At 46.1% G+C, this 65,560-nt stretch overlaps 1 protein-coding gene and 1 long non-coding RNA gene across 2 annotated transcripts; one reads left to right on the top strand and one right to left on the bottom strand.

Annotated features, from left to right (window-relative positions):
* The first annotated feature begins 14,391 nt into the window (after positions 1-14,391).
* Positions 14,392-34,242, top strand: LOC115643862 (zinc finger protein 239-like). Its single transcript, XM_030547858.1, has 4 exons — positions 14,392-14,413; positions 17,853-17,934; positions 31,800-31,914; positions 32,284-34,242. Exons 2-4 carry the CDS (start codon positions 17,911-17,913, stop codon positions 33,153-33,155), a joined length of 1,011 nt encoding a protein of 336 aa, XP_030403718.1. The 5' UTR covers positions 14,392-14,413; positions 17,853-17,910; the 3' UTR covers positions 33,156-34,242.
* Positions 34,243-47,809: 13,567 nt separating this feature from the next.
* On the bottom strand, positions 47,810-48,904 carry LOC115643868. Its single transcript, XR_003998389.1, has 3 exons — positions 48,786-48,904; positions 48,129-48,380; positions 47,810-47,960 (listed from the first exon to the last, which is right to left on the bottom strand). It is a non-coding gene; the product is annotated as an uncharacterized LOC115643868 (long non-coding RNA).
* Positions 48,905-65,560: the final 16,656 nt, after the last annotated feature.

Below are 65,560 nucleotides of genomic sequence, written 5' to 3'. Positions count from 1 at the left end.
CCTCCTTTCTCCCTCCCTCATCCCATAGCAAAACCCTGGTCCACACTGGAGGCGGAGGTTGATCTAAGATACACAACTTCAGCTATGAGAATAGCATAGCTGAAGTCGGCTTACTTAGATCAACTTACTGCAGCATCTGACTGGTGCTGCTAACCCATCGACTCCACATTCGCCCCTTGAGGCAGTGGAGTACTGGCGTTGATGGGAGAGCACCACCTGCCGATCCAGTGGTAGCATAGACCTGCCCTCTGTCTCTGAACACAAGGCTAGAAAAGAGCATAACCCAAAGGAGTCACTATGGGGGATTCCCTCGGACACTGACCCCATGGCAGCCCCACCCCAGCAGGGGGAATATGGAGTCAGGAACCGGCTTTTCCTCTGTCTGATCATTTGCTTGTTCACTGGAAAGTGATTGTGCCCAGAGATGCTGCAATACATGTGTCTGGGTGGATTAGAGAGCTGGAAATCTCTCCCCACACTCATTTCTCCCACTGCCCCTTTCAGTCTCTCCTTCTCCTGTCCTGTCTCCCTGTCCCTCTGGCTGGGAAAGTACTATTCCTGGGGGCTTTGCTCTCCCATGGCTGGATTTTCTCCTGGCAATTGCTAATGAGAGGAGAAATGGCAGAGGGGGAAGGGCTGTTTTTGCAGAGTCACTTTCTTGCCAGTCCCCAGCACTTTCTCTGAGGTCTGTCTGTTACCTGGAGTCTGTGGTTCAGAATTTGTATTAACAGAGCCCAGATCTGCTAGTACCAGCTGGAGAAAGTCATCCCTTGGGCTTGGCAGAGAAGAAGCTTTAATTAAGGTAACTTCCCAGCACAAAACCCCGCTGGGGGAGCAGCAGCTGCTAAGCCTGGTCTCCCAGATCACAATGGAGGCTACAGCATCCGACCCAGGAAGCTGAACCCCAATATCCTGAGCAGAAGGACAGAGCGTTTGAGCAGTTTCCCTCCATTAGCTCTCTGGGGAGAGCAGGTAATGAGATTCTCCCTGTGAGGAGGGGCTCTCATTTGCCTCACTGTCCATCTGGAGTCACTCCTTGTCTTTCCATACAGTGACTTTGGATTAACATTTCTCTCAATGAATACAGATTTCAGAAAGAATGAGTCCAGAATGCTGTGGAAGATAGTGCCATAGTATAGCAGTGCTAGACCCCTTCCCACCTCCCTCACCCCCCCAGATCTAGGACAAGGAATCAGGGCAGGAATTTTCCCTATGAAACCAGAAGTTCCTGTAGTTTTCAAGAGGGGAGAAAAGCAAAAATCTGTCATTTCACTTCATAATGTTTGATAAGTGGATAAAAAGTTATCATGGTAACTGGGCCTGGCCGGGGAATGCTGGGCAATGCCAGGATTCTGGCACAAGCTGATGAGATAGAAGGAACATGGTTAGTAGCAGCCCTCAGAGCCTCCATCTAGGGGTCTCCAAACACCCCCAACACCCAGAACCCCCAGCCAGGGTCCCTAGGACCTAACCCCCAGAATCCCTGGCCAGAGACCCCAGATACCCCTCAGCGCCCCATTGGCCAGAGAACCCCACCAGATCTTCACTGCCAGGCTGGGAATCCCAAAGAGTTCCCCCCAACAAGAGCCCCCACCAGCCAGGGACCCCAATTAGGAACTCACTGCCTGCCTAGGACCCCTGCCTGCCCTTCAGCAGAAAAGTAAGACATGTCCATGCCCTGTCAACAGCAAATAATAGTCACCATGGATCCACCCCAAGGTGGCTACATCTTAGCACTGTGGGAATCAACCCCTCACAGAAACCATTTGTCATGGGGTTTGGGATACTTCTGGACCCACACTGCACTCAGAGTGACCTCCTTATCCTGTGCCAGCTGGAGAAACAAAAAGGGTCCAGCCAACTCTCCTGTTACCAGCTGGGAACCACTGACCCCCCCCAAACAGGGGGAAGCCTCTGGCTTTGATGGGTATTAAATATGTGGCTACTCTCTTTCTTCAGCAAACATTTTAACAGAGGTAAAGGAGGGAACAAATGATTCTCAAAGGAGAGGGGAAAGATGATCACTGGGCATTTTAACCCCCTGCAACAACCAGGATGGAGAAGAACTCAGGGCAACAGGTTCCCTTGAAGGAAGAAGTTGCTGGGATTTAGAAACATGGGGAACAGCCCCAAACATGAAAAGATTTTTAATTGGTATTTGATAATGACGTAGAAAGAGGGAAATTCTGAGGTTTGAGATCAATGTTCAGAAATGAAAGAGAAAGGGTGGAAATCTGAGGAATTTTGGATCCATTTTTGCCAATTATAGAAAGGAAAGTGTAAAATCGGAGGGATTTTATATCAGTTGTTGGTATAAGGTAAAATCTGAGTGTATTTCACATCAAAATACTTGATAAATGAATAGAGCAGAAATGGGCAACATTTGCAAACATTTTATATCCCTGTTCAAGAATCTGAGGAAAGGTCTAAATCTGAGATTTTCTTTGTATTTTATCATTAGAGAGACAAGGAAAAAATCTCAGGGGATATTCACTTAGACTTAGACAACTAAAGAGAAGTGGGGCAAATGTTTAGGGTATTTTATATCAGTCCTTGAGATTTGCAAGCAAAACATGCCACAAGCTAAGCAATTGATAACATGAGCGAAAAAAACCAAGGTCTGAGGGGGATTTTATGTTGCTATTAAATAAGTAAAGGGAAAAGGGGGAGTGTTTGACTGAATTTTATGACTATCCAATAAACAAACACACAGTGATGGTTCCCCCCACTGCCACCATTCACATGGGCAGCAGGGAGCCCTTTGAGGAGCTGATTTAAGAGGGTGGGGGGCTGGAAGGCTCTCTGAAAAAAGGAAGGGGGAGCAGCAGGTGATGGGCAAGTGACTGGCAACTGAGGGATGGGGGAAACTGTGTTGGTAGTTTGGGGGCAGGAAGTGGTATTGGGAAACTGGGGTCTGGGCAGTCTCCATGGGGGACACATGCTCCTCCCATCCCCACCCTGGTAGAGAATGGATCTCTCATCCCATCCCCACTCCAGGGCAGCCATGTTCTGGGGAATGACTCATGGCAACAATTTCCCACCTAAAAAAGGACAAATCGCTGCAGATAAAATGGGTGGGAAAAACTGCCACATCAGAGAGATTTTAAATTGACACTTGAGAAGTAAGGAGAGACCAGGACAAAATTGGGGGAGATTAGAGAGCTGATCATTTGGAGGGAATCTCCCTGGATTTTATAGCCACCTGTGATAATCAGAGAAAAGGGGAAAAAATTGAGAGACCTTGTATGTGGGAGGAAGTGGCACAAACAAGGAAGGATTCAGTGAATTTACTTCCTCCATGGGAATTTCCTGGCTGCACAAAATAGTTCATATTTCCCACCCCTATGACATTCCCCTCTGTGCAATTGGGATTTACCCCCTCCGCCCCAGGAGCTCAACTCCTGCTCCTCCCCAGCCCTGATTTTCCCTTTAGCTCCCTTCTAATCCTGCCGCCAGCTGCCTGGACCCCACGACCATGACTTTCCTGCTCAGACCCTGGCCACCCCCCTGCTCCCTATTACTCCCATCGCCCCTTTCCAGCCCGTCACTAGCGCTCAGCGGAAAGTTACGGCTGACACGTGCAGAGAGAAGGGCAGCGGCTTCGGCAGCTGTTACTGAGCATGCTCAGTGCCCCGTGAGTAGCACAGTGTTATGGGTAGCAATACCCCCCGCATCCCAGCGGGGCGGGGCGGATCCTGCTGCAGCACCACTGGGGCTGAGGCAGCTCCGAGGCTTCTCCCAGGTTCCCCGGGGCAGAGTCACTTCCCCGCCCGCCCGCCCCCCCCCCGGGGTCTCTCACTCACCGGGAGCTCCGGGCCGGGCCGGGCCGGGGGCGGGTCCCAGCTGGAGAAAGCCCCTCCCCCCCGGCCGGGCACGGAGGGGTTAATGCCGCGCCCCGCCGCACAGACCCGGCTGACACGGACGAACCACCTTTGTTCCCCCGCCCCCACTGTTGCTCGCATGGAGCATGCGCAATTTCGGCTGCTGAAACCCTCCCTTTCCTGGGCTGGAGCGGACGGGCGCGGCCCCGGGGCAGGCTGGGAGATGTAGTTCCTGACTCTCAGGGTTGCGTTTCCTGTTTCTGGGCATGCGCAGATGGGGGGGGGTCAGGGCGGAGTGTGCCGCGCTGCTGCTGTTCTATTGTGAGCTGGGAGCCTGGGCGGAGTAGGAGGGTCTGTGCCGGGGAGACCTTCATTAACCCCCCCCTCCCCCACCCGTGTCCGGCCCGGGCCCTGCTCCCGCTGAAGCGCTCTGGGGCTGCCCCGCGTTGTGTCCGCCCCGCGGCGGAGCTGCGGCTTCCAGGTACCGGAGCGAGCCCCGGGGCCGGGCGGTGTCTCTGCCCCAGTGTCCGTGGGGGGGACCCGGCATGTCGCAGCGCCGGGATCTGCTCCCTGCTGGCAGCGCCCGCGGGGGCTCGGAGCTGCTGTCCCTGCAGGAGTCCAGCGCCCCCCGGGCCCGGCCAGGCTCTGCCCTGGGGTCTCACGGCGGGTCCCGGGCGGAGGGGCCCGGCCCCACTGGGGTTCCTGCGTGGGGCTGGGGGGCGGCTGCTGGGGGGTGAGACCGGGCTGTGGGGAGACCTGGGAAAGGGGCGGGTGGAAAATGACTGTGCAGCCCGGACATGGCCAGGGGAGGGGAAGAGCAGGTGGCCCCCGAGGAGTGAGGACAGAAAGTGGGGAGGAGGGGGGCTGAGATCCCTTCGGCTTTACCGCTGCCCCCTCCGGTGGGGACCCCGTCATCCTCTCCAGTCCTGCCCCTTTCTCACTAGAGAGGAACGAGCAGCATCCAGGGTCACCCCCCCCCCCCCATTCAAATCCGTGAGAAGTTCCCTGTTCCCCTCCCCCGATTTTGCCCCATTTTCTCTCCAGTTCACCAATGGCCAATTCAAATCTCAGGTTTGGGGTGTTTCCCTCTATTTTTACCTGCAGTGATTTGTCCTTGTTTAGGTGGGAAATGGTTCCCCTGAGTGATTTCTGAACTGGGCAGAAGCTGGGGGAGCCCTGAGACAGGGACATCTCTGGGCTGGGCTGGGGGGGAGGGGCATTCTCTGCTGGCAACAGGACATGGGAAGGCCCAGGAAGAGAAGGGAGGAGCAAGTGTCCCCCATGGAGATGGCCCAGCCCCAGGATTCCCAGTCCCAGCTACTCCCCCAGCACCTGCTAGTCAAAATTCCAGACCCCACTGTCAGCCCCTCCCCACAGCCCAGCGACCTTCTGAAGTCCAGCCCACCTTCTGAAGTCCAGCCCGACTCCTTTCTCCTGTGAAAAACTATCACCCAGGGCTCCCTCCTGGCCCTGTGAGTGTGAGGCAAGAAGAATCCATTCCATTTTGTTGTTGGTTCAATATCGCTGTATAATCCCCTTAAATTTCCTATCTTTTCTCTTGAGTGGTGATATAAAATCTCCTCACATGTTGATACTTATCTCTTATATTGGCAGATATTTAGTTTGTGCCCCATTTTTTCCTCAGTTCTGAAATACTGATATCAAATTCTCAAAACTCTTCCCGCTTTTCTCTCCAGGTGTCTGACTGAGATCAGGGCTCTTATTGTACTGAGTGTGGCCCTGTTCTGCCGGGCGCTGCAGAGACTCCAAATGAGATCTAGGCCCTGTTCTGCCAGGCGCTGCAGAGACCCCAGATGAGATCTTGGCCCTGTTCTGCCAGGCGCTGAAGAGACCCCAGGTGAGATCAGACCCCACTGTTGTGCCAGGTAAAACTGAGACCTGGACCGAGATCACAGCCCCTCTTGTGCCAGGCAGCGCATGACTGTGACCCAAACTGCTGCATCCATTGTGCTGGGCTCTTCAGAGGCCTCGACTGAGATCTGTGTCACTGTTGGACCTGGCCCTGCACTGACCACGACCTAGATCACGCACCACCACTGTACTGGGCACTGCACAGACCCTGACAGGGATCCTGGCCCCACATTTTGCCAGATGCTGCAGGGACCCCAAACAAAATCAGGGATCCTGTAATGTTGAGAGTTGCAGAGTCCCCGACTGAAATAAGACCCCTGTTGTGCAGGGCTCTGCACAGACACGGACCAAGATCAGGGTCCCCATTGTGACAGGTGCTGACAGACACCAAGGGTATCTCTAACCTGCCATGAAGAACCCCCAGCTGGCCCATGCCAGGTGACTTAGGCTCACAGAGCTCAGGCAAAGAGACTGTTTAATTGCAATGTAGGTGTCTAGGCTCAGGCTGGAGCTAAGCTGTAGGACCTTGCTAGGTGGGAGGGTGCCAGACCTTGGGCTACAGCCCCAGTTGGAACATTGACACTACAATTAAACAGCCCTGCAGCCTGAGCTGTGTGAGCCCAAGTCAGAGGGCACGGGCCAGCCGCCGGTGTCTGACTGCAGTGTAGACATGCCCACAGTGACAGAAGGCCTTGCCACAAAAAGCTCAAAGGCTAAATAGGCAAATGATGGAAGGCGACTCTCCATTTTACAGATGGGAAAACTGAATTTCAAAGAGCTGAAGTAATTTTCTCAAGTTTGCATGGAGAATTTGGGACAAAACTGGGAACTGAACCCAGATTGTTTGAATTCTTGCCTCTCCCCTTAACCCTAAGCCCAGCTTGTGTGTGTACAGCGTTGTTTTGGTCTGTGTTTGCATTGCATTGGCTTCCAAGGGAGGTTGTGGAATTTCCTTCATTGGAGGTTTTTAAGACCAGGTTAGAGATACACCAGTCTGGGATTGTCTAGGGATACTTGGTCCTGACTCATCACAGGAGTCTGGAGTAGATGACCTCTCAAGATCCCATCCAGGCCTACAATGAAATAATTCTCTTTTGTGCTGTGTCCTGTTCTACGCTGAGCCGTTTTGCATGGTGCCATTTGGAACTGTGATTGCACCATGTTGTGTTGCAGTTTTATGGTGCATTGTTTTGCCTCGGCGTGTTTGGTGCCTGTGCTGTGTTGGTTTGAGCTGAGCTATTTTTCACTGTGTAATATTGTCCTAGGGTGTATTAGTCAGCATTGTGTTTTCTTTTCCTTTGTATTGTCATTTATGCTTTGGTTTTTGTTGTCACTTTTTTTTTTTCTCCTCTGAATTGCTGATATTATGTTGTGGTGAGCAGCTCTGGAGAGAGAGGAGACCCCAGTGAGTGGGCAGAAGAGTAAATAGATTAAAGTTGTGAGGAGTAACACTGACGTGTCCAAGGTCACCCAGGCTGTCCGTGACAGAGCTAGAAATAGATCCCAGTTCTAGTGCCACCATACTGCTGTTTTGGGTACTGAAAGTCTCTGCCACACTGTTGTTTTAGGCACTGGTGCAAATCCTTAGTATAGACAGTATTTACACTAGTGCACTCTGATTGGCGCTGGTGCATCATGTCCCGGTTTGAAGGTTTGGTGTGGTTGGAGGATGGGGAGGGGAGTGACCTCACTGAGTCCTGGGACTGGCTGAACAGTGCAGCTGGCAAGGGAGGGGCAGCAGGGAGGTATGAGCCAGGAGCACAACCCCACAGGGCTGGACACTGACTTCTCCTGACCCAGGGCACACACCCCAGCTGTGTGCAGGGACTGCAGCTGAGCTGCCCTGCCAAGACAGCCTGTGCATCCATGGACAAACCATCTCTTCCTGTAGCCTAATACAATGAGGTCTGGGGACCTTTCCAAGCTGTGGGTGACGGGGCTTTGACATGACTGAGGTCTTTTCCTGGCTCTGTACCTGACCTGCTTGGTGACCTTGGGGAAGTTACAGCCCCTTTCTGTTTTCCTTCTACCCATTGTCTACTTGGATTGTGATTTCTTTGGGGCAAGGACTGTCCCTCTCTGTCTGTGCAGTGCCCAGCACAATGGGGGTGCTGATCTCAGTCAGGTTCTCTGCCCTGTGCTACACGATGGGGCCCTGATCTCCATCAGTGTCTGTGCAACACAAAGCATAGTTTATAGACTCTCAGACTTTAAGGCCAGAAGGTAGAGGTGTATTTCAGATGAGATCTCATCAGTGCCTTGTATAACAGTACTAACCCTTTCATGTGTCTGCTGGAAATACCTCACCTGATGTATTTTAGGACTGCATTAACCTATTTCACGGCCGCATCACATTGACAGCTCATAATTATCCTGTGATCAACCAATACACCTATATCTTTCTCCTCCTCTGTCAGATCCAGTTGATAAATCCCTGGCTTATTGGAAAATTATGCACTTGTGGACTGACAACTAGAATTTGTGCACTATTAATTTTCATCCCATTTTTATTACTCCAGCTTTCCAGGACATGCAGATTTTCTTGTAGGATTTTCCTGTCCTCCTCCATATTGGCAATCCCTCCCTGCTTTGTGTCACACTTCCACTTTCTGTGCCAAGATCACTAATAAAAGTGTTGAGTAAGATTGGTCCCAAGACTGATCTGAGGAACTCCACTAGTAACTCCCTCCAGCCTGACAACTCACCGTTTAATATGACCCCTTTGTAGACTCCCCTTTAACCAATTCTTTATTGATCTTTCGATTCTCATATTAATCCCTATCGTCTCTAATTTAACGAATAGTTTCCCATGTGGAACTGTATCAAATGCCTTACTGACATCCAGATCAGGTATCTCTGGCACAATTTACCTTTTGTAATATCCTGTTTTATTTATTTATAGTGCTGAAGGCTGGGAGGAACTGTTAGCAATAAGCTGAGAATGATCATGTGGAGGTGAGGGAGAGGATGGCAGACAGTGGGGAGGTGTTTTGTAGGAGTCCATGCCTCTGCTCCCTGTGGCCGTGGTGCATTCCGTACCAAAGCAGCATGTCAGCAGAGCAGACGCACACACCATAGCTCCATCTGGAACATGCAGCATTCACTGCCAGATGGGATGGGCGATTTTTCAGGGACCCAGCTTGATATGCCTGGCTGGGGTGGGTTCAGTTGGACGGGTGTCTGGGGCTCTGATAGTTTGGGATGTTCCTTTTTGCATAGTCAGTTCTTTCCATTTATTGTTTTACTCCCACCTATGCCCGATGCCGCTCCCTTCTTAACTTGCTTTGGTTATTTCACTTCCAGCTTTTAAATGGGATCTAAGAATTGCAAAGCTGAGTGAAAGATAAAACAAACAGAACCGTTCGAATGTTGGCCCATAGCTGGTAGAACTGTACCTAGTGAAGGTCGGCTGTAATCACCTGGTTACCTATAGCATTTTCTGGTGGGGCGGATAAAGCAATGTCAAAGAGCCAAATGCACTTTTTAGGGCAAAAGGGCTCATCAGGTGTTTGCTCTCTAAGGAACATGTCACCTCCCAGGGCTTGCAGACTTTCAGGAGTGTTGCGCTGGGTTGTATTTAGGAATCTCAAAATAAAAGGTTAGGACGGCTGGTTCACAATAGCCACTGAAATCTTGCAAACAATTATACAAATGGACCCTAACGCTATTTAAACTACATGGTATTAATACTGATTCAAAACTGAAATTAAAATTAGGAGATAAACGCATGAGAAATGAACTGACACCTACTTACCATTTCTTAATGCCTACAATTTTGACACTCGCTCACACCATCTTTTTTTAAAAGCGATGCACAGCACGCAGTCAAGTTAATGAATGAAAGCACACCCATTATTGACTGCTTAGTCTTGCATGATTAAGCACCTAATTAAAACTGTACCACTGTAAGTGGCAATGCATCAACCCAGCTTAGCTCCAAGGTGTTTAGATGTGAATGAAAAGTTTCTTAATTAAATACATGGCAGAATGGTTAATGGGGAAAATAGACTCTACCCAGTCCTGTTGACTTCTCCCAAACCCAGCATGAGTTCTGGTCTGTTGGTCAACTCAGCTCCCAGTCCCGCATCAGCTTTGCCCTCTCCAGCCTAACCCATTTCTACTGCAGTTCTTCACCCCCCTTGTCAAGACAGAGGGTTGGCACTGCAGCTCCTAAGGTACCTGCATTAATCATTGTTTCTCATACTGGGGCTATTGAGATTTCAGGGAACAATTTATCAGAATTACTGACTCTGGGAGGTGGCAGATAGGAGAGGCTGAGAGGGAGTTGACTCTGGTAACCTCCTTGTTACCTCATCTTCCACCCTCCCCCATGTGTCTCTGCTCATGTCAGTGTGTCACCTTCTGATCATAATGCCACTAGCCTCAGCAGAGCTCCCAGACAGGAGCTACATCACGAGAGGGTTATGGTACTGAGAGTTAAATACATCACAGGGAGGGTGTAATTATCCTGAAATGAAGCATTACAGTCCAAGAAGTGAAACAATTCAAGTACTTCATTACTTAAAATTACTCTTGAAAGGATTGTATTGTTATGAATAAGTTGCAATAAATGTTGATTACACTGTACACATACACACATGAAAAAATATGAATATAGGTAAAATACAGAAATGCTTCTGGAGAAAGTCAAGTTTGATTTAAGGATATTTACACTATATTTTGTGTGTGACATTGACAGTTTCTCTTTGAACAGTTATATAATTTGGCTTTTGGAATCTCAACAGTTACTGTTATTAAATAACACTGCTCTACAGCCAAAATGCTTGTGAAATAAATGTAGTCCAGCTTTACTAATTCTGGGTCACTGAGAATGAAAATGATGCTTAAAATTGTTGATTGGTTCTAGTTTTCAAGATATGCTATTGGGCCTTGACTTGGGAATGGCGGAGGATAAGTGAGTTATAAAGGGAAGGGATCTCAATTTAAACCAGAAATGACTAAAATTCATCTTTGACTGGATCTGTGAATAAATCTATGACTGGGTTTGGACAGTACTTGCTTTTTAGGCAAAACAGTGAATGATGCAATCTGAAGCTGGTATTGCATCATACATGATATGAATTGCATCATGTTATTCCTAGAAGTCATGGATGATGCAATCATAACGAAGCTTACATCAATCACTCTGCTGAACAAATTGCCCTATATCAGCTCTAGAAATCATACAGTGTCATGCTCTCTTATTTGTCAGTGTTTGATTTTGCAAAGGGACACATTTCTGTTTAGCCAAAGTGAGCAGAGATGCCTGGTACTTGTGTGAACAGTGCGGATAACTTCTGCTATGTTTGTGGTGAAGTGACTTTTGCATCACCAAAGCGCAGTATAACCACTCTGGTTAAGAAAGCCTATCACCTTGATTTTGGCTGCAAAATTGGAGATCAGGACAAGAGGTGGGCCCCACACATATGCTGCAACACTTGTGCAACAAATCTTCACCAGTGGTTGAACAGGAAAAGGAAATCTATGCCTTTTGCAGTTCCAATGATTTGGAGAGAGCCAACAGATCATACCAGCAATTGTTCTGCATGGTGCCTCCAGTTGGGAAAGGTGTGTCAAAGAAGAAAAAGTGGACTGTGCATTGTCCAAACATTCCATCAGCTATACGCCCAGTACCCCACGGAGAAGGACTGCCAGTTCCTGATGCACCAGAATCATTCTCGCAGGTGGCCATCCTGCAGCAAAAAAACTTCAGGACCAGACTTCAAAGAGAAACTGCAGAGCTTCAATTCATCTGCAAATTTGACACCATCAGCTCAGGATTAAACAAAGACTGTGAATGGCTTGCCAATTACAAAACCAGTTTCTCCTCCCTTGGTTTTCACACCTCAATTGCTAGAACAGGACCTCATCCTCCCTGATTTAACTACCTCATTATCTCTAGCTTGCCTGCATATATATACCTTCCCCTGGAAATTTCCACTACATGCACCTGACGAAGTGGGTATTCACCCACAAAAGCTTATGCTCCAAAATGTCTGTTAGTCTATAAGGTGCCACAGGACTCTTTGCTGCTTTTACATTCTCACTTGAATCAGACAAGGAGAGGAAGAGGATGAAACTTCTGGTCCTGAACCATCAATGTCACAGGACCCCCATTTTCTCCCATCCTCCTCCTCCTCTGAACCACACCTCATAACATAAGGTGAACTGAATGACCTTGTCAGGGATTTGAAACTACCCAAGAGTAAGGCAGAGCTGTTGGGCTCCAGACTACAGCAGTGGAATCTCCTGGCAGGCTATCAGGGCAAATGGAGCCCATCAATGCTTGCAGACTATTGCTGGACAGTGACAAGAGATGCTCAATTTAATGAATACAAGAGACAAGCCAAGAAGCGCCGAGTAGACACTGAATAGGACTAAACTATGTACATAATAGTTTTTTGCCTTTTGTTTCATAATAAATTTTATTTATATAACCCTTTTGCTGATTTTTAAAGTGTTACATAAACAGGACAGGTGAAATATTATCATTTAAAGCAACCATAAACACATGAAAAGACCTAGGTTTACAATTTATGATTAAAACTCTATCTACACAATATACATAGACATAAAATGTAAAAACTTAAATATCTTAGAAACAGTAGCCAATCAGTTGTTTTAATTGTCATATTTGAATTCAGCACATCAAAATACATAATAAATATCACATTTTATCTCTGAAGCAGATGACTTCTCAAAAATTGTAGACCAGTGTAATTGTTGTCTGATGACCTCCCATAACTGAACATTGAAATTATAAACATTGAAAAAAAGGGCTTAAAATAAATATTTATATCAATTGAAATTAAAAGAAAGAAATAGACAAAATTAATTTTGTCAAACCTACTTAACAGCAATCATAATACACTAGGGGATGGAAATTTACAACTAAGGCACCAACCTTAATTCTGCTTGGCGCGGTTCAACTCTGTCCCTAGCAGCTGCCCTTTCTGTGGTGAGAAGGAGACCTTGGCGCACATTTATTTGGAGTGCGCCAGGCTGCAGCCCCTGTTCCGGCTCCTCCTGAATATTTTCTTGCGTTTTTGGTTGCACTTTTCCCCTCACCTTTTTATCTACACGCTCCCCATCCGTGGCCCCACAAAGTCGCGGGATCTCCTTCTCAATCTCCTTTTGGTCCTGGCCAAACTGGCCATCTACAACACCAGGGAGAGGAGGTTGGCTGACAGGATTTCCTGCGACCGTAGGGCCTATTTCCGTTCCTCCGTCTGTTCACGCATCTGGGCAGAGTTCCTCTGGGCGGTGTCCACTGGCTCCCTTGACGCCTTTGAGGAGCAGTGGGCCTTGTCCGGGGTTCTCTGCTTGGTGTCCCCATCAGGTTCCTTTCATTTAGCCCTATGACCTCACTCCCAATCCTGTGTTTTCGTTAGTTGTCCCCCATAATTACTTGGTGTCCCAGACCTGTGGGTCCTCCCCTTAGGCTGGGGGGAGGCCCTTTAGAAGTGGGCGGGCTTCACCCGCTCACCCCCGCTGGATGCCAATAGGACCAACCTTAATTCTGCCCTGTAGTGACACCAGGCAATTGCCGTAGGGCAACAAATTAGGCATTTTAGTGTATAAGGTTCCAGATTAGATCATACCGAGTTGTAAAGACACATGATATCTTTTCCTCAGGATAACACCTTCACTAGGTGGGTGGTTTGTTTTTTTTTTGGTAATTCCCAGAAGGCAATAGATAGCAACTTCATAACTGATAAATAAAATTCTGTTTCATATTTCTGGGGAGTGTCTATAATTTTGTGCTAGGGGCCAGGTCCTTGGAGAGACGGAACCTTGGTTTCCTTTTAACTTGTCCATGCTCAGCAGCTTCTGGAATTTGGTTCAAAGTATTTACATATTTCCCTGGCCTTTTCTTAAAAGTGTTGCTTTAAAAAGTGGGGAAGGGCAGGAACTGACTGCAGGATCAGTAGCTAAGTCCCTTAGATATTTATAGCTCATCGGAAAGAGGACGGGGATCGGTGGGTGTCTGGGGATTTAATAATAAACACACAAATATCATTGTTCTTAATGAATGTTCATCTTCTAATTCCCATAACCCACTAATTATCCCTGGCTGCCCCCAGGACTCTGGGGAGGGAGAACTAGTAAACTCCTGTGGCCAGTGTGGAACCTAAGGCACAAGGATCTTTCAGTGGCCGGCTCAGAGTCACCCAGAGTGAAATTCACTTCACTGGATAAATCCCTAGTTGCAGAGCTTGGCAGAGGGATGAGGAGCTGAATTCCATCCCCCATTATTGCACGTAGACCCCCCCTCCAATTCTCACCCTGATCTCAGACACTCCCCCAACCTTCCCCTGCAGTGATGGACCCGCTTGATGCTTCCAGAGCCATCTGCCATGAGACCTTGAGGGAACAGAGGTCCAGCTCCAGAATTACTGCCTGTGCCCACAGCCCCCATGCTCTGCAGATTGGTGTAGCTGTACCCAGCCCATACACCCACCACACACAAACGTCCTCACAACACACATCCCAGGCTGGGGAAGGACCATCTGGGGCTGCTGCAATCTCTCTTTGCCGCTGTGAGAGGAAAAGGGTGGTCCCTCATATAGGACACAAACATACCCAGGGGCAGAAGGGAAATGTAGTTTCTTCCAGGGGATTGAAAATGTTTGATTTAGAGTCCTGAGCTCTGTCTTCCTGTTTGTCTCCTTCTGCCACTTGCTCTCTTGGATCCAAGATCTCTTGGAGAGAAAAGGTAGGTAAGTTAATTTCTTTTAGAACCAATTAAAAACCCCTCTCTTTAATATCTTGGGACCAACATGGCTACAACAACTCTTTTCCCTTTGTACCCCCTCCCACTCTCACCCTCCCTCAGCTGAGATTGTCCCATGTGATGGGAGAGTAAGGGTTCAGTCCTGTAACTGGATTGGGTCTTGCCAGCACTGGTGGGAGTGAAAGCCTGTGTGCATTAATGACAGCAGCAGCTCTGAGACTCGACACATAGGGAGAAGAGATGGGAGTGAGCAGGTTATGTTTGTGCTGGGTATGAGTTACTCGTGGGAATTCTGTGCCACTGCGTACACCCAGAATTCACGTCCAGCAAAGAATTTATTTTTTTGCATGAAGAAAATAAATTCTGCCCGAGAAGTGCTGCAGTTCTGCCTTTCACCCGCCCTGTCGCACCAGAGCAGCCAACAACCAGCTGGGTTGATCTTGGTGGGAAATTGTTGCCCTGAGCTGTACCCCAAATGGGAAGAGAGTTAGTGGGTGCAACTTGGAAGAGTCCTGAGACATGGCTGCCTCCGGGGGTGGGGAAAGGGTGGTCACTGTTTACGCACAAGAGGGTGTGGAAAGGGCACAGGAGTAGCAAACGTCCCCTGTGGAGACTGCCCAGCCCCAGATTATCCAGTCTCAAGTGCTTCTTCCCCCACCATACCCCAAACCTCTTCAGCCCTCCAACAATCAGTTGCCAGTCTTCCCTTGCTGCCACCCCTTCCTGAGTGGCAGAGAACCTCTAAGCCAGTAGTGTGTCAAAGCTCAACCCTCTGGCTGAGTCCTTGAGCCACTTTCTTCCACTCTCAGGGTACCATGCCACAGGGGCCCCACAAATCTACATTGCTTAGGCTTTGGCTTCAGCCCCGGGGGGGTGGGGCTCATGGCCCTGGACTTCAGCCCTATGTCCTGGGATTTCAGCTTTCTGCCCTGGACTTCAGCGAGTCTAATGCTGGCCTTGTTTGGGAACCCCCCTGAAACCTAGTGTCCCTGGAGCAGCCCCTGATCCCTGGTTGAGAACCACTGCCTTACACCACAAATCATAGAATATCAGGATTGGAAGGGACCTCAGGAGGTCATCTAGTCCAACCCCCTGCTCAAAGCAGGACCAATTCTCAATCATCCCAGCCAGGGCTTTGTCAAGCCTGACCTTGTCCCAAAGGACCAGTCACTTACTTAGGTCAGTTGAATCTTAGACCTCACAACAAAGACCACACTTGTAGCCAGTCCTGTAACAACCTGTATTAAGACTTATTTAAAAGGAAATGAGAGTTGTTTACGAAGTTAAAACAGGTAATCCTGTAGATGCAGACAAGTTACAGTCTTAAATTTCAAAAGATAATAGAAGCTTCTATAATAAGCAAGCTCTGTATCTTCCTTAGGACTTACCTAGGCAAATCAGCTGGGGATCTCTTGCTTATGCCTAGAAACTTTGCCCCCCAGAATCCAAGCAGCATACAAATAATCAGTTCCTTCTGTGTGGGTTTTTTTATCCTCTTCCTGCCATGTGCTCTGAACTGCAAACACAGCTAATGGGAAGTCAAGAGCACAATAACAGTCTTGTCTTCTTTAACATCCCGTAATAGTCTCTCTGGTGTTGATGGACCTTTCCTACCAGGCAGGGTGTAATGCATTTGGTTGCCAATCAGCACTTTACTTAGGTAAAGTCTCTGTCCTGTCTGGTGATTTACAGAACCACAGAGGCTTACAATGCAACTAGTCAGATATTAACCTAGGCAGCAACTCAGAAGCATTCAATAAAGTCTAAACACATTCTTATAATCCTAATACTTGTTTTAGCAATACTGACACAGGTGAGTCAGACTGATTGCAGCTATGTGTTTGTCCACGTTCAATTAAGACATGGGGGCTTTTGCAAGAGCTAACACCTCATCTGCCAATGTCACAAGCAGGATGGGCAGGGATGGTGTCTCTAGCCTCTGTTTGCCAGAAGCTGGAAATGGGTGACAGGGGATGGATCACTTGATGATTACCTGTTCTGTTCATTCCCTTTGAAACACCTGGCATTGGCCACTGAGCTAGATGAACCATTGGTCTGATGCAGTGGGCAGCTCTTATGTTCATAGTCTCTATGAGGCATATCTACTCATTTGGCTTCACTGGGGAGCCACAGAAAGAAACAAGATGTGCTGACACAAGAAGGCCCAGTCTCAGAGCCCCCAGGGTCACGCTTGTCAAAAGCTAAAACTAGGCCCAGCCCATGAAAGGGGGCACTGCTAGGACAGACTGTATAAAGGATGGAGTATCAAACCACTTTGTCCCCAAGGCAGCTGTCTTAGGTTTACAATGACAGGGAGAATCCCCCAAAGTGACTTCTTTGAAGTCATCTAGTCCAGTCCCCTGCACTCAAGGCAGGACTCAGTATTATCTAGATAATCCCTGACAGGTGTTTGTCCAGCCTGCTCTTAAATATCCCCAATGATGAAGATTCCACAACCTCCCCAGGCAATTTATTCCAGTGCTTAACCACTCTGACGGTTAGGAAGTTTTTTTCCTAATCTCCATCCTCAACTGCCCTTGCTGCAATTTAAGCCCATTGCTTAATCTTGTCCTATCCTCAGAAGTTAAGAAGAATAATTTTCCTCTGGCATCTTTGTAACAACCTTTTATGTACTTGAAAACTGTGATCATGTCCCCTCTGATTCTTCTTCAGACTAAACAAACCCAGATTTTTCAATCTTCCCTCATAGGTTATGTTTTTTAGACCTTCCATCATTTTTGTTGGTCTTCTCTGGACTTTCTCCAATTTGTCCACATCTCTTCTGAAATGTGGCACCCACAACTGGACACAGTACTCCAGTTGTCGCCTAATCAGTGTGAAGTAGAGCAGAAGAATGAATTCTCATGTCTTGCTTACTTTACTCCTGCTAATATAACCTAGAATGATGTTTCCTTTCTTTGCAACAGCATTACGCTATTGACTCATATTTAGCTTGTGATCCACTATGACCCCCAGATCCCTTTCCACAGCACTACTTCCTAGGCACTCATTTCCCATTTTGTATGTGTGCAACTGATTGTTCCTTCCTAAGTGGTGTACTTTGGATTTGCCCTTATTGAATTTCATCCTATTTACTTCAGACCATTTCTCCAGTTTGTCCAGATCATTTTGAATTTTAATCCTATCTTCCAAAGCACTTGCAACCCCTCCCAGCTTGGTATCCTCTGCAAACTTGATAAGTGTGACAGAGAGATTGCTACTGGGAGGGTTTCACCATGTCTCAGAGGGTTACACCCTGGTGGGAAGGGGCTAGGCCTCTACTGGAATAAGGTCACTCTGTGCTTCACAGTGTGGCAGAACCTAGAATGTCCATTAGCAGGGGAAAATCTTGTGGGGGAATCAGTATGTGGAATGGACGAAAGCCCCATCTGAATTCTCTCAAATTGCCCTTCTCATCCTGTCAGGCTACAGAATAACATTCACGTTTGCTCCAGATCATCCCATCCTCCCAGGGGGAAAGAAATGGCTGTGATGGAGCTAGCTCAGGTAAGAGATTATCACGAAGCTGGTGGTGGGCTCTGCTTGGAGTGAGAGGAGCAGTAAAGACATAGGAAGGTGGTAGCTGCTACAGGTGGTGGGAGGTAGGAAATAACAGGATGTGACAAATCTGCTGAGACTTGTGTAATCTAGGATGTGATGGGTTGTCACCCCCAGAATCACAGAATCATAGAATATCAGGGCTGGAAGGCACCTGTCAAAGTTAGAATCAGGACTCACAATTTGTCAGACCACTCTGTTTTATTAGCACAGCGCTCTGCCAATAACATTCAGAATATGTGAGCGGCCATGCAAGGCCAAAACAGTCTTATTTATACAGATAAAAGAGCGGGAATCAGACAAAAGAACAAAGAAAGCAAAACTGTAAAATTCACCTGGGGCACAGCATGCATATCCTACTTCCTTACTAACTCTTTATGGATCTGAGGCTAATACTTCACCAATTGCCCTTAAATGGTGCAATTGTTCTATGTGAATGTCTGTATTCCTGACACCTGGATTGCAGCATTCCAACAGTTTTTCTTAAAGGTACAGACAGCATTTCTTTAATCCTTTCTATTTTCACAATATAATTCATTCTACTTTCACAATCCCTCCTTTTGGTCAAGCGCACGCCATGACCAACAATTACTGGGTTCCACAAATTAACCGTTTCTTATATTTTTGTTCATCAGTGATATTCAAAATCATTATATTAGCACTCTGTTTTGGGGCAGCCATCTTGGTGACACAATTCTGGATACAACAGATTAACTGAAAGCATACAAAAATCACTAAGATTTCAAACAGGATAGTTAGGGCTCCCTGAAACAACCAGTTTCCTATGCCAGAGAAATTGAACAGGTTACTTAGCCACTTCCATAAAGAACTCAGCTCTTCATGAGGATGATATGCGATTTGTTCTAAGTGGCTATAGCGATCTATTACCTTATTGGTATTGTATAAACATACAACATTGTTTTCCAGTGAGAGCACAGGTCCCTCCTTTGGCCGCGAGCACTATGTCCAATGCCTGACGGTTCTGGAGGGCCACCTGTCCGATCGCCTCTGTTTCCTTGGCCAGGGCTCTTAAACTTTCTCTGGTTTTATTTGCCATTATTTAACTACTTAGGAGCCTTTTTGCCTGATGTATTGCTCCCCCAAGTGGGGTAAAGGAACTGCCAATAGCCTCTTCCCAGGTGTCATTACTGTTCCATATTGTGTTAAACAGACAAGGTCCTCCAGTGAGGTCTGGGTAATTGAGTGGGATAGCCAGGACAGGAACACCAGTTTGAGAGTGGGCTGGGATGTGGCTGCAGACCCAGCATTTAGAAATAATAAGGGTCTGAGCTATCCACACTTGCTGCTGGATAAAAGAATTGTCATTGTGTGCACCCCAGACCTTAAGATACCAGCAGCCGAGGAACAGGCGCTACCAGAGCTGCATGTTGGAGGCAAGGCCCTTCTGGTTCTGACAACCTCAACTGAGGGAACTGCACTCACAGTTTTAAGTCCACCAGGCAGCAGGCGCTCGGCTCACTACTGCTTCTTCTTGGGCCTTGCTTTATGTAGTCATCTGCTTCTGGCAACCCTTACGAGAGCGTAGATTGTAAGGTATTGCAGGCTGTTCCTCTACGTCTTCTTCTGGAGTCAAAAAAATTGACTCTGCGTGGTCCTGAGGTGGTGGTTGGTTCACTGGGGTCTGTGCATTCTTACACTGCGAAGCATGTATCCACTCTGAGATGCCAGACAGTTTAACAGCCGTCCCTTGACTCTGGCTGTAACAATGGCCTTCACACCTTATCTTTTCCTGATGCATACATTCCTCATTCACACAAATAGATTTGAGAATACAAACAGTACTATTTTATATTGAACAAAAAAAACATTGCAAATTAAACCTTGCTAAGTTTTACAATTGATAACTAAGACAATTTACATTGAGACCCAGGCCTTCAATGTTTCTCTAATTTACTTAACACAGACACAATAGAGAATCCTGTCTCATACTACCTAAATCTTAAAACAAAGAGTTAGAGAGGGCCCAATTTGTAATGCATATGGGAAAACAGAATCCTATAGTCCCAGGGGGTCATTTCTTTCTGCTATTTAAAAATAGTGACTAGCAGGATGAAATCAAATTATACTTTAATTCTTATGGGATATTATAAAATCCTGCTCCTACATATCCCCCTTTTGACACTAAGATTATTAATCGCCAGCGTCACTTCTTATTTAGTCCACGTAATAGAAAATACTGGGAGGTGATTTGGGCCTGTGGCTTTAGCTTTACATACATTTGTTTTATCCACCAGCACATTTTAAACATTTCAATTAAACACATACAATGTAAAACCAAAAACAATTAGGGTAGTAATATTAGTATGCCAGTAGTTGTGGGAGACCATCCAGAAAATGTTATACCAATGGTAAGCTGTTATGCTTTTATGCAGTGGCAATTTTTAACATGTCCCCATTTGCGTGTATAATATGAATAGTTCAGTTTTCCACATTTTTGTTTTTATTTTTTTAGGAGCCATGTTACCTTTTTACCTTTTAACAGATGATTGGTAACTGTTTGCCATTTAATGCCAAGGTTGATAGAGAACTCAGCTAAATCAGTGCTTACAGTAAGCGGAGACTCTTTTGTTGTTGTTGTTGTGGCAAATAGTAAATGTGATTATTGGTAAACACAGTACTTACATTTACATTTGTCTTCTGGTGGGTTGCTAGCACTTTTTAAACACTTTTCCCCAAGAATTAACACATACACATAGTCCATTATACAGTACTTTGGATTATCTGAAAGACAAAAAGAACAGTTTTCTACCCCTTTTGAGGTGGCATTGATTATTGCTTAAAGATTTCATTCTTTTACAAATACCCTTCCTGACTGCAGGCAAAACAGAGGAATTACCCCCATATTTTCCTGTGTTTTTTTTTTTTTTAAATAGGCAGGCCAGGTTTTAATGGCTTCTACATTTTAAGGGTTATGCAAGAATTATTTCACTGTTTAGTTATTAAATTCATGAGGTGGTGTACCTCAAGTTTTGCCTCTTATATAGCAGACCAAGTTTGTAATGTTTTCCCTGCTGTGTTAAGCTTTAAGTTTATTCACAGGTTATAGCTGAGAAGCATCATTACCATATTACTTTAAAGGATTTTTCCAAAAATCATACACACTACAAGTTGTTACAGGGGTACTCACTAACATTAAAGTTATTTTAATGTTTAATATTAACAGTAACATTAGCATCAAATTTATTAAAGGTATCTTGTTATACCATGCCTTTTATGTAGGCAGTTTGTTTGCTGACCAGGTATGTTCTTTATTTGCAGCTTCGTTTGTGCTGGCAGTTTTCACCTTTTTTTTTATCAGTTAGGTAATTTGCATCAACACAGGCTAGGCTTTTGGATTCAAAGCCATCAGCAGAGCTCAGAGACTCTGTTTTAACACACAGGGATTTGAAAAAGAAAACACAGTCTATTAGGATTTTAATTCAGCAGCATGTTTCATTTGCATTTTTTTTTTACATCCCTTTCTACAATATACGCTGCACATGTCCTACGGAAAATGCACATTCTTTCTATACTATAACTTTTCAAAAACATTAGCCATATTAATTTTTACATAAGGTATAACTTTGTTTTGTTTTTTTTCAGAGTTTTCATGTACTTTTATTAAAGTGACAGTCTGATTACACATAGTCATTTTAAGGCTCAGTGTTTTTAACATTGCTTCTTTTTGTTTTGTGCACCTCACCTCTGCTGTTGCTTCAGAGGGTCACTGTTAACTTCTTATTCTGTCATTACAGCTCTTATCTGCTATTGTTACAAAAAACAAACCAAACAAACAAAAAGACTCCAGAATCTCTACCTATTCTCCTGATTCTGACTGCCCTATTGCAGCCATGACTTGGTCTTCATTTAAAAACATTTTAATTTTTGTAAAGAATCAAGTTACCCCTTAAGGGTTAAATGCTAAATCCCAAAGCCAAACAACACTAATTACCTGTGTCTTGCAAAAAGGTCTGTCAGTTTTGCAACTTTGAATCAAAGAGTCAAATGAATTTTTAGTGGCATTAAAAACAAAAACAAAATCAATGTATCTTACACCTACAAACAGTAGTTTTACAAACCAGATGTGTTGGTTTAGATTCTTAGAACTTTACATACACAGACAAATAGATACATACACATTTTCTTTTCCTTAACATTTTTTTTACACTGCTTTGTTTTTGCATAGCTGTATATATATAAGGATTATTTACAGGCACTCTTTTGGAAAAGGGCCCATTTTCCCTTCAGAATGTCTGCAAAGAAACCAAGAATTCTCTCTCTTTAACATGGTCCTTTTTAACATTTTCCACAAAGTTTAACTGCTTAATTCTCTCCAGCCTCTATAGTTAACTTTTCACTCTCTTTTCTTAAAGCACTTGTTTATGTTCCAAAATGACACCTTTATCACCTTAGATTGCACCCTTTTAAGTATTGTTCCAGGGGTTCATGCCTGCACTTACTACTTTTTTTTTTTACTCCTGACACTATTCCCTTAGGGCTTTCAACCTGTTTCTTTTCTGTTGCTTGCCTGCTTGTCTGGGCCCGATCCTGCTTTTTTCAGTGAACCGTTTGTGAATGATATTGTGGTTATTTCACAATTTTGAAAGAAATGTTCAAGGAAAGGGACCAGAAAGGGTGGGGGCTAGTTGAGGAGCCCCCCCCGCCCCCAATCTTGCTGAATTGGTAGTGGGACACTATAAAGAGTCAGTTTCTGAGGCAGACAACAAAGGGGAACAGAACAAGGGACTTTTTGTCCTTTTTACAATGAGATGGGAGTATGAAGGGGTTTGGATCGATCCGGGGTTTGGAGAACGGGGTAAAGGGGAGCGCTCGGTCTAGTGGTGGGAGAGGAGGCTTTTAATAAACTTTTAACTTATTATTTGAATAAGTGAGAGAGGCCAGTTTTGATTTTGTCCACCTATGATTTGCCTCTTCCCACCACTGCATGAAACAATTAACCTCTCCTTTAGCCAATTTAGTTTTAGGTTGGCCGAGTTTGTCCTTTAAGACATCCACTCAGTCTTTGTTCCAAGATTTTAACAGTGGCCACTGAGTTTTGGGATCCTCCTGAGTTAGCCTAGACCATTTTCCCAGAAATTTACAGGAGCCTGGACCCTTTTTACAGGCGTCTGGACCCATCCTAAATACATAAAATGAGCCGGCGTTCATTTAGGGAACTGTCCCGACTTAGACGTCTGGTTACCAGTACAGGAGGACTTTCACACACCAATCACACAAGAAGGAAATCCAGTTCGTCAGAGCGATGCCTGCTGCAACACATAAAAGGAGCCCACAGGCTACTGCCTCAATTGCCCTTGCTTTCACACTAAGGGTTTTACCCAAGGTGTGGTGCGGCTGCAATTGTGCAGATTTCACTCACTCAGACCGCAGGGACGGGAACCCCTTGGTCGGCCGATCCCCAGACAGAGACGGCACCCAGACTCAAACACTCCACAAGAGGACAGATAGACACAGAGACAGGACAGTCCTCAGTCCGGACAAAACACAGAAATAATTACCTGACCAGATTCCTGATGTCAGATCCCGGGATCCCTACCAGAACAGAGTGGGAACCAACAGGTTCGATGGCGTAGACCTCACTGTGGCTGTGCGCCTTTCCGCTCTAGTGGGGGACCACTTGGGCCAAATGCCCAGGTGCCGGCTGCTACGGTCATCCCACAAAAACAGTCAGGAATCACACAGCCCCAGTGAAGACGGTTGCCATCTCGGTGGAACCTCCAAATTGTCAAAGTTAGAATCAGGACTCACAATTTGTCAGACCACTCTGTTTTATTAGCACAGCGCTCTACCAATAACATTCAGAATATGTGAGCGGCCATGCAAGGCCAAAACAGTCTTATTTATACAGATAAAAGAGCGGGAATCAGACAAAAGAACAAAGAAAGCAAAACTGTAAAATTCACCTGGGGCACAGCATGCATATCCTACTTCCTTACTAACTCTTTATGGATCTGAGGCTAATACTTCACCAATTGCCCTTAAATGGTGCAATTGTTCTATGTGAATGTCTGTATTCCTGACACCTGGATTGCAGCATTCCAACAGTTTTTCTTAAAGGTACAGACAGCATTTCTTTAATCCTTTCTATTTTCACAATATAATTCATTCTACTTTCACACACCTCAGGAGGTCATCTAGTCCAATCCCCTGCTCAAAGCAGGACCAATTCCCAACAAAATCATCCCAGCCAGGACTTTGTCAAGCCTGACCTTAAAAACCTCTAAGGAAGGAGATTCCACTACCTCCCTAGGTAACCCATTCCAGTGCTTCATCACTCTCCAAGTGAAAAAGTTTTTTACTAATATCCAACCTAATACTCCCTCAGTGTGCAATCTGGGGGGCTTCTGGGAACCACTGTGCCCTCTAACCCTCAAGCTGGGCTGCCCCTTCTCACACTGCTTTGCTGGAGATTCAGCCAGCCTCTCCAGGCCTTGTTATCACCCAACACAATAGCAGGTGGTGCCATACACCCAACTAAGCTACCTGAGTGCTTTACCTAAGCCACTCAAGAAGGGATAGATGACAACAGCCAATTTCCCAGCTTCCCAACCTTGCACATTTGCTGTAGTATACATTCCGAATTATATCTTATAGTGCACAGGGATCTCAATAATGTAAGCTCATTAATATAATTTGCCTTTCTCTCAATATGGGAAAGATATGCGCAGCAAGTTTGTGCTAACCAGTCTCAGATTTTCCCCAGACACTTCACTAAAAATACTTAACACTGGTTAAGATAAAGCACAAAACAAGTTTATTAACTGTAGAAAGATAGATTTTTAAATGATTTTTGTTAGAAGAATAAAGGAGCAGGTTGACCTGGAGGCAGATATGAGTACAAGCTTCTTTATTGCGATACTTGTTCCTCTCGACCCAATTGTCAAGTAAACACTGGATTAGTTATATCACACTCCTTTTATCTAAGTTAGTATGTACACGCCTACATCCATTACAACATCCCAAACCCCTTATTAAGTAATAGAAACACCCATACTGTTAGTATACCTACCTCTATCTATTATTCATAGTTTTACGCATGTTATACAGACATTTTTACCTTCAAAATACAGTTCTTTATATTAATGTGTTGCTACAAATTTCCTTAATCAGCAGTTCTCAGGGGATGGAGGAAGAGGCAATGAGCAGTTCTCAGGGGACAGAGGAAGAGGCCATAAGCCAGGGCCTGTTTATGTAGCTGGGAAAGGAAGGGAGGTGAGATAACATTTCTTTTACTTTCTTTCACACAAAGGACATTCAGTCCAACAACTACATTTCTCATGCGGCTGCATCCTTATCAATTCTTACAAGCAACAGGGAAAGGAAAAATATGGCAACTTATTTATTAAGCAAAGAATTTCTCATCCTAACTGATGATACAAGCAGTCCCCCAAGTTTCCATACATAAGCTAGAAATCCCTTTACCCTTGGACCAGCACTTCCCTCACTTCAGTCTTTGTTCCTCAGGTGTTTCCAGGAGTTCTCTTGTGTGGGGAATGAGGCCAAGAGATGTCACACCCCACCTCATGTAGCTTTTCCATATGGCAGAAAGCCTTTTTTCCAAACTCAGTTCAACTTGTAGAAAAATACAGGTACCAAAATGGAGTTCAGTGTCATGTGGTCTGGTCACATGCCCTAGCGTGCACTGCTGAGTCATAGTATCCATGACTCATAGGCTGGCTGACACATTCACAGGAAGGCTAAGCTCTTCCATAGTCCATTGTCTTTGTTAATGAGCCATCAGCACTGTCTGGCTTCTTCATTGTTGTACTTGAAAGGCTGGTTGTGGGTGTTACCCAGAGTAAGCACATTTGAAATACAGATACATAGTCAATATTCACAACTTCAGATACAAACATGATCTACGCACACAAATAGGATAATCGTATTCAGCATGTCATAACTTTTCCAGTGACACTGCGCATGACACATCTTGCACATAATGCATCATAATTATGACCTAATCCTATTATAATCATACCACCATGCTGAATATGGGGTGTAGTGTCAGATGGAGCCTAATTTCAAGGCACAGGAGTTGGGAATGGAACTTCCTCTCTTTGTGGAACAGGAAATAGCCCTCCAACAAGGGCTGAGAAAACGTCCCAGATGTCCAGTGCTGGAATCTGAATCTATTGACACTTCATTTGTTACTACCACCCCCAATCTTTGTGGTAACTGCAAACTTTATCAATGATGATTTTATATTCTCTTCTAGGTCATTGTTAAGAATGTTAAATAGCAAAGGGCCAAGATCCAGTCCTTGATGGAACCTGCTAGAAATAAATCCACTAGCCCATGGTTCCCCATTTACAGTCAAAGTTTTTAATCTTTTTAATGTATGCCATGTTTATTTTGTATCATTCTCGTTTTTTAGTCAAAATATTGTGATGAAACAAGTCATATGCCTTACAGAAGTCTAGGTATATTACATCAATAATATGAGCTGCAACCAAACTTTTGATCTCATCCAATAAGGATATCCAGTTAGTTGGATAGAATCTATTTTCTCTAAACCTTTGTTCATGGGTTCTGATTATATTACCCTCTTTCATTCTTTATTCATAAAATCCAGTATCGGCTGCTCCATTATCTTGTCCAGTATTGATCTCAGACCGACACTCTTGTAATCAGCCGGGTCATCTCTTTTACACTTTTTAAATATTAGCACAGCATTAGCTTTATTCCAGTCTTCTGGAATTTCTCCAGTGTTCCAAGTTCTAATTAAAATCAACAATAACAGTCCTCCACACTCCTCCACCAGGTCTTTCAAAACTCTTGCATACGTTATCTGGACCTGCTGATTTAAACATGTCTAAGGCCTTGGCTACACTGGCACTTTACAGCGCTGCAACTTTCGCGCTCAGGGGTGTGAAATAACACCCCCTTGAGCGCTGCAAGATACAGCGCTGTAAAGCCTTAGTGTAATCAGTGCCGCAGCGCTGGGAGCTCAGCTCCCAGCGCTGCAAGCTACACTCGTAGAAGATGTGGTTTACGTGCAGTGCTGGGAGAGCTCTCTCCCAGCGCTGGTGCTCCGACCACACTCACGCGCAGCGCTTTGAAATTTCAAGTGTAGCCATACCCTAACTTTAATAGCTGCTGATTAACGTCCTCATGAGTTCTTGTTGGAATGGAAAGAGTGTCTGTCATAAACAGATAAGTAAGAGTTAATAGAACAGAAGTACTTCATATCTCTTTTGCCTGTAAAGGGTTAACAAGATCAGTAAGCCTGGCTGTCACCTGACCAGAGGACCAATCAGGGGATAGGATACTTTCAAATCTTGAGGGAGGGAAGTTTTTGTGTGTGCTGTTAGTGTTTGGTTGTTGTTCACTCTGGGGGCTCAGAGGGACCAGACGTACAACCAGGTTTCTCTCCAATCTCTCCAATACAGGCTCTTATAAGTTCAGAATAGTGAGTACTAGGTAGATAAGGCGAGTTAGGCTTATGTTTGTTTTCTTTATTTGTAAATGTGTATTTGGCTGGAAGGAGTTCAAATTTGTATTTTGCTGAAAGGATTTTAATTTGTACTTGTATACTTAGGCTGGGAGGGTATTCCTAGTGTCTGTAGCTGGAAGACCCTGTAACATATTCCATCTTAAATTTACAAAGATAATTTTTACTGTTTTTCCTTCTTAAATTAAAAGCTTTTCTTGTTTAAGAACCTGATTGTCTTTTTATTCTGGTGAGACCCCAGGGGACTGGATCTGGATTCACCAGGGAATTGGTGGAGAGAAAGGAGGGCAGGGGGGAGAGAGGCTAATTTCTCTCTGTGTTAGGATTACTTTCTCTCTCAGGAAGAGTCTGGGAGGGGGAGAGAGAAGGAGGGGGGAAGGTGGATTTTCCTCTCTGTTTTAAGATTCATGGAGTTTGAATCACAGTGATCTTCCAGGGTAACCCAGGGAGGGGAAGCCTGGGAGAGGCATCGGTGAGGGAAAGGGTTTACTTTCCTTGTGTTAAGATCCAGAGGGTCTGGGTCTTGGGGGTCCCCGGGCAAGGTTTTGTGGGGACCAGAGTGTACCAGGCACTGGAATTCCTGGTTGATGGCAGCGCTACGAGTACTGAGCTGGTAACTGAACTTAGAGGAATTCATGCTGGTACCCCATCTTTTGGACGCTGAGGTTCAGAGTGGGGGATTATACCATGACAGTGTCATTGTCAACATCCTATGCTAGGAGTACAGCATCTTTTTTTCTCCAAATCCAGGAGAGAAATATTTATTCATGACTTTTACCTCTTCTGCATTATTTTTGATAATTCTGCCATTTCCGTCTAGTAATTTACCACTATCATTATTAGGATTAATTTTGTACTTAATATACTTTTTAAAACATCCTTCTCACTTATATTCTTTACTATTGACTTCCTCTTTCTTCCATATATTTTATTTGGAGAATGTTGTGATTCCTCACAGGGAGCCACCAGTAGGGTCCAGAGACAGCCCCATCTCCTACATCAAGCTCTGGCTAGTGAGTATGTGATAAATGTGAAGACCCTGCCTCCGTCTGTCAGCTGGGAGACAAAGATTCTCTCTTTCTACCCTGATGCTTCCTGGTTGCTCTAGGCAAGGTGAGGTGGGACTCTGTTAACATGTGCCTCCCGGAGCTTCCATTTACCTGGTGCTGCTATTCCGTGAATTGTGGAGTTGTGACAGGAGCAACAGGTACTGAGTGTTGGACTCTTGCTCTTTCAGGGGCTGGTGACCTTTGAGGAGGTGGCTGTGTATTTCACCAGGGAAGAGTGGGCTCTGCTGGATCCCACTCAGAGAGCCCTCTACAGGGACGTCATGCAGGAGAACTATGAGACGGTGGTCTTACTGGGTAAGGAGTCTTGTCCGCTCAGTTATTAGAAGCTGTAGGGTCTCTGAAAAACCTGAGTAGTAATAACTTTATTTGTCATCCATGTTTTGACAAGTTTCCATGCCCCCCTTTTTTTCCCCCTTATCTCCCACCCACTAGTATCATTTTTGAACATGTGCTTTTTGGTGCTGTCAGTCATTTTAAAATTGCATTTAATGTATCCTTATTGACTACATTAGTAACTGTATTAATAACTGTAGCTTTCATGTCTTTTCCTCATTTTAAGAGGAGAATAGACTACCTGTGGAATTCTGAATTGAGTAAATAGGTGTATGACTCATGCATGGGTTGTGTAACAATCAGATGAGCTCTTTAGGAGAGCGTGTAATGTCATCGTTCAGGGTCCCATGAGTGAAGGGATAAGAGAGCTGTGGGAGGGGCGGAGAAGGGAGTCAGTAGATAATTCTGGAGTGCCAGGACATGGGGAGGGTGTGTGCAGGATTAGAGCTAAGAAGCAGCAGGGAGGGATGAGGTAGTGAGAGATGAGGAGGGAACACAAGAAGCTCCCAAGGTTCCAGGAGGTGGTGCTGGCTGAGAGTAATTGGAAGAAGGGGAGGGGAGTGTGGAGGTAGGGCATCCAGGAAGTGGGCTGGGTGGGTCAGTGGGAGAGAGGAGAGGTTTGAGGATCTAGAGCTGTGGGGGATCCCAGACCTTTATCCCTGAATCTCTACCCGAACCTTGTTGCTTTACAGCTTACACTCCAGTTTTATTTCTGTTCAGTTTCACTTTATTATACATTTTTCTCCCAAATATTATTATTTTAACTCTTGACCTCCCCCTCCCACTCATTACGCCCTCCCCATATAAGCTCCCCATCTCTATGCACAGCGACCCTGGCCACCGATGCTGAGTCCTTGCTGCATTCCTCCCTCCCATAGCAGGGCCGCTATCTAGGCAGAAATGGGCACTTTGTTGATGATCTCATAGGGTGGTAGTGTAGCCTGTACAATTTTTACACCCATAAAATTACATATTCTGAAGGCCTTCACACCAGTCGGGCTTATCTTTATATGCTGATACAGTCTGTTTCTCAGTGTTCCGTTTCCAGCTGTGATGTCGCAAAGTGTTTACCCTGTGTCCCCCTTCCCAGCTCTGGTGCCGCAGAGCTTTGCCTGTATCCCTGTTCCTGTTCTCTCCCTAACAAAGATTCGACATTCATGGGGCCTCATCTGGACTACTGTGTCCAGTTTTGGGCCCAATACTATAAGAAGGATGTGGAAAAAAAGGAAAGCATCCAGCGAAGGGCAACAAAAATGATTAGGGGACCGGAACACATGACTTCTGAGGAGAGGCTGAGGGAACTGGAATTATTTAGTCTGCAGAAGAGAAGAATGAGTGGGGATTTGATAGCTGCTTTCAACTACCTGTAGGGGGGTTCCAAAGAGGATGGATCTAGATTGTTCTCAGTGGAAGCAGATGACAGAACAAAGAGTAATGGTTTCAAGTTGCAGTGGGGAAAGTTTAGGTTTAGGTTGGATATTAGGAAACACTATTTCACTAGGAGGGTGGTGAAGCACTGGAATGGGTTCCCTAGGGAGATGGTGGATCTCCATCCTTAGAGGTTTTTACGGTCAGGCTGGACAAAGCCCTGGCTGGGATGATTTAGTTGGGAATTGGTCCTGCTTTGAGCAGGGGGTTGGACTAGATACCTCCTGAGGTCCCCTCCAACCCTGATATTCTATGATTCCAATTTCCTTTCCCCCTCCTGTTTGACTCCATTTATAGAGTAATATTCTAAGCTATACCTTAACCAATCATTGCGCTGAAATTTAACTAGCCAATTCTAACATATTGTGACATAACCCAGGCATCGGTCACCTTTCAGAAGTGGTGTGTTGAATCTTCATTTATTCACTCTAATTTAAGGTTTCATGTGCCAGTAATACATTTTAATGTTTTTAGAAAGTCTCTTTCTATAAGTCTATAATACATAATTAAACTATTGTACGCAAAGTCAATAAGGTTTTTAAAATGTTTAAGAAGCTTCATTTAAAATTAAATTAAAATGCAGAGCCTCCTGGACCAGTGGCCAGGACCCGGGCATGTGAATGCCTCTGAAAATCAGCTCGTGTGCCAGCATACGTTGCCTACTCCTGCTCTAACCAATTATAAACCACTACCCTAATTAACTTACAGCTAGCAACATTAATTGTACAGGAGAGAGAAACAATTAGAGAACCAGACTGATTAACAATGTAAAAGTGATGGTCATAAAGATAAAGGTATACAGAAATGAGGGTTTCATCAACCACATTGATAAGTGATTTCTTGCCAGACAGGATGCTATCAAATTAAGGTTTCTTTAACCATCTTAAGATCTTAAGATCCGGACAGGATCATCTTCCTAACAGCCCAATAGTACCTTATTTCAGTGTGACTGGTTTGGGATATGAGGATGTGACCCTTCGCTTCTCAGATAATGGCTGCCCCTGCTGCTTAGCCAAAGACCTTAGCCTAAGAACAAGGCCTCAGACTATCCTAGTGAGAGAAGGCCCATACACAGGCAGACTATGATTTTGATTCTTCGTTTTTATACCCCAGTAAGTAGCTGAGTGATAAAAATACACCTAAGTTCTTAAAGTATAGGCTTTACAGGCAGGCCTGAATATCTCTATTCTAACAGTGGGTTCTACCCCTTCCCCCATTCTGTGTCTGTCTTCTCTATTTAGATCGTAAATTCTTCAGGGCATGGGCCATCTACTATTCTCTGTTTGTTCTTTGCCTAGCACAATGAGGACCCAGTGTTAGTTGGTTCTTGGGCACTAAGGTAATGCATATGATTTATAATAATAACAACTCTCCTGCCACTTTGAGCCAAGGAAGCTGGCCTTGGGATGTTACTGCTTAAAAATGAGCTGGGGTTAAAATAATGGAATATTCTTTGTGACAAGTATCCCACAAATTCCACTTACCTTCCTTGTTTTCTTTGCTTTGAACAGGGTTTCCAATTTCCAAACCTGATGCTGATCTTGCAGCTGGAACGAGGGGAAGAGCCTTGGGTCCCAGACCTCCATAGCTCTGAGAAAAAAGTGCTCCCAGGAGCTGCCTGCACAGGTGAGGAATTGATTAAACCAGCTCAAAAACTGTTTGGGAATGCAGGAAATATTTGGGATGCCCTACAAAGACCTTGTGAGCTCTCCAAGTTCAGGATTGTTCCGTGCAGATGTAGAATCATTATGGCAGATGTCACTCATGGCTTCCCTCCTATTCTGACTGACAACTGGCAGAAGGTCCTTCCCTGATCTCGCTTTCCCCTGTGTGTTCTGGTGAGATGCGGACCAAAACTGATCCCTTTCTCTGTCCTCTGGGAAAGGGTTTGGGGAAAATCAGCTCCTGATAGGTTTGATCTCTCCCACACATGTTTTGGTTTGTTCACCCCTTTTTCCAGTACTCTCTCTGAGATTTCCTTTCTTTCCAGTGCAGGGAGTGACCTGTGTCTGGATTCTCTCTGTTTCCCATCAAGTGATAGGATGGTGAGTGATAATGAGGAGGAGAAACCCCGTCAGGAAGATGCTGAGCAAGTAGAACCACGTGGAACATTATCAGGAGGATTCAAAGGGAATGTTTCCAGGAGTTGTGCACTCCCAGAAAAAGCAAAACCCAGTGAGACTCAGGAGAGGGTAGAGGAAAACTTCAGTAGCCTCTCAGACCTTACTACAAATGAGAGAATCAGTGTGGAAGAGACACGCTACACATGCCATGAGTGCAGAAAAAGGTTCAAGAGGAGCTCTGCTTTTATCACACATCAGGCAATCCACAGAGGAGAGACGCCCTACGCATGCTCTGAGTGCGGGAACAGCTTCAGTTGGAGCTCAGACCTTGTTAGACATCAGAGAATCCACACAGGAGAGAACTCCTACATTTGCTCGGAGTGTGGGAAAAACTTCAGTCGGTGCTCAAACCTTATCAGACATCAGAGAATCCACGCTGGAGAGACACCCTACATGTGCTCTGAGTGCGGGAAAAGCTTCTGTGAGCGATCAGATCTTATCACACATTGTAAAATCCACACAGGAGAGACATCTTACACATGCTCTGAGTGTGGGAAAAACTTCAGTCAGCCCTCAAACCTTCTCATACATCGTAGAATCCACACAGGAGAGACGCCATACACATGCTCCGAATGTGGAAAAAACTTCAGTCAGCGATCAAATCTTATCACACATGAGAGAATCCACACAGGAGAAAAGCCCTACACATGCTCCAAGTGTGGGAAAAGCTTCAATGACCGCCCACACGTTATTAGACATCACAAAATCCACATGAGAGAGAACTGTAATAAATCCCTTGATTAGGGCTGGCCAAAGATTTTTTTTTTTAAATCACATTTGCTAATTCCCACATACTGATTTTTGCACCATCTTCCCCATGGCGCCTCAGCTCCACCAGATCAGTTTCCTGCTTCTGCCTTTTGCAGTTCACCTTTGTTTGGGGTCAGTCCTGTGATCTTTTCTATCAACTCCTTTCCTTTTGAGTCTATCGCAACCCTAAAGTGCACGCTTAAACACGGTCTCTTTATGGCCAATTGTCGGTCCACAGCCATTTTGTTTTAGTAAAAGGACAAGGTGGTCTCCTTTTTGGGTCAGATTCTTGTTCCTTAAAGGACAAGAAAGCCCCAAGGTGTCGTGTGCATAACCCTAGTGTGCTGGGTGCACCCTGTGAGCCGTTTACAGACATTGAAGCATGTCTCAAACAAAGAAGGAGCGTGCTTGCCAAGTACAGCCTCTGCTAACGTAGAAGGCTCCTGCTCGGAACCTGGAAGGTGAAGGAGCTAGGAGGCCAATCCGGTATCAACATACATAAAAGGGAACCAATCTGAGATTGACACGAGTAAAAGTCCCCAGACAATACTATGTCTCACACCAGAATCGGGAGGAGTTCCCGCGTGTCAGCTGAAAGCTCTGATCACCCTTTCAGCCAGGGAATTTCCTCTGGATTTCGCCAGTTCAGGTCATGTCATGTTAAATAAGACCACCTCCCCTAATTCACTATGCAATCGGTGTTTATGCTGCTGGTCAGCTGTATCTGGAGTATGGTATGTATTTTGTAATTTTTGCAAACATTTCTGCTCTTGCCTAATTTCTCCCCCTTCTCTACCCCCGTTTTCTGTTGCCTGCATTTACTTTATTCTGTGTATAAGAAAAGCGGTTCTTGTTTTTTTTCTCTTTCATAGCTTATCTTTGGCCTTGCTCCTTCCTTTTATGTGAAGCAGTATAGATAAGAGTTAACACTTTGCTCTCCCTAGCCAAAGTGTAATCTATTCCTGTTGTTAAAATAAACACAGCCATTTGGCTTTAAACCAACTCCGTTGTGTCCCGCTATTCCTCTCCCTTTAAATAGCCACTCAAACCTTACGTGTCACAGACAGAGTCGTAGGAGTGTGTCCCCCTCCTGCCAGGAATGTTCATCGCCTCTAGGTGGTAAAGAGGTTTGATCCCAGCAAGCTACACTGATGCAAAAACTACCTGTGCCTTACATCCAGTAGGGCTGTACATGGTGTTGGCTGCTCAAGTTAGTGATCTTGATGTAAAAAGGCAATTACAGTTGTAGAGCAGATGCAGCCCTGGTGCCGTGGTTGGCATTAGCTTTCCCCTTGATATGACCTAAACTCCATTACTTTTCCTAGTCTAAACAAACCCTGAGCATCACGGTTATACTCTTCCCCCATTTCAAAGCAATTGTTAGTCATAAAGTTCCCCCTTTGGGAACAAATTGTTTCATTCCCAGTTGCTCTGATGTTGCTTCACATTTTGCTGGGGAGCAGGTATTTTTACTACCATTTTCCTCACTTCAATATATTTTAACTATAACAAAGAGCAGGAACAGGGCAGGGATAGGAAGAATTGTCATTTCACCCTCTGTAACAACAGAAGAAGATAGGGTAAGTCAGAGGGATTCCGTTAGTCCCCATCACCATCTCAATCCCCCTGTTGTTCAGTTGGTTAGGTCAATATTTTTTCTAAAGGGCTGCGAAGATGATACCCCAGTAAATGACTTGTAACTAAGCAAAATACCCATGCATTGGGCTCCCAAAGCAGTTGTGGCCCAGGCCCTGCAGGAAGTCGCTCCTGAAGATATCTCCTTCCTAATCAGCTGCATGTTGCCTAATATTTGGGAAATGCAATCCCTGTGTAGGTAGAGATATGGAAAATGGAAGTGACTTTTCTCTTCAGCTTACCCCTGGGAGATGTTGCAAATATGTAGAAAATGAAATCCGTGTTGAATGTGATATAGCTGCAAAAAGATACTTATTTTGAATAGAGACCTGACATTTGGTATCTTACAGGGATTCTAAGCTGCATCTGAATTTAGTCCCTAATTTAAATCTGTGCCATTGGATGAAAGAAATAAAAGGGCACAGTTGGAGGAGTTGTACCTCACTATCGCTACTGATATGTTGTATGGTTGGTGAAGAATTCTGCGCCAGAGAAGTGTAAAATTACTCCAAGTAAGGTCAAAGATTTGACAGGAACTTAGGTAGAAATTGCAGGTAGTGGTGGTTGATTTTCACCCCCGAGATGGAAGCTATGGTGACCTGTGGCCCAGGTAAATTATTTTTAGAACCCTTCTCCCTTGTTTAGTGGTATTAATCACACTTCTAAAGGATGCCATGATTAAACTGGGAACAACTGTCTTTTACCATTTGGATCCAAAGCGCAGAGAGAAACAGCTGATTCCTTCAGAGCCATTCTGTGCCTATGGGTCCTAATCTGGCTGCCTTGTTGGACAAGAAGCACTTCCATGCTGGCCAAACAATGGTAGCCAATGAAGGAATGTATCAGATTTGAGTTCAGACTGCAGGATACTTGAATGCTGAGTCCTTGTCTGTGGTTTAGTCCAGGCCTGCACAACTTGTAAAGTGGCGAGGGCAATGTTACTTCAAAGAAAACAGCCTAGAACCTAACCCCCCGCCCCCCGGCTGCACCAAACACCTCCCCCGTGCCGACAAAATACCCCCCCAGCAGCACCCAGCCCCCCAAAACACAACGCCCCCAGCACCACCCACTCTTTGAAAAGAACCCCCACAGCGTCACCCAGCCCCCCCTGAAACAATCCCCTCCTGCAAGCGCCGCCTGACCTGTGGAAACAAACCCTCCTTCCCTAGCACTGCCCTGCCAAAACAGCGGTAATGAACCTCGCTAATATGTTATAGCGGGTCCCTAAGGTAGTATAATTAAGGTAAAAGAAAACTGTCTTTTTGCTAGAAGAATAAGATCTTCCCCTCACTTTGTAATCAGTTGCCCTGTTGAGTGAGTGTGATTGAGGAAGACGTGGAAGGCAGCACCTCCAGATAGCTGCAACCCTTGGAGAGGGGATGGGAGCCAGACCAGATCAGTAGAACAGGTCAGCCAGACTCACCATGCACTTCCTTAGCCCCCTACCCCTTGCTCACCTCCTCAACCCCCCTCCCCTGCTGCTGGCTCACCTGCCCCCACTGCCACTGCCTGCCCGCTCGCCTCAGTCCTCTCACGGCTCACCTGCCCGCTCACCTCCTCAGCTCTCTTCCCCCCTGCCAGCTCACCTGACCCGCCCGCCATTACCAGCCTGCTCGCCACCACAGACCCCCGGTTCACCTGCCCCACCGCTCACCTCAGCTCACCCCTCCCGGGCTCGCATACTCACCCCCTTCCACTGCCTGCCTGCTGTCCTCCTCAGTCTCTCACCCACCTGGCCAGTGATGAACTGTCAAAATCTTAACTGGTTCCCTCCTCACCCCACACAGGGGTCGTGGCCCACCCCCACCCCACCCCGGGTCTCCTGCCCCATCCAACCCCCTGCATTCCTTGATTCCTCCCCTGGACCCCTACCAAATCCACCCCCTTCCCTGTCCCCTGACTGCCCCCATCACCCCATCCAAAACCTCTCATTCCTGATGGCCCCCCTGGGACCTTTGCCCCATCGAACCACCCATTCTCCCTGTCCCCAACCGCCCCTGGAACCCCTGCCCCTGACGGTTCACCCGGGAAGCCTGGGATGGCTGAGAAGCAAATGGCGCCTTCACACTCAGGCCCAGGGAGGCAGAGGGGAGGTAGGTGAGCTCGGGCAGGGAGCAGTTCCTCTACACGCCCCCCCCAGGGTTACCTGCTGCAGTGTGGGCAGCCCCCCAGCCCCAGCTCACCTCGTCTCCGTCTCCACCTCGCTGGGCCTCAGCACGAAACTGCCACACTGCTTCTCTTCCCTTCAAGGCTTCCTGTGCAAACAGCTGTTTCGTGGGAAGCTGGGCAGGGCATAGGGAGGAGGAAGAGTGGAGGTGAGCTGGGGCCAGCCACTGGCTCATCTGCTCACCTGCCACTGCCTGCCCACTGGCTTCCTCAGGCCCCCTACCCTGCTGCCAGCTCACCTGTCCCCCCCCCCACACTGCCCACTCACTCACCTTCTCAGCTCCCCTCCCTCACCTGCTATTGTGTCATACAGGAGACCTGTGATATGGGAGGATCAGATTAGATGCACTAATGGTCTCTTCTGGCAGTAAAGTTGACTAATTTCTGAAAAACTGAGTGTAGCATTGGGAGCAGTGTCTGATGTTTTACTGTCAAGTGGCTTGCTTCCTGGAACGAACAGTCCTTGAGTGGGGTGATCCACAGGGAGTAGCTCAAACCTCCAAAGTGCCTGGCCAGGGGCAGGACATTGGCACAGCAAGGGAGGGGTATGACAGTGACATCACAAAGGCCTTTTGCAGGACCTCAGACTATTGGTCTAAGGTGGTGGGGAGGTGGTGACCTCACTGACAGGTGCTGATATCAGCCAGATAGGACAGGGGCGAGGGGCCAGGGAAACCTCAGAGACCCCTGCAGCTTTGCTTCAGCAAGTCTCCTTCTCAATGTCTCTCTTTGAGGACTGAGAGAGTATTCGAGTTCACCTACGTGAGCACCAGGAGGAACCTCTTTCGAGTTTTCTCCTTCCCTTTTAGTGATTTTACTAGAAAACAGACGTACCTATTTAGAAGGTAAGAGAAACCTGTTCAGTCTGATCCATCTGGTGACAGTTGAATTCTTGGCATGGAAACACGAGCTTAAGGAGGCAGAATTTTATTCCACACCTGGGATTTTGTCCTTTAGAATCACTGGGGACATCCTTTTTGTTTCACCTTTTCCTCCATCCAATCCTCCCTCCTTTCTCTTCTTCTCTTGCTTCTTTTGTCTTTTCTCCTGTTCCCCTCCAAACACCGGGAGGTAGTGGTGTGTGTGTGTTGTGGGGGAGTGCTCTACAGCTCCCACTGTGGGAGGTGCACCCAAAATGTGGGCTGGAAATAGTGCTCGGGCACTACCAGTGATTTGGGCCATCCTTTGGGCTCTCTGATGAGAACCCTCAGCCTCAGACTGTGCCCTGATTGGCTGAGCAGGAGGTTATTGACAGGGAGGAGACTCAGGTCCTTGTTCTCTTTTAAGACCGAGTAAATAAGTCATAACCAGTTATATCTTTGATGAATATTGCTGCTTCTCTGCATTAATTGTCTCTGAGCAGTTCATGATTCTTTCTGACATTGCAGTTCTCCTAAAATACTTAGTAAATAATTACTGTGCACGGTTGGTCTGGAGCTCATCTGAGAGCACTTTATTCAGGTCATTCAATGTATGAAATTCAAGATCTGATAGTTAGTTTGAAAATCAGGGCTCTTAGATCCTATTCCCAACTCTGCCACTGACTGACTGTGTGACTTAAGACAAGTCAATTCTCTTTTCTCAGCCTCAGCTTCTCCCTCTTTCAAGTAGGGATAATAATGATCCAATCCTACCTACCTCATGGTAGGTGGAGGATAGGGATCCACTGAAGAGTGTCACTAGGAGTAGTGCATAATATGAGGCGTCCTATCACGTTTACTCCGATCAGATTATGACATCATAGAATAGCTGAAACAGTCTATTTTATTTCTATTTTTTTATTTTGAAATTGTTAAGAGCATCAACTACTTAGCTCAGACTGAAGCATCTTATCTAATTTTTGAGATCTAAGTGTCTCCTTTTTGGGTGCAACGAGACAATTTAATATCCTGTGACAAACAGGAGATGCTTTTGTTTTGCAACAAAATACTTTTGCACAGAACTTTCATCTGACTTGTTATGATTTCGTGAAACAAACTGGTTTAGTCTGAATGGGATTTTCTGACTGAAACGGTTTCAATGAAGTTTCCCCACCATCTCAATTCGTGGGCTCTGTCTCTGCCTCTGGAGGGTTTGTTGTCCATTAGAACAGGAGTTAGGACTGGTCGCTTCTCTTTCTGGCTCTGCCCCCGCCTTGCTGTGTAGGTTACTTCCCTTCTCTGTACCTCAGGCTCCTCCCCATCTGTCCAGTGGGAACAGGGACAGTTCTTGAACTCTGGGCAGTTGTGAGCCTGAGTGAAATAAGGGGTGTTAAAGCCCTCTGTGAAGGAGAAAGGGGAGTTTCATGCTGTTTAGCACCAAGGAATTCTAAAGTTTGCTAAAATGTCTGGTCTGCGGAAACAAGAAGTGATCAGGGCCAAACTTTTTAACCACTGCCTTTTTTAAAGCCCATACAGGGATGTGAGTCCCTGTCTTTTAGGTACCTGGGGTTCTTTGCCAGCAGGAGAGAAGTGGTTCCTGTTTCCATTTTTGTGGCCTTAACAAACCTGGTGCTGTGCCCCAGTTCTCGTCTGAGATCCCTGAAAAAGAACATCTTCTCATCCATTAACATGACAGGACCTATCTTTGAAAGGGGATCAAAGAGAACCCTGGGACTTACAGACTAGCTAGCCTCACTTCCACAGTTGGAGAGATACTGCAATACTTTCTTTTTAAACAATCAGTTTGTCAGCAACACCTACAGGATAATTTGGTTCTTAGGACTAGTGAGCGTGGATTTGTCAAGAACCAATCATTCCAAACCAATCTTCTTTCCTTCTTTGGCAGGGTTCCGGGCCTAGTGCAGGTGGGTAAACAGTAGATGGGATCAATCTTGGGGTTACTAAGGTTTTTGACACATCCCGTAGGACATTCTCACAAGCAAACAAGGGAAATGTGATCTAGATGCAATCAGTGTCATGTGAGTGCAGAGCTGGTTGAAAGCCCAAACTCCAGGAACCCTTTTCCATGTTCAGCTGTCCAACAGAGAGGGTGTACCTATTGGGTTCGGCACAGATCAGTCTAGGGTCCTGTACTATTCAATATTTTCATTAATGATTTGGAAACTGGAGTGGAGAGCATGCTTCTAAAATTTGCAACTGACACCAAGCACTTTGGAGCACAGGATTGCAATTCAAAACACCCTTAACAAATTGGAAACTTGGTCTTCTTGAGCCAAACTCCATGGCTGGGCCCCTTTCTCTAGACTAGGCTGAAGTGAAACCCCAGAGCCAAACACTCCTCCTCCTGGGCAGTGTGCTCCAGTCTTGAATGGTCAGATGCTGCTTAGCACTGTCAGAGCAGCTTTTGCTGGGGGATTCTCCCAGCACTTTCCAATAGCGGGAAAGTTAAATCTCCATTTGACTGCTGGGGACAGAGCCCTAGAGATGGGAGCAACTTGCCCAAAGTCCCACATGAAAAAGAAAACAACCAGCAGTGGAACCAATAGGAAACCCAGCAATGGAACTCAGGAGTCCTGACTCCCCATCCCCTGGTCCAGTCACTTCAGCAGAGCACACTCCCTCTCAAAGGCAGGGGGCGCGGCCATGAGGTCCTGCTTGTAATTGCCAGCTGTGGGAGGGAGTGTGCAGCAGTGGTTAGCGAAGGGGCCTGGAAAGAAGGACAGCTGGGTCCCATCCATACTTCTGACACTTGGTGTGACCCTGAGTCAGTAGCTTCACCTCCCCAGGCCTGTTTCTCATCAGTAGGATTGGAGTCACAGTCCCAACAGCCCAGGGGGTTTGGGAGCCTCCAGGAAGGTCTGTAAAGGGCTGGAATGTCAGGATCCTGGAGGCCCTGTCATCCCCGCACTATGGCGGCGTGCAGCAGAGCCTCTATAAATTTACCACCCATAGAGCTGATTGTTTCTAACTGAAGAGGTTAGCCAGACCATTCAGTAACATTATTGCTCTGTTTACAAAACCTTCGGTTAGTGACGAATCACAAGTCTTATCCCTTCTTGCTGTAATTCCACTGACTCCAGTGTTCTCTTTCCCCATTTCTGGTTCCAAGAAAATAAGCAAATTAAAACAAGCTTCAGAACTAACATGCTGTGCGAAAGTGGAAATGTTGATAGCTCAAATAATTCAGTTTCTTCTGTGTCTTGTGTGTGTGTAAAAGGCACAACACATTAATTTATAAGCACATATTTCTTAACGCCTTTAAATATCATGTGGTACATTAGCTATATCAAGTGAGTTGTTCAATGCAATGACTTTTCCCTGCATTGCCCAGAACATATTTTTAATATTATTTAAATGCACCGAATACCTTGAACATAAAGTTGTTTATTTCATTCCTGTGAAGTTTGTGGGTAGCTCAAAGAATTAAGCTTATTTTCATTGTGCGTGAGGTGCAACACAATAATTTAGTAATGCTTCAAATGTTCCCTTCTACCTCCAGAACTGCCTCAGAATCACCTTTCCTTTGTAGATCAATCTGCTCATGTGTGTCTGTGAGGAAAATATGGTTTCTATGAAAAAAACATTTAGTTAAAAGAACTGACTCCGAATGACCACACGATGCAGCCAGAACATCAGGAACGCAAAGCAGCAAGTTCCTGGTTTGCACATTGATGGTGACAAGGGACTGAGCTCGACTCCCCTCAGTTAATGGACATGTTTGTTTCATTCTCTGCGGCCAAACATACATTTAAATGAATTTCCGGGGCTGATGAAAGGGAGCTTTGAGATTCATTTCACTTCACCACCAATGCAGCATTTGTTGGTATAAATAGCAACAAGCCCATTGTCCCTCTGCTCCCTGGCCCTGCTGTATCACAGTAAAATAGAAATTAAATAGCACAGGGACATGCATCTGCACAGTAACAAAGCTAGATGATGCAGTGATACGAGGAATTCCGGGAATACCACCAGCAGATAAGACAAATCTGTGACCTGCTCTGAAACTTTGTGCATCGGATACACGGATTCGGGTTTCTTTGGTTCTGTAAAGTATTTCACTGGATTAAGTCTCCTACCTAGAGCACCTCAGTAGGTGACATCAGACAGAGATGAACTGGGGTGATTAGGCATTGGGGTGCCTGTGCCTTTAAGAATCCAGCCCAGGGAAGCCCACACTGAGAGGTGCTGTCTGTGGGAGGGGAAATCAAAAAGCCCTTCTGCTCCCAGACCCTATTTTTGCAAACACTGGGGTCTCAGTCCACCAAGGTAACTGTTACCCCCCCGCCCCTGCCTGTGCCGGGTTTTTGCCCTCTGTTGCCATCTGGCAGCGCCTTTCCCCTGGGCTTAACCCCAGCTCCTTCCCCCAGCCCTGATTTTACCCCTCAACTCCTATCCTAACCCTGCCCCATGACCAGTCAATTTCTACACCCTCCTCTAATTTGCCCCCTTTGCCCGTTTTTAACCCCTGAAAATAGAAGTCTGCGAAATCTGATTCCAAGTAAGGGCAGGGTGAGGGGAAGTGGCTTCAACAGATGTTACTGAGCATACTCAGTGCACCCTGAGTAGCAAATTCCTACAGACAGTTTCTCACACCACACCTGAGGCAGCGTGAGGGCAGTGGCTCCATCCCTGTCCAGGCTCTGCCAAGGTGCATTCTGCTCCCGGAGCCTTTGGGTGGAGTCTCTGTCCTGCCTTCCCAGTGCTGGCCCCAGAGTCTCTCTGGCCCCTCGTGCCTGCAGCTCTTGGCCGGGGGCGGCAGATCCTGGGACTGGGTCCAGCTGGAGAAAGTCCCCACCTTGGATGGGCACTGAAAATGCTTCAGTGAAAGTCTGTCCCTGGTCCAGTCCCACTGGGGCCACAGCAGCAGCCCGGAGCCCAGCCCGGGCTCCCAGCATACACTGGAGGCAGCAGCACCAGCAGTGTCTTGTGCCTTACAGAGCCCTGCCTCCGGGAGATGCTCCACAGATCTTTTCCTTCTTTATCCTGCTTCCTTCCTACCAGGCTCCTGCTCCCCACTGCTCCAGCCCCTTACTGGCTCCTTCAAACCCAACCCGGGCTACAGCTGCTGCACTCACCGGACCAGGGACTTTCTGAGGTGGGAACTACTAGCCCCATCTCTGCTCCTCCTCCTGCCTCTGTGTGTCCCAGAGCCAGTGCAGAGACTGACCCGTACCCAGGCTGTCACTACTATTAGCACTCACAGGGGCCAATCTGGCTATGGGAGAGTGAGCCCCTCTGGGAGCAGGGAAGTGACCAAGGCTCCCTGTCAGAGGGTGGGGGCAGGGGGAAGAAAAGGAAACAGGTGAGACCAAAAGGGGATAAGGAGAAATAAGTGGGAAAAGCAGCACCCAGCTCTTTTCTACTGCATCACCCCTGAGTAGATTGCTCCTGAGCTTTGGGTAAATATCCCCCAGTGTCCAGGGTATCCTAGATCCCACTGCCTCCCCAGGGAATTCACATAGGCGTCTCCTTCCTGCCAGGCATGATTACAAGGAGCTGCCTGTAGGTGTCACCCTTATACCATGATTGGAGAAAGACAGCAAACCTTGGGAACATGCCTCTGTATTTACAGTCCAGTGTGACAATCCCTGCTCCAGGAGGGGTTTGTTCTCTACTCCTGCTGGATGGGCACAGAATGGGGCAGCAAAAGGCTTGTCAGATTTTGTTGCTGCACATTCCTTAACTTAGAACAGTAATAAAGAAAATGAAGATTGAATAAAAGGGAAATATACAAATAAAAGTTCCAGCCCCTGTTGATTATTGACAGAAATGACTCAATTTCCCAGTTACAGGTTTTATTAACATGAACAAATAAATCCAAGAGCGCACGTCACTAAGGCTAAATGACTACAGACACCACTCAACTAAGGGTTAAACAATACAGTGATAAAGTTCAGGTCAAATCAGTAAATTAATGTGTTAACAAAGATATTGTGTTGGAATCAAGTCATCAGTTTAGTCCAACCATCAGATTAATACAGCAGAAAATCAACCCCTATAAATCCTAAAAGAGCAACCCAAGAAGGCAGGTGCACATTTAGTGATGCCGAAACCCCAATCAGAGATTTTTACCCAGGCCATGCAACCCAGATTTAGCCAGCTGAATATTTCAATGCCGAAACCAAATCATTGCTTACATTTAGCCCACAGCCTCAAAGCCAATTACAGTTTTCTCCTTAGATGTCACTATTGTGTAGCTAATATTTCTCCTTGCCCTCTCTCCCCAAAACACGTACAGATCTTAGAGAGACATTAGTAAAAGAAGTTCAAGCTGCTCTCACTGAACAATACACATCTGACCACTCAATTCCTTGCAATGCTTGCACAGGTGAGGAGCATGCATTCAGTCATTTCATAGGGCAGAGTTTTAAGGCTATTAAGATTTGGGGAACTATTCTTCCTAACATCTTCCCGTTGTAGATTTCAGAGGTGTTCACACCCTCACCGAGCCGCACTGTTACACCCCAATCTAATAGAAAGGCTGGGATGGCTCCCAGTTCATAAAAAGAAATAGACAAAAAATAGAAAAAGGAACAAAGCGTTTCTAAGATAATAAGGGGTTGAATCTCTGTACCTCTCGGTCTTTGGATTCACCCGGAGTAGGAACTGTAGCTTCAGTTTAGGAACTAGGTAATGGCATAGATTTCCTTTCTCTCAGGTGCAGGGAGTGCCCTATGTCTCTTTCTCTCTGTCTCCCATCAGGTGATGGGATGGTGAGTGAGAATGAGGAGGAGAAACCCCAGCAGGAAGATGCTGTGCAAGTAGGACCACCTGTGCTCTATTTTCACATTTTCTAATCTTTCAAAGAAGCAGGAGGCAGAGAAGTGATACAAATGCATTAGACTCAAGAGCAAAATTAAGGACAGGTCTACACTAGGAAGGGGGATCGATCTAAGATACGCAACTTCAGCTAGGGGAATAACATAGCTGAAGTCGACATATTTAGGTCGACTTACCTCGGCATCTTCACGGCCCTGAGTCAACAGCTGCTGTACCCCTGTCGACTCTGCTTGTGCCTCAGGCGGTGCTGGAGTACCAGAGTCAACAAGAGAGCACTCAGGAATTGATTTATCATGTCTAGACTAGATGCGATAAATCAACCCTCGATAGATCGATTGCTACCCGCTGATCCAGCAGATTGCATAGACCTGCCCTAAGAGTCCAAACCACAGACTCTAGACTCAGCATTCATATATCCTGCAGTCTGAACTTTGTAATCTGATACATTCCCTCATTAGTCTAGCATGGAAGTGCTTCTCATCCAACAAGGCAGCCAGATAGGGACCCACAGGCATGGAATGGCTCTGAAGGAATCAGCTGTTTCTCTCTGTGCTTCATGAAACTTTCAATCCAAATGGTAAAAGACAATTGTTCCCAATGCCACTTAACTAGGAAGCAGCATTCTAAAAATAGTTTACCTGGGTCACAGGTCACTATAGATTCCATCTCTGGGGTGAAAATCAACCACCACTACCTGCAATTTCTACCCAAGTTCCTGTCAAATCTTTGACGTTACTTGGAGTAATTTTACACTTCTCTGGTGCAGAATTCTTCACCAACCATACAACATATCAGTAGCGATACTGAGGTACAACTCCTCCAACTATGCCCTTTTATTTCTTTCATCTAGTGACACAGATTTAAATTAGGGACTAAATTCAGGTGCGACTTAGAATCCCTGTAAGACACCAGATGTCAGGTCTCTATTAAAAATAGGTATCTTTCTGCAGCTATATCACATTCAACATGGATTTCACTTTCTACACATTTGCAGCATCTCCCAGGAGTGAGCTGAACAGAAATGTCACTTCCATTTTTCCCATCCCTACCTAGATAGGGATTGCATTTCCCAAATAACAGGCAACATGCAGCTGATTAGGAAGGAGATATCTTCAGGAGCGACCTCCTGCAGGGCCTAGGCCACAACTGCTTTGGGAGCCCAATGCATGGGTATTTTGTTTAGTTACAAGTCATTTACTGGGGTATCATCTTCGCAGCCCTTTAGAAAAAATATTGACCTAACCAACTGAACAACGAGGATTGGAATGGTGATGGGGAATAATGGAATCCCTCTGACTTACCCTATCTTCTTCTGTTGTTACAGAGGGTGAAATGACATTTTCCCCTATCCCTGCCCTGTTCCTGCTCTTTGTATAGTTCAATATATTTAAGTGAGGAAAATGATAATAAAAATATCTGCTCTTCAGCACAACCTGAAGCAACATCAAAGCAACTGGGAATGAAACAATTTCTTCCCAAAGGGGAAACTTCATGACTAAGAATTGCTTTGAAATGGGGGAACAGTATAACTGTGATGCTCAGGGTTTGTTTAGACTAGGAAAAGTGATGGAGTTTAGGTCAGATCAAGGGGAAAGCTAATGCCGAGCACGGCACCTGGGCTGCATCTTCTCTACAACTATAATTGTCTTTTTCACACCAAGATCACTAACTTGAGCAGCCAATGCCATGTGCAGCCCTAGTGGATGGAAGGCACAGGTAGTTTTTGCCTCAGTGCAGTTTGTTGGGAATCAAACCTCTGTCACCAACCTGGAGCTGATGAACATTCTGGACTGGAAAGTCTTCCATGATGAGATAACTGGCTCTGTGGATATGGGGAAAGTGGTGGAGGTGATATATCTTGACTTTAGCAAAGCTTTTGAAATAGTGTCCCACAGTATTCTTGCCAGCAAGTTAAAGTATGGATTGGATGAAGGGATTATAAGGTGGATGGAAAGCTGGCTAGATTGTTGGGCTCAGTGGGAAGTGATCAACAGCTCAATGTCTAGCTGGCAGCCGGTATCAAGCAGTGTGTCCCAGGGGTTGGTCCTGGGGCCAGTTTTGTTCAACATCTTTATTAATGATCTCGATGATGGGATTAATTGCACCCTCAGCAAGTTCGCAGATGACGCTAAAATGGGGAGAGAGGTAAATATGCAGGAGGGTAGGGATAGGGTCCAGAGTGACCTAGACAAATTAGAGGATTGAGCCAAAAGAAATCTGATGAGCATACAACAAGGGCAAGTGCAGAGTCTTGCACTTAGGAAGGAAGAAACCCATTCACTGCTGCAGGCTGAGGACTGACTGGCTAAGCAACAGTTCTGCAGAAAAGGACCTGGGGATTACAGTGGAAGAGAAGCTGTATATGAGTCTGCAGTGTGCCCTCATTGCCAAAATGGCCTATGGCATATCGGGCTGTATTAGGAGCACTGCCAGCAGATCGAGGGGAGTGATTATTCCCCTCTATTTGGCACTAGTGAGGCCACACCTGGAGTATTGCGTCCAGTTTTGGTCCCTGCACTAGAGAAGGGATGCGGACATGACGGAGGGTCCAGCAGAGGGCAACAAAAATGATCACAGGGCTGGGGCACATGACTTACAAGAAGAGGCTGAAGGAACCGAGCTTTTTTAGTCTGCAGAAGAGAAGAGTGAGGGGGATTTGACAGCAGTCTTCAACTACCTGAACGGGAGTTCCAAAGAAGATGGAGCTCAGCTGTTCTCAGTGGTGGCAGATGACAGAACAAGGAGCAATGGTCTCAAGTTGCAGTGGAAGCTGTCTAGGATATTAGGAAACTATTCTGCTAAGGTGGTGTTGAAGCACTGGAATGGGTTTCCAAGGGAGGTGGTGGAATCGCCATCCTGAGAGATTTTTAAGGCCTGGCTTGACAAAGCCTTGGCTGGGATGATTTAGTTGGGGTTGGTCCTGCTTTGAGCAGGGGAATGAACTAGATACCTCCTGAGGTCCCTCCCAATCCTGATATTCTATGGTTCTATGACATACAGTCCTATGACTCAATAGAAAAGATCCCAGGACTGACCCCAAAGAAGGGTGAGCTGGAAAAGGCAGAAGCAGGCAACTCATCTGGGGGATCTAAGCAACTACGGTGAAGATGGTGCAAAGATCACTCTGTGAGAATTAGCAAATGTGATTTAATTAAAAAAAAAAAACCTGCTCAGCCCTAGTCAAGGCATTTATTACAGTTCTCTCTTACATGGATTTTTTGATGTCTGATAAGGTGTGAGTTCTGACTGAAGCATTTCCGGCACTCAGACTACATGTAGGGTTTCTCTTCTATGTGGATTCCACAATGTCTGATAAGGTGTGAGCACTGACTGAAGCCTTTCCCATACTCAGCGCATCCATAAGGTTTCTCACCTGTGTGGATTCTCCTATGTGTGATAAGAGCAGAGCTCAGACTGAAGCTTTTCCCGCACTCAGAACACGTGTAGGGTCTCTCTCCTCTGTGCATTCTCTGATGTGTGACAAGGTCTGAGCTCCCACTGAAACTTTTCCCACACTCATGGCATGTGTAGTGTGTCTCTTCAAAGTTGATTCTCTCCTGTGGAATAAGGTCTGAGAGGCTACTTAAGTTTTTCTCTGGCCTCTGCTGAGTCTCACAGGCTGTTTCTTTTTCTGGGAGTGCACAACTCCCAGAAACATTCCTTTTTGATCTTCTTGAGAACTTCCCATGTAGTTCTATTTGATCAGCATCTTCCTACTGGGGTTTCTGCTCCTTATTCTCACTCAGCATCCCAACACCTGTTGGGAGGCAGAGAGAATCCAGACATAAGCCATACACTGCACCAGAGAGAAGGGAAATATCAGAGAAAAGAATGGAAAAGGGATGAACAAACCAAAATATGTGTGGGAGAGATCAAACCTATCAGGAGCTGGTTTTCCCCAAATCTTTCCCCAGAGGAGAGAGGAAGGGATCAGCTTTGGTCCGCATCTCCCCAGAACACTCAGGGGAAAGCTACATTGGGCAGGGGACCTGCTGCCACTTGTCAGAATATAGCTGGAAAGCCATGAGTCACATCTGTCTAATGATTCCACATCTGCAGGGAACAATCCTGAACTTGGAGAGCTCACAGGGTCTTTGTAGGGCATCCCAAATGTTTCCTGAATTCACATGCAGTTTTTGAGTTGGTTTAACCAATTCTCTACCTGTGCAGGCAGCTCTCAGGAGCACTTCTTTCTCAGAACCCTGGAGGTCCGGGACCCACGCTCGTCCCAGCTGCGAGATCACATCAGGTTTGGAAACTGGAAACCCTATTCCAGCCAAAAAAAACAAGGGAGGTCAGTGGAATTTGTGGGATACTTGTCACAAAGAATATTCCATTATTTTAACCCCAGCTCATTTTTAAGCAGTAACATCCCAAGGCCAGCTTCCTTGGCTCAAAGTGGCAGGAGAGTTATTATTATTATTAATCATATTCATTTCCTTAGTGCCTAAGGACCAACTAACAGTAGGTCGCATTGTGCTAGGCCTGAAGAATTTACAATCTAAATAGACAACACAGACACAGAATGGGGGAAGGGGTAGAACCCACTGTTAGAATAGAGATATTCAGGTCTGCCTGTAAAGCCTATAGTTTAAGAACTTAGGTGTATTTTTGTCACTTAGCTACTTACAGGGGTATAAAAATAAAGAATCAATATCACAGTACGCCTGTGTATAGGCCTTCTCTAATTAGGATAGTCTGAGGCCTTGTTCTTAGGCTAAGGCCTTTGGCTAAGCAGCAAGGGCAGCCATAAGCTGAGAAGTGAAGGGTCACATCCTCACATCCCAAAACAGTCACTCTGAAATAAGGTGTTATTGAGCTGTTAGGAAGATGACCCTGTTCGGACAGCACCCATCACCACCAGATAAACTTAGTTTGACAGCAGCCTGTCTGGCAAGAAATCACTTATCAATGGTTGTGGTTGTGAAACTCTCATTTCGGTATTGCTTTGTATTTATGTCCCACAATTTTACATTGTTAATCTGTCTGGTTCTCTAATTGTTTCTCTCTGCTGTATAATTAATTTTGCTAGGTATAAGTTAATTAGGGTAGTGGGATATAATTGGTTAGAGAATTATGTTAGAATTGGTTAGTTAAATTTCAGTACAGTGATTGGTTAAGGTATAGCAGAGAATATTACTGTATAAGGGGGAAGGGAAATTGGAATCATGTTTGTTAAGGGGGGAACGGGGAACAGGGACACAGGCAAGGCTCTGTGGCATCAGAGCTGGGAAGGAAACACTGGGGAACAAACTGTATTGGCATATAGAAATAAGCCCGACTGATGTGAAGGGTTTTGGAATATGCCTGCTTGGAAACTAACCCCAATAAACATTGCATTGTCTGTACTTCAGACTTCTGGTCTTTTGCTGCTTGCTGTCTGCGTGACAAGAACCAGGGAAGCGGGAGACCCTCTAACAAAAGTGACATGACCTGATAACTAAGAGGTAAGCCTTTAAGGAAGGTTTTAATATGCTTTGGAACAGATCAGGGATTCCCACGAGGATTGATGAAGGGGTGATGGAAAATACGCATTTAGATCCTTTTCTAGCTTAATATCCTTTCCCCATTAGGCACACTGTCATGGATTCATGGGATCTGTGTGATGCCTGGGCTTTTAAACAGTCCTTGGGGAGCCTCTGGCTTCAACACTCTTATTTCAACCTGTGAGCTCTGCCAGCTGGTCCAGCCAAACTACACTCCTGTTCAGAGACTGTTCCTCAGTCAAGGCACAGAGCAAGTTTTTGCTGTGACACTGGGCAGACTGTTAAAACATAGCAGGGTTTATTAGTCAACTGAAACACAGCATTGGAAAGTCCTTAGATTAGCACGGAGAAGCAAAGAAGACAATATAGTCCATACTGGCCAATGTCCTTGAGCCATGCTGCTGCAGAAAACAGTTTGGTTTCCTTTCACTGTGCCTGTCCATTTGTTTTCACTCCGGTAGAGCTCCCTGCGTCTGTGAGCCCAGTTCTTCCTGCTCCCAAAAAATAATGAGTCCATGTATGCTTCACTCAGACAAGCGGAGATCCTCCCATGGACAGGTGACAATTATTCCCTTGTCTCTGTAGGGTATTCCATTGATGTAGGTTGGTCCGAGCCAGTCCTTAATGCCCCATTCATATCACCCCATGACAACTACATGACAAAACACCTCATGTCTTCTGCTCGTTATGATCATAGCAATACCAATCACAGAGGGAAACTGAGGTGTGTATTGGCATCATACAAGTATCATCAAAATTCCCACCTCTGTCACTCACACACTGCTCACAGCCCTTGGAGAGAAAGCAAAGCACAGAAACTGGATCTTAGTCCAGTGAATACAGTGGAGGACAAGCTGCAATCCTCAAACCCTGGTCAAAAAGGAGAGGCATGTGGGTGCCTATCCAAACACGTGCCTGGGGCGGCAAGCTGCGGGGGGTGCCCTGGTGGTCCCTGTGAGGGCGGCAATCAGACAGCCTTTGGCAGCTTGCCTATGGGAGATCTTCCAGTCCCGCGGATTCGGCAGCAATTCGGCAACGGGTATGTTATGTGAATTGATCCTTGCCTATGATTTCAATTATAATTGTCTGTATTAAATCAAGTTTCTGTGTGTTTCACCAAACTTCACCTCCTCAATTAACTTTGAGTAGCCATGTACAAGGGCAAGTTGTGCCCCAACACGTAATCTTACAGGTGTAAAAATTGTACAGGCTACACTACCAGCCTGTGACATCATCAACGAAGTGCCCATTTGTGCCTGGGTAGTGGCCCTGCTATGGGAGGGAGGAATGCATCAAGGACTCAGGATTGGTGGCCAGGGTCGCTGTGCATAGAGATGAGGAGCTTATATGGGGCGGGGGGGTAATGAGTGGGAGAGGGAGGTCAAGAGTTAAAATAATAATATTTGGGGAAAAAATGTATAATGAAGTGAAACTGAACAGAAAGAAAACTGTAAAAGCAGCAAAGAATCCTGTGGCACCTTATAGACTAACAGACTATAAGGTGCCACAGGATCTTTGCTGCTTTTAGAGATCCAGACTAACACGGCTACCCCTCTGATACTTGAGAAAGAAAACTGGAGTGTGCGCTCTAAAGCAACAAGGCTTGGGTAGAGATTCAGGGTTAAAGGTCTGGGATCCCCCACAGTGTCTAGATCCCCAAACCTCTCCTCTCTCTCACTGACCCACCCAGCCCACTTTCTGGATGTCCTTCCTCCACACTCCCCCCCCCGTCCTCCTTCTTCCCATTACTTTCAGCCGTCACCTCCCAGTACCTTGAGAGCTTCTCGTGTTCCCTCCTTGTCTCTCACAACCTCCTCCCTCCCTGCTGCTTCTTAGCTCTAATTCTGCACACATCCTCCCCAAGTCCTGGCACTCCAGAATTATCTACTCCCCCTGTTTCCTCCCCTCCCATGGCTCTGTTCTCCCTTCACCTGTGGGTTCCTGAATGGCAACTTTATACACTTTCCTATCAAAAGAGGAGCTCATCTGACTGTCATACAAAACATGCACGAGTCATACACCTATTTGCTCAATTTAGAATTCAAGGAAAATGCATGAAAGCTACAGTTATTAATGTAGTTATGAATATATCCTATAAGGATACATTAAATGCAATTTTAAAACTACTGACAGCACCAAAAAGGCACATGTCCAAAAATTATTCTTGTGGGTGGGAGATAAGGCAAAAGAATGGGGGCAAGAAAACTTGTCAAAACTTTTATAACGAATGAAGGTATCAAGTTATTACTACTCAGGTTCTTTAGAGACCCCACAGCTTCTAATAACTGAGGGGACAGGACTCCTTACCCAGCAAGACCACTGTCTCATAGTTCTCCTGCATGACATCCCTGTAGAGGGCTCTCTGAGTGGGGTCCAGCAGAGCCCCCTCTCCCCTGGTGAAACACACAGCCACCTCCTCGAAGGTCACCGGCCCCTGAAAGAGAAAGAGTCCAACACTCAGGACCTGCTGCCCCAGTCACAACCCCACCACTCATGGGGGAAAGGAGCCAATCAAATGGAAGCTCTGGGTGGCTCACAGTCAGGAGTCTGACCCCCACACCGTTCAGAGCATCCAGGAAACGCCAGGGTGAGGGTACGAAGCGAGAACCCCTTGTCTCTCTCAGCAGATCCATCACCCCCCCTGCTAGCCACAGACGGATACAGAAGATGAAGGCCCTAGCAGGGTGCAGGGAGAGCTCGCTGGGAGAAAGCCCAACGCTGTTCTCATTGTGAAGAGCTGGACAGGGCCAGTCTTAGTGGGGGGCAGACTACATGACGGTCCAGGGAGGCCTTGCTGAGGGGGTTCCTCCAGCAGGGGTGTCCTGTCTCTCCTCTTCCCACTTCTCTTCAGCTGTCTGCCCCTGCAACTGTTCCTGCAGCCCTGCCCCTCCCCCCCTTTGGAGCTGCCTCTGGCTTTGCTGCTCCCAGGAGCCTCCTGTGTGCTGTGCAGGAGGGTGTTGCTGATGTCGGGGTAGCCCCACCAGCCTGCCTCTGTGCCCAGTCTCTGCTGAGCTGAGGTGGGGGGACAAGATTCTGTACTGCTGACTCTGGGTGAGGAGTGGGAGCTGCTAGCTGCTGCTGCTGTGTGAACGAGCCTTTGGACTAGTGAGTGCTGCTGTGCTTGAAGTGACCATGCTGAGTCTCACACTCCCCCAATACACACACTGTCTCTCTCTCACACACACTCTGTCTCTCACACTCCCCAACACACACACACTCACTCCACAACAGACACTTCCATTATTATTTCTTCCTTTTACTTCCTGTCAAAATGCGTAAAGTACATAAAGTCTCTGTAATTTTATTCTTTCACCTTCAGTCAGGATTACAGTGCTGTTATTTTAGCTTTTTAACTGGTCTGTGCATTTCACTGTTTTATATCTGTCTTATACTTAAATTCAATTCTTTGAGTAATGAGTTCTAAAATGCCTTATCTGTCCTGGTTGGAGTAATTATCATTATTACTGTTATTACCGTATTGTGCTTTGTCATCATTATTTAAAATGGTACAATCAAATAATAGAACGTACATTTTGCATTGAATAATAGACTGTAAATTTTGCGTGTACTTACGTTACCAGTGCTCATTTAAAAAAAATAATTAGATAAACTCAAAACTTTAGACACTGTGCAGATGAAGATCACTTATCTTCAGATTGTATTTTTAGTCTGTGATGAAGCAGGGAGTGGGGAAGATTGACCTGGGGATGTTGCAGGGGAGTTTTACTGGGACTATCTGCATTGGTGATGAGATATCAGGGTGTCACTTCACTTGAGGGACAACAGCTGAGCATGTAACCTGAGCCCAGGAGTGGGATGGGGCCACTTGACACCTTCTGCCTGGGAAACTGGACAAAGGCTGGAGGAGGAGCCAGGGGGTGTGTGGCTGGAGGAGACAGCTGGAGGGGGGGTTTCAGTTTGGAGCTGGCTGGGGAAATGGAGGGAGGCCAGAACTGTGTCTGGCTCCCTACCCCTAAGATGGACCTGACCAAAGGGTCCTCTTGTTTGTACCTAAAAGCTCTCTTTGGGACTGTATTCCTGTAATCTAATAAACCTTTTGTTTTACTGGCTGGCTGAGAGTCACAGTGAATCGCAGGAAGTGGGGCAGGTGCAGGACCCTGTCTCCCCCAAACTTCATGGTATAGTTGTATCTGGAAAGTAACTTAGAATTTCTATGAAAATAAATGCAGTTCCAAGTATGATACTAATAGCAGTGATGGAGTCAAATGTTAGTGAGTCACATACATGATTGGTTTCAGAGTAGCAGCTGTGTTAGTCTGTATCCCCAAAAAGAACAGGAGTACTTGTGGCACCTTAGGGAGACTAAAAATTTATTTCAGCATGAGCTTTCGTGGGCTACAGCTCACTTCTTTGGATGCATAGAATGGAACACACAGACAGGAGATATTTATACATACAGAGAACATGAAAAGGTGGAGACACAATTAACTCAGGGTTAAACAGAGACTGGGAATGGTTGGGTCATTACACTAGTTGAATCTATTTCCCTACGTTAAGTTCTCCTCACACCTTCTATGGATCATCTTAATTATCACTTCAAAAGTTTTTTTTTTCTTGCTGGTGATAGCTCATCTCAATTGATTAGACTCTTCCTGTTGGTATGCGTACTTCCACCTTTTCATGTTCTCTGTATGTATAAAATATCTCCTGACTGTGTGTTCCATTCTATGCATCCGAAGAAGTCAGCTGTAGCTCACAAAAGCTCATGCTGAAATAAATTTGTTAGTCTCTAAGGTGCCACAAGTACTCCTGTTGTTTTTGCACATACATGATTGTGATCAAACATAAATGCCAAAATACCTAGAAAATAAATTCCCGTTCTTAATAAAAGAGAAAAAACCTTAATCAGGTATATAAAATTAAGTAAGTATGTTGTCCATGGAGTGAAAAACAATTGAATAAAATAAAGGAGATAATGGCAGTAACACAGAGTGTGTCTGTTAAGTAAAATCTGTTTCCTTTCTCTATATTTATTTATCTCTACTAAAGATATCAAACTTGTGTTTCTGACACCTGCATCAAAGCTCCAGAACTGATACCTCAAGGCTTGGAATAGGGAATATCTTGCTGTATTATCTCCTGATTGTTCTAAATTTATTTTTACATTTAATATGTGGCAGTAATTGGAGTCAGTATATATTTATCTTTCTTTATATAACAATTAGATACAGTGCTCATCAGTGAATTTCTAAGTTATTTTCTGCAAAAAAACCCTACAATTTTCAGGTGCCTCAGTAGCCCCTGGAATCACAATTAAAGTTGCCCCCCCGCCCAAAATCTGAAAAGGCCCCTGGTGAGCCAGGAGCAGCCATAGGGCTGCAGCATATCTAGGGCTCCAGCAAGATGCAGCTCCCGTGTGACAGTGCAAAGCCCATCTTGAGCTGCAGGCAGAGCACTGGGCACCACAAGCCATAGCAGCAGTGTAGGAGTAAGGGTGGGAATGGCAGCCAATGATTTTAGTTTACTGTTCATTTACTGTGTAGTGTTATAAATAACTAACACATTGTGTTATATAGAATCACTGTATGCTAAATAGAGAATTGATTGATCAGTATGCAGAGAGAATAATCATGTATTAGGTATCTAAGAAAACAGAGTTGAAATGCAAGGCCTGTAGGCTGAGACCTGCAAGATTTTAGCTTAGCTATTTTAGGCCTTGGAGCTAAGAAATGCTAACGCAAGTAAATGGCCGAGGAATAACCCGATGCCCTAAGATTATGGGAAAAGAGGTACCAAGTGGTAACAGGGTGAACAATTAGCTAGAAGATTAATTTTAAATAAAAATATTCTGTAAAGGCACCTCTGTTTCCAAATGTGCCTTAATCACAACACACAGGTTGTGTGTCAGTGCTAATGAGGTATAATCAGAATCACGTTATAAAAAAGGGGTGTCCAGAGGGGGAAAACTGAGCTCCTTATGGGAAACTCCAGCAGGAATCATCCCTCTATTGATGATCAATCCATGAGAGACTCATCAGACCCTAATACTATTGAATAGGATGTGAGTAGAACTAGAGTTGTAATTTTTGCACAGGTCTTTATAGAATGTCTGTGTGCTTGGGTATTCATAACCTGAACTGTAACTTTAATAAAACTTGTAAAACCGACTAGACCTTGTACTTGTGAATATCTGTGTGGTCACTACTCTTGGTCTTCCTGTGTTCCTAGAGACTGTACATTTGAAGCAAGTAGCAGAGGCGACTTTCACTCTGTTAAGCTTGAAACTGTCACCACCAGAGCCGACCCTGCAGCGGTGTAATGCCACATTACAAACTGCACTTTAAATAAAATAAAAGGCTGCACAATACACCACACACCAGGCCACCTTCACTTCTGCGCTGCTGCTGGCAGTGGCAGTGCCTTCAGAGCTGGGCACTTGGCCAGCAGCCGCTGCTGTGAGGCCGCCCAGCCAGTGCTGAATTTGTTCCAGGGCTGAACTCTGGAACCTCTTTCAATACAAATTAAGCACTAGAGGGAGGCATCTGGGTCTGGACATTATGGTGGGGAGCCTGTGAGGGCCAGGGGGGATGGGAGGCACCAAAATACAAGTTCACCCAGGGCGCCATTTTCTCTAAGGCCAGCCCTGGAGCTGGGCATGGGAGGAGGGGCACATCCCCTAAGGCCGTGGTTCTCAGCTAGGGGTCCCTGGACCTCTGGGGGGCTGTGAGCAGGTTTCAGGGGGGTTTTCCAAACAGGGCCAGTGTTAGGCTCGCTTGGGCCCAGGGGTGAAAGCCCAAACCTCACTGCCTGGGGATGAAGCCTGGGGCCATTAGCCCTGCCACCAGGGGCTGAAGCCAAAGCTTGAACAATTAGCTTTGTGGGGGCCCCATCACATGGGGCCCCAGGCAATTGCCCTGGTTGCCACCCTTTAACGGCAGACTTGGCTTTTATATGCAGTGGATTTTTTATATCAGGTTGAGGAGGCCTTAGAAAGAAAAAAGTTAAGAACCCGCCCCCTCCCCTCCAAGCCTCACTGGTGGGTGCCATCTCTATATCTCAGAGCATCCACTGGTTAATCAGGTCAGGCTCCAGCCCTGGGATTCTGGTCCATTTTCCTAGCCCCACCTAGATGGGTTGTTTCCTGTCCCACAAATTAGAGCATTTCCACCTTCCAACCTCATGGGTCTCTTCCTAGAATGGAAGCCACATATTAAACAAGTCCCAACATGTTTGCTACATCCTGGCCTCCTCCCATTCTCCACCCTGGGAATTTTTTGGCGAATTCCAACCTCCAAACCAGACTGCCCAAGCCTCTCACCTCCTGTGTATTTGCTGCCCCTCTACCTCCAGCAGGAACGTACCAGCAACCCCCTGCTCCTCTGATAATCCCTACCTGAACTGGCTCCTCTGCAGCCATTTCCCGTCCCGGTCCCATGAGAGGATGGGATGAGATGGAGAGAAACATGGACGTCATTCTGCAGCCTGGCAGGGTGTGAAGGGCAACTGTGGAGGTTTCAGAACAGGCTATAGTTAATATCACATCACAAATCCCCCAGGATCTTTCCATGCAGAGACATGCCCTAGACTCTGCCATGCTGGGAACATGCTCGATCTCTTTATTGCAGGGGAGATCTGGCTCCTCCTGCCAGGTTAAGCCCACAGAGAGATTTTTCAGCCTCCCCAGTAATAAAGTCTCTGAGCAAAATGCTAGAAAGGAGCAGAACCAAAGGGGCTGGGCAGGCTCCATAGGGACACTGGCTCTCCCTTTCCCTCCTATGTAGCCATGACCTGTTGCTGGCAGAGATCGGCCACCTCATCTCCACCTCAGAGGTAGCCATGTCTGCGGGCTCCCCAACCAGCACCTACTAACCACCACCCACGTTGGGGGCATGACATAGGACAGCAAATTCCCAGCTAACAAAGGACAAATTGCTGCAGATAAAACGGACTGGGTTAACATCCCAAAGCTGAGGAGAATTGAAATGGCAATTGGAGAATTACAGAGAAAAAAGGGCAAAATAAGAGACTAGACAGTCAATAATTTTAGGAAGAACGAGGGAATCTCCTTGGATTTTCTAGCCACATGTGGGGAGGGGAGAGAAAAGGAGGAGAACCAGAGATAATTGTTTCAGTGTTGGAGAGGGAAGCGGCACAAACAGGAGGATGCAGGTATCTCACCCCCCTGACTCACACACACTCTCCCCCTGGACTTTCCTGGCTGCACAGAGACCCTTCAGCCGCCCACCTGTTCCACTGCCCTTCCCCTGCCTGCAGCTCTGGCTTCTCCGCCCCCCTCCTCCCAGCCACACAAAGGGGAACCCCCGGGCCCCAGTGTCTGTCCCCACCTGGGTCCCAGCAGGGCCGGGGGGCAGATCCTGGCTGCAGCTGAGAACAGCGGCTCTGCTTTGGCTCAGGTGGCTCCAATGCTGCTGGCAGCACATGGACAACGAGGGAGCAGCTGCTCAGCCAGTGCTCCCGTGTCACAATGTGCCAGAGCCCCGCCCCCAGGAGCTGCCCCGCCCCTGGTCTGTGCCAGCTCCCCACCCCCAGGAGCTGCCCCATCCCAGGTCTCTGGGATTTGTTCTCCCACCTCCTTCTTCCCAGCAACCCCTCAATCCCAGCTGCTCCCTTCCTGTGTCTGCAAACACCGCCCCCAGGTGGGCTGCAGTGCTCACTGGGACTATCTCCAGTGGCTGAAGTTGCTTCCATCTCTGCTTCATTGGGAGGGGACGGACAAAGCGACGAGATGGGCCCAGGGAGTGAAAGCAGAATCAGGGGGCAGGGAAAGAAGGACTGTTTGGAAAGGTGGAGTGTTTGGGGGGCATTGTACCAGATGGAGTGAGAAGAAGTTGGGCAGCAGATGCTCAGGGAAATTGAGGGGAACCCCCTGGGTGTCCCAGTGTTGGCCAGGGTTTGTACAGCACCTTGCACAATATGAGGTCCTGAGCTAAGTCATGGTCTGTGCAGCACCTGAGAGCCCTGATGTCTGTTTCCTGATCACAGGCACCGGGAATGGATAGAGGGAAACCTCGGCACCTGAAGGGTTAATGCAGCCCTGTGTGCAATCCCTGATAGGGTGACCAGACAGCAAATGTGAAAACTCAGGACAGGGAGTGGGGGGTAATTAGGAGCCTATATAAGAAAAAGACCCCAAAATCAGGACATCCGGTCATGCTAGTCCCTGCTGCTCTCATGAAGAGTTGGTTTAGGGCAGGGGTTGCCACCATTCAGAAGTGATGTGTCGAGTCTTCATTTATTCACTCTGATTTAAGGTTTCAAGTGCCAGTAATACATGTTAATGTTTTTAGAAGGTCTCTTTCTATTAGTCTATAATATATACCTAAATTATTGTTGTATGTAAAGTAAATAAGGTTTTTAAAATGTTCAAGAACATTCAGGCATTTCATATCCCTCTTCATTTAACGCAGAGAAACAATTTAATTTGCACAGATCCATGAACAGCAAAATCTTCCTATGTCTCTTGTCTGAGCCAGGGCATTTAATTCCACTGAAACCTTCTCTCCTGCAATGGCAATGGTCAGACAGAGGGGACGTGGCCACCTTCAGCCCTGTTAGTGAGATATTCACTCTGCACTTTCTTCATGCTGCTGTTGTTATTCCATGAATCATCAAGGATAGAATAAAAATCTGAGTTTACTCCAGGATGAGGAAAGAAAGGAGCCACCAAGTCCCTGAAAAATCTCAGTGCCCCAGAGAAAATCTGCCTCTGCTATTGGTATCATTAATGTGATAGGTAAAGTGACTGTCTGAATTGTCCAGGTAGGGAATGAACAATCTACAGCATCATCAATAACCACAAACACACTCTAATCATGCTCCAGCCAGCAGGGAAATGGGCAGGAATTCTTGCTGTTCAGCCACGGCCACACTTACAGAACTGCACAGCAGTACCTGTAGTGTCTAACTATCCAAGGAGTCAAATGGAAACAGCCTGGTCTTACTCATAGGCAAGTCTACATTCAAAATGCTGCAGCTGCACAGGGGTGTAGCGATTAAAAATAGGCAGCACCCACTGTGGTGCTTTTTCAGTGCTGCTGAAGACACCTGGTGGAAGAGTGGTTGCTACCCTGCCCCCCAGCTATGTTACTGGTGCCAATGCATCTGCACTGTGTTAATGAAGATGCTCTAAGTGGATGGGAGAGAGCTGTCCCATCTGTGGAGTTTATCCACCTCCCTGAGAGGCAGCAGTTAGAATCATAGAATATCAGGGTTGGAAGGGACCTCAGGAGGTCATCTAGTCCAACCCCCTGCTCAAAGCAGAGCCAATCCTCAGACAGATTTTTGCCCCAGATCTCTAAGTGGCCCCCCCGAAAAATTGAACTCACAACCCTGAGTTTAGCAGGCCAATGCTCAAACCACTGGACTATTTCTCCCCCCAGTGGGTGACGCTATGTTGGTGGGTGTGCAAGCTGTGGTGTTTATCTGCATATATAAAGTTATGGGGGTATAGCTCAGGGGTAGAGTGTTTGACTGCAGATCAAATTGTCCTTTGTTTAAATCCAAGTACCCCTTTAGAAGCCTTTTTTTAAAGGAAAACATTCATATCAATTTCCATTATGTTCAGGAGTTCCACTGTATGGGGATGCTTGAAAGGAATTTGAACACTCAACATTTTCCTGTGCAAATGAATAAAAACCCAGCTAAGCTGTCCGTCAGCTGAAATCAGTTCCAGTCTTCTGTGTCTAGTTTATGTTTTCATCAATTAAACAAAGGTATGTTATGAATGCACACTTGCAGATCTCTGTTCTCCAGGACTATGCTGTGCAGAGAAACAAGAACCACATCCAGTTGGGGATCAGGACTCTGAGGAGCAAAGACACCTTGGTGAGGGAAAAGTCACCAGCATCTTGGCTCCTTCACGTTCAGGCAACATCTGGCCCCCAGGACAAGGCGTGAGAAGAAGCCAGTGGCTTTGAGAAGGAAAATAGCCACCTAGAAGCTGGTTAGAGTTGCCAGGATCCCCAGAAATGCCACCATCCCATGTCCAGGAATAGTCATTCGAAGGTGGTGTCTGAAGCAGGACCAAAAAATGCAGGGAAAAGCCCTCAAAAGGTCTGAGCTGCCAAGACCCAGATGGTGGTCAAGATCCCACCTAAAATCAGGAAGGGAGAGAAAAAGGCTAAAACCACATCCAAAGCCCCCAAAGCCAGGGCTAGGAAGTTCGCACCGAGAACGAAGTGAAGAGATTTCCATTGGGATGACTCCTGCTCCCCAAATGGCTCTTTATGAGTCACCATGGACTAGCCAGAGAGATCAAGGTCCCTCAGGACAAAAAGCCTCATGGAAAGTACAGTGACCCGGGGAGGTGGAGGTGTCTCTTCCAGAGGGGAAGTGCTGTGTTTTGTGAAACACCTCCCAGGTGAATGATGCACTGAGAAGGCAGCTGCCCAAAGCTCCTACATGGGCTTCCTTCTCTTCAATCCGCTTCTGTTGTTATTTCAGAGCCAGCACTAACGGAAGTGTGTCCCGGTAACCTCACAAGCTATACAATAGGCTGTGTCTGTATCTCAGCTTTGATTATGCAAGTTTTCAATTGATTCTTATTGTGATACTTTCCCAGTTCTCTGCCTCATTTGAACATTCTGGTCATTGACTGAATATGGGGAGGAATGAACTAGTTTGGTAAGTACATTGTGTTCGTATGTGAGTGAAAACAATACTGGAGGTTGGCAGGTGCCTGTTACAAAAAGAAAATGGCAAAGCTGCTAACATCCACCATCTAATTATACTCTAGGTAGTGATGCTTTTAGAGGAATAGATCAATGTGTTAATAAAACATCTTTGGTTCAATAAACATTACAAACTTGGCTACTTTTGGGCTAGTACCTCCACAGCTGGGATGGGTCATTCAGTCCTTTGTACAGAGCTTCAGTTTGTAGCAAAGTCCCTTCAGAGGTATGAAGCAGGATTGGAGACAAGATGGAGATGAGGCATCAGCCTTTTATAGTCTCTTGCCATGTGGTCTTTGCTTTTTTTGTCCCAAGGACACTCTATCCAGCACGTGGCATAGAAAACCTTAGAGTTCTGTCTGTAGGCAGATCCCTGCATACCTTGCTGAGTCACAAGGCATATCTGCCTTCTCTCAATGGGTCGATTGTATAGCTGATGGTCCTTAATGGGCAATCAAGCAGGATAGGCAGATCTGACACCAACTTACCTTCCCCAGAAGCAGAACACAAGTTTGAAATACAGACAGCATAGAGTCAATATTCATAATGTCAACTACAATAATGATACACATTTAGAGATAGCATCATTATAATCAGCCAATCAGAACCTCTCCATAGACCCCTTACACGACAACCTTTCTACAATATTGGCTGCAAATATATAAGTGGTTGCAACGGTGATCTATAAAGTTACAGATTGTGTCAATAACGTCACAGGAAGTGACACGGCATCTGTCATAAACAGATAGTTAAGGGTTAATGTCTCTTTTACCTGTAAAGGGTTAAGAAGTTCACCTAGCCTAGCTGACACCTGACCAGAGGAACCAATGAGGAAACAAGATGTTTCAAAAGGAAGGAAGGAAGTTTCCTTTGTTTAGTCAGTTTCCGTTTCAGCCAAAGTGAAAAAGATCAAAAAACCAGCCTCTTATCAGAGTAGTGAGCTTTAGAACGGAATAAATAGGTTTATGTTTATTTTCTTTTGTAACTTGTCTTGGTGCAATTAGGGGAATTATCAAATTGAGTATTCTTGTATGTATTAAGGTTTTGCCCTGGGGAATATCCTGTGTTTTCTATCTATTGTCAATGAGACTAGCTAGTATGCTGTCTCTCAGGGTTTTTTTTCCTTTCTTTTACCTTTTTTTTCTTTAATTAAAAGCCTTCTTTTTAAGAACCTGATTGATTTTTTCCCTGTTGTTTAGATCCAGGGGAATTGGATCTGGACTCACCAGGGATTGGTGGGGGGAAAAAAGGGAGAGGGAAGGCGTAATTCTTCCTTGCTTTTGAGAACCTAGGGAATTGGATCTGAACTCACCAGGGAATTGGTGGAGGAGTCTCTCAAGGCTACCCAGGGAGGGGAAGGTTTTGCGGGGAAAAAGAGTGTTCCAGGTACTCAGAAATCTGGATGGTGGCAGCGAGACCAGATCTAAGCTGGTAATTAAGCTTAGAAGTGTCCATGCAGGTCTCCACATCTGTACCCTAAAGTTCACAGTGGGGGTGAGACCTATGAAAACATCAGTGAGACTGATACTGGAATACTGCCTCCAGTTTTAGTGTCATCATTTGAAAAAGATGTTGTGAAATTGGAGCTGGGGCAGCAAAGAGCCACCAAATGTTCTGAGGACTGGAGAAAATGCCTGCTAGTGAGCTATTGAAACAGCTCAACTTGTTTAGCTTATCAAAAGAAGATTGAAAGTTGACTTCATTGAAGTGTTGAAGTGCCTTAATGGAGAGAAAAGATTGGGTATTAAAGGACTCTTGAATCTAGCAGAGAAATTCATAACAAGACCCAATGGCTGGAAGGTGAAAAGAGACAAATTAATATTACTACTAAGGCACAAATATTCAACAGCAAGGATGATTCACCACAGGAACAAGCTACCAAGAAAAGTGGTGGATTCTTCATCTCCTGGTGTCATTTCATGAAGACTAGATGCCTTTTGGGAATGTGTTTTTGACCAAAATAGCTCCTGTGTCATACAGGAGGGCTATGATATGCAGGGGGGGGGCAGATTAGATGCTCTAATGGTCTCTTCTGGCCAAAAAGTTGACTAATTTCTGAAAAACTGAGTGTAGCATTGGGAGCAGCGTCTGATGTTTTACTGTCTAGCTGGCTTGCTTCCTAGAAGGAAAGCTCCTTGAGTTGGGTGATCCACAGGGAATAGCTCAAACCTCCAAAGTGCCTGGCCAGGGGCAGGACATTAGCACAGCAAAGAAGGGGTGTGGCAGTGACATCACAAAGGCCTTTTGCAGGACCTCAAACTATTGGTCAAAGGTGGTGAGGAGGTGGTGACTTCACAGAGAGATGCTGACATCAGCCAGGCAGGACAGGGGCGAGGGGCCAGGGAAATCTCAGAGACTCCTGTGGCTTTGCTTCAGCAAGTCTTCTTCTCAATGTCTCTCTTTGAGGACTGAGAGAGTATTCGGATTCACATACATGAGAGCCAGGAGGAACCTCTTTCGATTTTTCTCCTTCCCTTGCAGTGATTTTACTAGAAAACAGCCATCCCTGTCTAGATGGTAAGAGCCTCCTCGAGGTTTGAAACCTGTTCAGTCTGATCCATCTGGTGACAGTTGAATTCCAGGGATGGAAAACACAGGCTTAAGGAGACAGAATTTTATTGTTCATCTGGGATTTTGTCTCTTAGAATCACTGGGGACATTAGGGTTTGTCCTTTTTGTTTTACCTTTTCCTCCCTCCCTCCTTTCTCTTCGTCTCTTGCTTCTTTTGTCCTTTCTCCTTTTCCCCTGCCAACACCAGGGGAGGTAGTGTGTGTGTGTGTTGTGTGTGTTGCAGGGGAGTGCTCGACAGCTTCCAGTATGGGAGGTCCACCCAAAAATGTGGGGCTGAAATAGTGCTCTGGCAGTGATCCCCACCAGTGACCTAGAACATCCTTTGGGCTCTCTGGTGAGAACCATCAGCCTCCCATCCTCAGTCTCTACCCTGATTGGCTGAGCAGGGGGTTGTTGATAGGTCCTTGTTGTTCTCTTTTAAGACCAAGTAAATAAGTCATAATCAGTTATGTGATGAATTTTGCTGCTTCTTTGCACTAATTGTTTCTGAGCAGTTCATGATTCTCTCTAACATTCCAGTTCTCCTAGAATACTTGCTGAATAATTACTGTGCACTGTTGTTGGTCTGGAGCTCATCTGAGAGCTCTTTATTCAGGTCATTCAATACATGAAATTGAAGATCCGATGGTTAGTTTGAAAATCAGGGCTCTTGGGTCCTACTCCCAACTCAGCCACTGGCTGGCTGTGTGACCTAAGACAAGTCAATTATCCTTTCTAAGCCTTAGCTTCTCCCTCTTTCAAGTAGGGATAATAATGATCCGCTCCTACCTACCTCACAGTGCGTGGAGGCAGGGCCGGCTCTAGGTTTTTTGCCGCCCCAAGCAAAAAAAGAATGTGGCTGTTCTCACACCAGCCCTGGGCTCCCCCCTGTTGTCTGAGTCCTGGGCTCTCCCCCCCACACCTGTACCCCCTGCTGCCCTAGTTCTGGGCCTCCCCACACACGCACCCCCCTGCTGCCAGCCCTGGGCTCTCCCCCACCCCCGACCCTTACTCCTCTGCTGTCCCAGCCCTGGGATCTCCTTATTCACATGTAAGCAGAGTCAGGATGAGTGCTACCCTGACCTCTGGTGGTGAATTGTAGAGAGTGTGGAAAGAATTTCAAGAATTTGCATTGGCATCCACCCCCCAACACACACACTTAGCATAACCCCACAACAGCTTGGGATGGTGATTTTAACAGCTCTGGGATCCCAAATTTCTTTGTTATTGGGGCAGGAAAAAAAAGTTTG

The sequence above is a fragment of the Gopherus evgoodei genome, unplaced genomic scaffold (assembly GCF_007399415.2).
Source record: "Gopherus evgoodei ecotype Sinaloan lineage unplaced genomic scaffold, rGopEvg1_v1.p scaffold_74_arrow_ctg1, whole genome shotgun sequence".
Taxonomy (NCBI): domain Eukaryota; kingdom Metazoa; phylum Chordata; order Testudines; family Testudinidae; genus Gopherus; species Gopherus evgoodei.
The sequence above is the reverse complement of the archived record's forward strand: the minus strand, read 5'-3'. Positions and strand labels throughout refer to the sequence as shown.

Excerpts from the sequence above, each read along its gene's own strand:
- LOC115643862 (XM_030547858.1), top strand. The coding sequence starts at position 17,911 with ATGGCTGTGATGGAGCTAGCTCAG. Across the intron at positions 17,935-31,799 it reads CTGTGATGGAGCTAGCTCAG|GGTTTCCAATTTCCAAACCT; the intron begins GTAAGAGATTAT and ends TGCTTTGAACAG. Across the intron at positions 31,915-32,283 it reads CCCAGGAGCTGCCTGCACAG|GGAGTGACCTGTGTCTGGAT; the intron begins GTGAGGAATTGA and ends TTTCCAGTGCAG.